This window comes from Apodemus sylvaticus, chromosome 22 (assembly GCF_947179515.1).
Source record: "Apodemus sylvaticus chromosome 22, mApoSyl1.1, whole genome shotgun sequence".
NCBI lineage: Eukaryota > Metazoa > Chordata > Mammalia > Rodentia > Muridae > Apodemus > Apodemus sylvaticus.
This window is the reverse complement of record NC_067493.1, coordinates 30291892-30356359: the sequence shown is the minus strand read 5'-3', so window position 1 is coordinate 30356359 and position 64468 is coordinate 30291892. Positions and strand designations below refer to the sequence as shown.

General features: G+C 39.0%; 1 protein-coding gene and 2 pseudogenes across 1 annotated transcript in view; 1 reads left to right on the top strand and 2 right to left on the bottom strand.

The window, feature by feature from the left end:
* Window positions 1-8379: 8379 nt before the first annotated feature.
* On the bottom strand, window positions 8380-37793 carry LOC127672487 (cytochrome P450 3A9-like; annotated as a pseudogene).
* A 1185-nt stretch (window positions 37794-38978) lies between these two features.
* LOC127672847 (cytochrome P450 3A13-like) lies at window positions 38979-42897 on the top strand (annotated as a pseudogene).
* An 11393-nt stretch (window positions 42898-54290) lies between these two features.
* The window catches only part of LOC127672708 (cytochrome P450 3A9-like), a 22909-nt gene continuing 12731 nt past the window's right edge, over window positions 54291-64468 (bottom strand). The window contains exons 8-13 of the mRNA XM_052168021.1: window positions 63218-63345; window positions 62414-62480; window positions 59561-59721; window positions 58259-58485; window positions 54841-55003; window positions 54291-54368 (exon numbers count right to left, since the gene is read on the bottom strand). Of these exons, the coding sequence (XP_052023981.1) occupies window positions 54291-54368; window positions 54841-55003; window positions 58259-58485; window positions 59561-59721; window positions 62414-62480; window positions 63218-63345 (824 nt within the window). The remainder of the gene's footprint in view (window positions 54369-54840; window positions 55004-58258; window positions 58486-59560; window positions 59722-62413; window positions 62481-63217; window positions 63346-64468) is intronic.

Here is a 64468-nt window from a genome sequence, read left to right as displayed (position 1 = left end):
TTAAGTGTTTCAGAGTAAATTGTTATTTCCATAAGAGTTTTGTGTGTGTGTGTGTGTGTGTGTGTGTGTACAAGCACACAAGCCTGTGTGGAGGTCAAAAATCAGCTTCAGGGATCTTTCTCAATCACACCCCACCTCACCTTTTGAGACAGGGTCTCCCTCTGGATCTAATTGGACAGCAAGCTCCTGGGACCTTTCTATCTCTACCTCTGCACAATTGTGGTTACATGTGTAACTTTCTGACCTGCATCCCAGGAATTCCAACTAAAGTTCTCATAGTTATGTTGGCAGTGCTTTTCCCTTATTCTGGTCTTATATTTTTAAAGTATAAAGGCCTTCGATTTGGCAAGCTCTGTAAGTCATCAACACTTAGCACACAGCAGTCTCCCCCTAATTTTCATGTATTGTTTGCTTTGGTTGGGATTTCCACAGAACACCCTTGATTCCTGATTTGTCCCTGCTGATATAAGACCAAGTAGTAATTATAGAAGACATGCATTGGATCTTCCATGGGGAATCTCATAAAACAATCTGAATCTCAACCAAATTTGCTGTCTTGAAACTTGCTGTTTCCTAAAATGATCCTAGTAAGAAAATGTGGTTTTCTAATGTACTACAGTTTTAATTTTTAAAATATATATTTTACTTATACTTTGAGAATTCCATACATATGGATTTTGGAAATGTAGTACATATAAACAATGGAATACTATTCAACTATAAAGGAAAATGAAATTTCCAGGTAAATGGGTAGAACTAGAAAATATTAAATAGAGTGACGTAACCCAGACTCAGAAAAACAAAGACCATGGTTTCTCACTCACATATAATCCATAGTAGCATAACTATGCAGGAAACATTGAAGGAGCTCAGTGGTTTTATTTATATCTTAATGCATTTCTATGTTTATGTAAAAGCAATGATTAAAAGAGGAAGACCTGATTTTGGAAGGAGATAGTCAGAAAAAATAATGTAATTGTGTTTTCTTGATTTAAATATATATTCATAGATAGAGAGAGGGATAAAACAACAATAACAAACCACCTCAAACAAATCCATCTAAAAGTCCTTTCTCAACAATTTCATCAAATAGAACTTCTTTATTCCCTGGACAACTCTTACTATTGGCATGAAAAATTCTGTTTTCTTTCTATATTCAAAAAGCATGGTTGTTTTCATATATGTATTCATGAGGAGGTCATAAGCATGGATATTATTAACAGCTATATCTATGTTTCCCAGTAGAGCATGTTGAAAGAGTTTGAGTCTAAAACTTTGGCTGAAGTTGTCCATCTGCTTCCCTTTTTCCTACGAACCTTTGGTGACTACTTCCTGATCCTGGATAATAAAGACAAGGAGAAAGTTTAACTAGACCTCAATAACCTTCTCAACAAAATTAGGCCAATCTGGTGACTGCCTGATGGAGCTGGTGACTACACCAACCAATATCTGTTTATGTTCCTTCCCATGCATCCTGTATGAGAGTCCCTGAGAAGACAAATCTAGCCAGATTATTATTTTAATTGAAAAAATGTGTGTGTGTGTGTGTGTGTGTGTGTGTGTGTGTATTCACAAGCATGGGGAAGTATTGTATATGAAAATGTATGTTAGAGCCAGAGACACATTTCCATTGTCTCCTTTAGTTTGCCTTAGGGATTGAGGCTGAGTCTCTCATTCATACCCAGAAGTTACCAACTCTGGCACTTTAGCCAGCTTGCTCTGGGCTCTCTCTCTCTCTCCCTCTCTCTCTCTCTCTCTCTCTCTCTCTCTCTCTCTCTCTCTCTCTCTCTCTCTCTCACACACACACACACACACAGGGATTTCAAGCAGTTTGGCATATCTGCCTGATATGTGTGCAGCAGATTTGAATGTTAGCCCTCATACTTGCTCTGTAAATACTTACACAGTGAGCCATCCTCCCAGTCCCCAAATTAGCCAAATTCTTTTTTTATTTAATTCTTTATTTATTTACACTCCAGATTTCATTGCCTCCCCCTGTCACCCTCTCACTGTTCCACATCCCATACCTCCTCTCCATCCCCATATCCACGGGGATGTCCCCACCGCTCACACCCCACCCCACCTAACCTCTAAACTTCCTAGGGCCTCGGGTCTCTTGAGGGTTAGGTGTGTCATCTCTGGATGAGCACATCCCTGGCAGTCCTCTACTGTATGTGTGTTGAGGACCTCATATCAGCTGGTGTATGCTGACTGTTTGGTGGTCCAGTGTTTGAGACATCTCGGAGTCCAGATTAATTTAGACTGCTAAGTCCTCCTACAGGATTGCCCTTCTTCTCAGCTTCCTTCGTCCTTTCCTAATTCAACAAGAGGGATCAGCTGCTTCTGTCCATTGGTTGTGTGCAAATAGCTGTATCTGACTCTTTAATCCGCTTGTTGGGTCTTTCAGAGGTCAGTCTTGATAGGCCCCCTTTTGTGAGTGCTCTGTAGCCTCAGTAATATGTCAGGCCTTGGGACCTCCCGCTGAGCTGGATCCCACTTTGGGCCTATCCCTGGACCTTCTTTTTCTCAGGTTCCTCTCCATTTCCATCCCAGCAGTTCTTTCAGACAGGCACAATTATGGGTCATACTTCTGATTGTGGGATGGTAAGCCCCATCACTCACTTGATGCCATGTCTTCCTGCTGGAGGTGGGCTCTCTAAGATTCCTCTCCCCACTGTCAGGCATATCATCTAAGGTCCCTCCCTTTGAGTCCTGAGAGTCTCTCAACTCCCAGGCCTCTGGTGCATTCTGGAGGGTTCCTCTAACCTCCTACCTCCCAAGGTTGTCTGTTTCCATTCTTTCTGCTGGTCCTCAGGACTTCAACCCTTTTCCCTCAACCAATACCAGATCAGGTTTCCTTCTTCCCCAACATGTCCATGTCCACCCCAGGTCTGTCCCTTCTTCCCAATTTGTAAATGCTTTCTTCTTCCTCCCAGGTGGGCCTGAGGCATCCTCACTTGGGCCTTTCAGCTTGTTGAACTTTTTGAGTCCTAGGGACTGTATTTTGGGTATTCTGTACTTTTTTTTGATAATATCCACTTATTAGTGAGTACATACCATGCATGCCCTATTGGGACTGAGTTAGGGCATCTCACTTAGGATGATATTTTCTTTTCTTTTCTTTTTATTAGATATTTTCTTTACTTGCATTTCAAATGTTATCTAATTTCCTGGTTTCTACCTCACCCCTGAAACCTGCTATCCCACCCCCTCTACCTCTGTTTCTATGAGGGTATTCACCCACCCACCCACTCCCACCTCCCCACCCTCACATTTCCCTATACTGGGGAATTAAGCTTTCAAAGTACTATGGGCTTCTTCTCCCATAGATGCCCTACAAAGCCATCCTCTGCTACATATGCAGCTGCAGCCGTGGGTGCCTCCATGTGTACTCCTTGGCTGGTGGTTTAGTCGCTGGGAGCTCTGGGGGGTCTGGTTGGTAGATATTGTAGTTCTTCCTATAGGGTTTCAAATCCTATAACTTGTAAGCCAGCCCCAATTAAATGTCATCCTTATAAGAGTTTTCTTGATCATGGTTTCGGTTCACAGAAGTAAAACCCCAATAAGACCCTCTGCTACCAAATTCAACACTCCTCTTCTTTAATCATTGTTGTTACATATAGATATAAATGAATCAACATATAATTACAACCACTGAATCCCTTCAAAGTAGCCTACATGTGTATGTTTCTATGAGTTACACATGAGTGAGAACACATTGTTTTTCTGAGTCTGGGTTACCTCATTCAATTTAATATTTTCTAGTTCTACACAAGTACCTGAATTTTTTTTACACCTCAACAGTATTCCACTGTGTACATGTACCACATTTCATTATCCATATGTATGGAATTCTCAAAGTATAAATAAAATATATATTCTAAAAATTGCAATTATTGTAGTAGACTAACAGAATATCACATTCCCTCATGATGGTCACTGTAGGAAAGAGCAAGATTCAAGATAGCAAATTTGGTTGCGATTCAGATTCTTTTCTGTGATTCCTTCTGGCAGATCCCATGTATGTTGGTCTTAATAAGAACAAATCAAGAATCAATGCATGCCATTGTAAAGGGTGTTGTGGTAATCCCAACAAAAGCACAAAAAGTACGTGAAAACAAGGAGAGACTGCTGTGCCCTAATTATTAATGACATAAAGAGCTTGCCCAAATAAAAAGCTATGTATATACTTTGAAAATATAAAACCAGGATAAGGGAGAAGCATTGCTCACAAAACATGATCCAAGATATAACAAGGGTACAAATTCCACTATGTTCATAGCTGCCTTGTTTATAATAGTCAGAAGCTGGAAAGAACCCAGATGTCCTTCAACAGAGGAATGGATACAGAAAAAGTGGTACATTTACACAATGGTGTACTAGTCAGCTATTAAAAACAAGGAAATCACAACATTTTTAGGCAAATGGATGGCACTAGAAAATATCATCCGGAGTGAAGTAACCCAATCACAAAAGAACACACATGGCATGCCCTTGCTGATAGGTGGATATTAGCCCAAAAGCTCAGAATAAACAAGTTACAATTCACAGACCACATGAAGTTCAAGAAGAAGGAAGACCAAAGTGTGGGTGCTTTGGTCCTTCTTAGAAGGAGTAACAGAATACTCACAGGAGCAAATAAAGAAGAAAAGTGTAGAGAAGACTGAGGGAAAGATCATCCAGGGTCTGCCTCACATGTGGATCCATCCCATAAACAGTCTCCAAATGCAGACACTATTGTGGATGCCAAGAAGTGCATGATGACAGGAGCCTGATATATGTGTCTCCTGAAAAGCTCTGCCAGAGCCTAACAAATACAGAGGGGGATGCTCACAGACAACTGTTGGACTGGGCATGGGGTCCCCAATAGAAGAGTTAGAGAAAGGGCTGAAGAAGCTGAAGGGATTTGCAACCCCATAGGAAGAACAATATCAATGAACCACACCCCCAGAGCTCTAAACCACCAATGAAGGAGTAGACGCAGAGGGAGCCACAAGCTGTATACGTAGCAGAGGATGACCTTGTCAGGCATCAATAGAAGAGCCACTTGGGGCCCTGCCAGAACCTTACAAATACAGAGGCAGATGCTAGCAGCCAACCATTGGACTGGGTGTGGGGTCCCCAATGGAGGAGCTAGAGGGTGGTCCAGAGGAGCTGAAGGGGTTTACCGTCCCAGGGGAAGAACAATGGTTTTGGCCACTCAGATGCCCCAGAACTCCCAGGGACTAAACCATCAACCAAGGGGTACAAATGGTTCCAGTCAAAAATGTGTCAGAGGAATGCCTTGTTGGGCATCAGTGGGAGGAGTGGTCCTTGGTCAGGTAAAGGCTCATTAGATGCCCCAACATAGAGAAATTGAGGTGGGGGTGATGTGGGAGTGGGTCGGCTGGAGGGGCATATACATGGAGGCAGAGGGTGGGAGGAGGGGTTGGGGTCTTTGGGGAGGGGGAAATCAGGAAAGGTTTTACCATTGGCAATGTAAATGAAGATGATAGTCAATAAAAAAAAGAGATCCTTGGTCCTGTGAAGGCTCGATGTTCTAGTGTAGGGGAATCTGAGGGTGGGGAGGCAGGAGTGGGTTGGTGCGTGGGGGGCACACCCTCATAGAAGCAGGATGAGGGGGATGTAATAGGAGGTTTCTGAGGGAAATCAGGAAAGGGGGTAACATTTGAAATGTAAATAAATAACATATCCAACAAAAAGAAAAAGGAAAACTATATAAAACCAGGTTAAGAGAGAAGCAATGTTTACATAACTGTGAAGACCTTAGTTAGAATTCCTGGAATGCAAGTCAGAAAGCCACACATGTAACTCCAGTGGTGGGGTGGTAGAACCAGAAAGGTTCCAGGATCTTGCTGTCCGGTCAGATCCAGTGAGAGACTCTGTCTCAAAAGATGAGAAGGAGTTTGGTTGAGAAAGACTTCTGATGTTGATTTTTTGACATGTGTTGATTTTTGATGTGTGCTTGTGTACACACACACACACACACATGCACATAAGATATAAAAATCTTATGGAAATAACAGTTTAATCTGAAACACTTAATTTACATGAGAGGATCTTAAAATAGGGTTAACATGAATATCATCTGTCCTATCCACCTATAGGCCTGTAGTCTAACTGTGTAAGGATAGATAGCCTAGTCATTTCCTGAAACTAAAACCCAGTCAGCACTGTGGGCAATCTAATGCAGTGTTATCCTACAAAGGACCATAAAGAGAAGCATGCTTTTTCTGAGCTTTGTTCTATTTTAAATGGTAGCTTTAAACATGAAGAGAATACTGAGAATGGAGCTGCAGACATACAAACAGACATTAGGTGATGAAATACATCCTGATAACCTCAGCACTCTCATCCCCACACACATTTATTGAATTATTTACCACATGTCTTTAACAACGTGCTAAAACTACACAGATGACTCACAGCCAAACTAAGGACAGAGGTGAGTTACAGCCAGAAGCAATTCTAGTTGTAATATGAGAGGACAAGGTGATGTTTACAGCACATTTAAGGGAAATTTAATCACATGGAAGTTTGAAACACACAGAGTCATCAGCATTAATGTATTAACCATTTTCTGTATCCCTAACAAGTCAAAGTTCAGTTTCAGTTAACAGCTAAGAAAGTATTAAGCTCAGAAATAAATAGTCTTTCTTATTGATCTGATAACAGGGTTAGGGCAAAAGTCTGGGTTCTGACTATTCCCACAGCACAGGCTGAATGTGCTCTAATTATCTGCATGTGATAATTAAAAAGATGAATCGAAGTAGAGGACCAAGAAGGGAGACTTGTTCAAAGGGGCCAAGTTGAAAGTAACAGACAGAGACTCATTGACAATAAGTCGGTTAACAGGAGCTTTGAGACTCTGAATGTGTTATATCTATGTCTATATGGTTGCCAACACCTTTGAGAATGCATGTAGGTTGCAGGTCAACATCAAGTGTCTTCTCCTATTGCTCTCCACCTTAGTTTCTGAGGCACGGTCTCTCACCAATTGGCTATACTCACTAAACAGCATCTCCAGGCTCCTCCTCTCCTCTCTTTTTCCGTGAATGCTGGGAAAATACTTCATGTCTTTGTCCTTGCGTGGCAAGCACGTTACTGACTTAACTCCTCAGCCTCTGGGCTTTGAGAATTTATGGAAAGATATCAAAAGTTGGGTTCAGTGTATAATGCTGGCTCTTTATGAATGTCACCTTGATATAAGCTAGGGTCATCTGGGAAGAAGGAATCTTAATGGGGAAAATTGCTGCGAAGACTGGCCTGTAAGCAAATCTGTAGTATGTTTTCTTGATTAATGATTGATATGGGAAGCCCAGCTAACAGTGGAGAGTGTCACCTCTGGGAAAGTGGTCCTGAGTTGTATAAGAAAACAGACTGAGCAACCCGGAAGGAGCAAATTAGTAAGAAGTGTTCCTCCATGGCCTCTGCTTCAGTTCCAACCTCCAGGTTCCTGCCTTGAAGTCTTGTCCTGACATCTATGGCAGGTGGACTGATGAAAAACTGTAAGAGGGATAAATTTTTTCCTACACATGATGCATTTGTCATGGAGGTATATTACAGCAATAGAAACCATAATTAAGACATGTGTGCATCCTCTACAACCTCACCGGCATGTGCTATCTCTGAAAATTTTAATCGTAGTCATTCTGAATGCATGGTTGTGAAGTGAAATCTCAGAGTCATTTTATTTACATTTCCTTTATGACTAAGGATTTTGAACATTTTTCTTTAGGTGCTTCTCAGCCATTCGACAATCTTCTGTTGAGAATTATTTTTCTCTGTACCTCCTTTTTTAAATTGGGTTATGGAGGTTGTTGTTGTCTAACTTCTTAAGTTCTTTATATATTTGAGATACTAGCCCTCTGTCAGATGTAGGATTAAAGAAGATCTAATTTGGCAAAAACATCCAAACAAACAAGAGCACCATTGCTATCTAACAAAGACAACTGTCATTCTTCTGGGAGGTGACAGTTTAGCTGGGCTCAGTAGTGCCGAACTATAATTCGGCATTTGGAAGGTGGTATAACGGGATCCAGGATATCCACTGCTATGTAGTGAGTTCAAATCTAGCCTGGGGTAATTGTGACACTGTTTCCAAAACAACAAACCAGCTATCTAAATCTAACCAAATCCAAAGTAAAACAAACTGAAATAAACACAAAGTACTCTTGCTTTTGTCTATATTGGGAAGCATGTGATTGTTGAACTTTGGTGACTAGAGGAGGTAAGCAGCTGGGTGAAGGCCCAGAGTCCCCCTTAGATGAAGAGAATCAATGCCATCTTCATTTCTGCATTTTCTTCACAAATGAGTTGGCTTCTGGTGCCCTGAGACACTACGTTACAGTAGGTGCAATGGCAAGTTCCACGTATGGTTCAATCTCTTGATACAGCTCTTAGAATGATGGGTTTTTCTGGTTGAAAAATCCTTTCTTTCTTAGTTTTAAGGGAATCTGAAACAGTTGCATAAAGCACAGTGAGGGTCAAACAATGAGGTGTCACCAAGCACAGAACAAGAAAGATATTCATTAAGAACAAATACTATTTTCATTAGTTTTCATTAAGCACATGAAAACTATTCTTTCCTCGGGTGTCATTTCCTAAGAGCCATACAAGGTTTTAAAAATTTGGGCTCTGAGTGTAAGACTCAAGTCTTCATGCTCACACACAAACATTTTCCTAAATGCACTACTTTCCAGACCCTAAATTTAGAAAATTGGTATACATTTTTCTATAATATTATTAATTTTTAATTACTTTTAAGAAAACATACTACCAGTGCCCTCCTACCATCCTTTACCTCATCCACTTTGTTTCTGAGAGGGTGCTCCCACAACCACCCACCCACCCACCTCCTTCCCATCCATCCTTAGGCATGCCCGTTCCCTGGTTTATCAAGCTCCAGATCTTCTTGCTTACAATGCAGACTTTTCCCTGAATGAACCACTCTCCAGCCCATGAGTTTAGAGAATGGTTATACTTTTTTTAAGCAAAAGATACAGTTGCTAAACTGCAGAACCTAACCATCCCCAGTCACAAAAGTAGTTACTTGACTCAGAATAAATTAAAATGCGAGCAAGCATATACTTCTTTGCACATAGATGCCCCCCAATTAAAACACCAAATTACATGTAAGTTATTGAGAAATCACACCGACCTGAGTTTCCTTACAAGGTTGGAAGGAGAAGTTCTGCAGGACTCTGACAAGAGCAACTTTCATGTTCATGAGAGCAAACCTCATGCCAATACAGTTCCTGGGTCCTTTCCCAAAGGGCAGGTACATGTAAGGTTTGATGCTGTCCTGATTCTTCTTTCTGAACCTGGTCCCACAGAAGTAGATGAAGACAAGTTATTGAAGCATAAAATCCACAACAACCACTTGTTTGATATCTTTTAGCTGCCCACAAGCAGTAGTAGACAGGATGCTTGCTAGGGTTGCATGTAGATATCTTCATGCTGAGCTTCGTAGAGTTAGTTTTTGGAAGTTTCTTAATTGTATACAACACACTGTGATCCCGTTCCTTTCATTCCATTCTTCCCAACTAGTCATCCTCCTACTTTCTTGCCTCACTTTTTTCTGATATGTGCAAGTCTTTTTCATGTGTTCATAGATGATTTGCAGTTATGATGGAACTGGGAATGTCATTTCCCAGGAACAGGGAAGACATTATATAGCATACCTACCAACCCTCCAGCCAGTACAATATGTCCACCCCCTCTTCTGTAACGTTACCTAGGCCTTGGAGCGTGAGATACACTATCGAAGTTGTAGGCTACAGGTCTATTCCTTTCCCTTTACCATGGAGAAGCTTTTAGTTGTATCAAGGATTCTGCTCAAAATATTTATTGTCTGTCTGTCTGTCTGTCTGTCTGTCTGTCTGTCTATCTATCTATCTATTTTTTAACACAAGGTCTTAGTATGTAGCTCTGGCTGTCTGAGACTCTCTGTGTAGAAAAAGCTGGCTTCAAACTCACAGAGATCTACCTTCCTTTGGCTCCCAAGTGCTGGGATTAAAAAGATGGGCCACCACACCCAGATTAAGAAAACTTATCGCTGAACAAGAAATGTGCATTTAGCACAGTCTTGCATTCATATTCTGGCATATAAGAAATAAAACCAATGAAAGGAAAGCAAGTCCTTGCTGCAGGTCACATTTCTGCTGGTCACTTGCCCATTGGGTTCAGTTGACAAAAAGTTTTTTCCCTTTCACTCTATGATTCTCTGCTCTTCATTACACCTTTTCTTTTTGAGTACATTTCCTGTCTTTCTCTTCTTTTTGCCAGCTCTTTCACTCTTCCTTTCAGCTTCCTTCCCTTCATTCTTCCTCCTCCATTTCTTCCTGCCATCTTTCCCCCTCCCTCTCTACCTTTCCTTTCTTTTCTTTCTTTCTCCTCATTCTCCTTCCTCCGTTCTTTTTCTTACTGTGCTTCTCCTTCCTTCTACATTTTTTGCTTCATCCTACTTTCTTTCCTTCCTTATTGAATATTTAAGTCAGATATTTAACAAAATATACAAAGTCACTCCACTATAATGTACTTATCAAATATTTCTTTATATATTTCCTTGGGTATAAAATTCTAGAGGGGTAGACAAATTTAATTTGAATTTGATTTCATTTAAATATTTAAGAGAAGAATACTGATTTGAGGAAGATGATAATTGGAATATGATTATGTATTTCAAATTGTATTTTATATTTTGAAGAAAATTCTTGGTGGTATGTTACACATACATGTGTATACATATCACACACACACACACACACACAAACACACATACACGCATGCATGCACACTCCACATGAAAGCTGAGAGAGTTGTAGAAGATGTATGTGGAACAGGTGCTGATATGGGTGAATGGTTGCTGCAAGCATAGAGAAAGATTCATTTAGAATTTTGTGTATATTAATTTCTATAGATTACTCTTCAACTTTGGTCAAACATTCTCTATAGTAGATGTATATTAATATTTGGATTTTATCAGTGCTTGGAGCAGTCTCATACAAAGTAGGCATGTAATATATATTTAATTACTAAAAGAATCTAACATAAATATAGTAGATTGTTTGGGCTTTTATCATCACAATGTTACAGGTGATTGAACTGATGAAACTGGAGAAAACACAGAAATCGTCTTGGATGAACGAGCCCCATTTACCCCCTCAGTAAATATTATGGTAGTAACATGTATGCCATAAAGACTAAGACATATATATTGACAACAGAAAGTCCACTGTTAGTGGAAAATATCTAGATCATAGGTCCTCTGACTTGCTAGCCATTGTGTTAAAAATCTCAACTTTCTGTTTTGGTTACTAACAGGAAATCAAGAAAACAGTATTTTAGATGTAAGATCTGACTGAAGCCTGACCTTGGTTCCAAATTTTCCAGAAGAATATATACTCAAGCCACCTCCAAAGAAAGCCACTTCAGGCCTCTAGAGAAGCAGGTGGTATATCCTTACAAGAGTCATTGAATGTAAGGGAGCTGGCTAAAATGGCAGCTAGAGACAGTAGTCTGTGGACCCATGATATCCTCTGTCCTCAGCAGGGCTGCTTTAACCATAGTGGAGAAGGGCCACTAGGCACATGGCAACACCATTACAGCCGTAATAGAATATCTAGGAGGTATGCTCTAGTGAAACGGGAAACTCAGATGCTCTCTAAAGGTGATGGGGACAGCTAATGGGAATGGCAAGAAAAAAACCTGAGATGAAAGAAAAGCACAATACATTAAAAACAAAAAAGATAGTACCAAGGAAACTATGGCAGGTCTCATGCATTCCTAAAAATTTACATGGACTGGCAGGAAGGCAGAAAGACACACACACACACACACACACACACATACACACAGAGAGAGAGAGAGAGAGAGAGAGAGAGAGAGAGAGAGAGGGAGGGAGGGAGGGAGGGAGGGAGGGAGGGAGGGAGGGAGACAGGGAGACAGGGAGACAGGGAGAGAGGGAGAGAGGGAGAGAAACTGTTGTTGCAGCAAACATCTTCAATACCAAGAGAGAAAATATCATGTTTGAATTCGTCTGGATGAGAATATTTTCTCTTTCTCACATCTTTGTACCTTTCAGGGAAAAATCCTTCAGGCTCTGGCCAGCACTTCGGGTCTTTGTGAAGAGCAAAGGTTGGTATCATCACCACAGTCCCTTTGGGAATGAACACCCCATTGATTTCACTTTCTTACAGACTCTCTCGAGTCTTCCACCTACTGGATATAATCTGAAAGTTTCATTCACCACCATGTCCATATACTCCATCTGTACCAGGGCATCATAGGTGACAGGTGCCTGGATGGGTAGGAAGGAAGAGGAGAAGATGGGGAGAGAGGGGGAAGGAGTGGGAGGCAGAGGGACAGAGTTAATTTTGAACTATGGAGTACTACTGTGGTGTTTTGTTTGGAATACCACATAATAAATCTTACTGATAAAGAAACTTAGCATGTATACAGCATTTTAATAACTCATATCCTTCCACCTGTTCAATATCCCTTTGAGAAGCAATTCTTTAGGATAATCCCAAACCTAAGACCTTGAATCCTCAAAATTATCATACTACTTTTTTTCTTATGTCAAGAACCATTACTAACAGATAATTAAAAGTATATGACAAGATGCCACAGTTAGTGTTACTTTTCACAACAAAGCCTTACATGTACATGAAAGTCTATAAAACGTAGATGAGGAAAATCTCTATTTTTAAAAAGCTTTATTTTTATTTATGTGTATGTATCTTTAAAACATATTTATTTATATATGTATCTGTGTAGAGATATGTGCATGGGGTTCATGTGGTCTGGGGGACAGAAAAGGGCATCAGATCCTCTTGAACTGCAGCTACAGGTGGTTGTAAGCATCCTGATGTAGGGATTAGGAACTGAACTAAGGTCCTCTGAAAGAGCAGCCAAGCTCTTAACTGATGATCCATCTTTCCAGCCTTTTAGCAAATCCTTATCTTATTGCAAATACTTTGCAGTATTATTCTTTTAATTATATATAAGATTGAAAAAATATTCCATTTATTTATAAAATAGCTCCTACAGTTCACAAAAAAAGCCCCTCTTTACATCAAATGGAGATCATCACTGGAAACCACAGCTGGACACAAAATATGGATCAATGGATCATGTAGAGCTCAGAAGCAACAGATACATCTACATTACAGCTCCTGCCATTATAGTTCAGGGAACATGGGGAAGAGAAGGTGGAAATCTGCTGTAAATTGGTCTATCTTATAAATGGATGCATGAACAAGACCAGAACAGTGGCAATATTAATTGACATGTTAACGTGGATGGAGATCATTTTACTTGGTCCCACTCCTAGACAAAAAACTTCAGGCAAACAGTGACAGCTGAAGAATTAGCCTCTCTCAAGGGTGAGACTTCTAATTAATTGGTTGTTCATCACAGAGCAGCTAGTCTTGAAAACATACATATAAACAGTAAAAATGGATTCAGGAGGTTGTGTCAGTGTCTGTGTATACATACATAGAAACATATGCACATATTTATGTAACAGTAGTTATCAAAGGGGGTTATAAACATGCTAGTGAGGGGGGACATGTTTAAGGCATAGGCTGGAGAGAGAAAAGAGAAGAGGGAATGTGATATAGTTATATTTCAATTAAAACATTTTTAAAAGATTTAGTATATCTGTTTTTATGTTGAGGACTTTCAACCACTTGAATTTGAGTTTTGTGCAGGATGATGAATATGGATTTATTTTCATTCTTGTACATGAAGACATCTTGTTAGAACAGCACCACTTATTGAAGATGTTTTCTTTTCCCATTGTACGGTTTTGGCTTCTTTATCAAAAATCAAGTGTCCATCCATAAGTGTGTGGGTTTATTTTGGGGTCTTCAATTTGATTCTGTTGATCAATGTATCTGGTTCTTTACCAATGCCATGCATTTTTTCTCAATATTACTCTGTAGTACAGCTTGAGGTCAGGGATGGTGATTCCTCCAAAGTTCTTCTATTGTTCAGGGTCATTTTGACTATTCTGGGTTTTTTGTTTGTTTGTTTGTTTGTTTTTCCGTATGACCTTGAGAAATTCTGTTTCAAAGTCTATAAAAAATTGTGATGGAATCTTGATGGGGATTGCATTGAATCTGTAGATTGTTTTGGTAAGATGGACATTTGTACTGTGTTAATCTTACCTATCCATGAGCATGGGAGATCTTTCCATTTTCTGATATCTTCTTCAATTTCTTTCTTCAGGGATTTCTTGTCATACAGATCTTTCACTTGCTTGGGAGAGTTATACCAAATTTTTTTTTTATTATTCAAGGCTATTGTAAAGGGTTTTGTTTCCCTAATTTCTTTCTCAGCCCATTTATCATTTGTATAATGGAGGATGACAGATTTCTTTGAATTAATTTAGTATCCAACTACTTTTCTGAAAGTGTTGATCAGCTGTGGTAGTTCTCTTGTAGAGTTTTGGGAGTCACTTATGTACACTTTCATATCTGCAAATAGTGATGGTTTGACTTCTTCCTTTCCAATTTGTATTCCCTGCATCTCCTTTAGTTGTTTTATTGCTCTGGCTAGAACTTTGAGTACTATATTAAATAGATTTGGAAGAGAATGAGCAACCTTGTCTTGTCCATGATTTTAGAGGAATTGCTGGAAGTTTTTTGTCCATTTAGTTTGATGTTGACTATTGTCTGGCTATATATTGTTTTAATTTTGTTTAGGTATGTGCCCTGTATCCATGGTTTCTCTAATATCTTTAACATGAAGGGGTGCTGGTTTTTGTTCAGTGTCTAATGAGATAATTATGGGATTTTTTCTTTCAGTTTTTTCATATGGTGGATTACCTTGAAGGGTTTTGGCATATTAAAGCATCCCAGCATCCCTGGATGAAGCCTACTTAATCTTGATGGATGATATGTTTTATGTGTTCCTGGATTTGGTTTGCAAATATGTTATTGAATGTTTTCACATCAATGCTCAATAAGAAAAATATGTCTGAAGTTCTCTTTCTTTCTTGAGTCTCTGTATAGTTTAGGTATCAGGGTGACTGTGGCCTAATAGAATGAGTTTGGCAGTGCTCCTTCTGTTTATATTTTGTTGAATAGTTTGAGAAGCATTGGTATTAGCTCTTCTTTGAAATTCTGGTAGAATTCTGCACTAAAACTATCTGGTCCTGGGCTTTTTTTGTTGGTAGACTTTTAATGACTGCTTCTGTACCTTTAGGGGTTATCGAGTAGGTTTAATAGACTTTAGGGGTTATCAGACTAGGCAACCTCACACCCTACAGCCTCCCAGTTTGGGAAGAGTTATAAAGACCAATGTGACTATTACTTTACCAGATTTTTGGACAGACTGTATGTAGGGTTAAGAATATTACTTAGGAACCACCTATGAGTAGAAAGTTATATGTGGGGCTGCACCAAATCCATCTGATTAGCACAGCACAGCCAAAACCAGTCATACTCAACTGAAAGCAGGTAAGAGAACAGTTCATGATATCAACAGAACTGACTATCCAGATATTTGACTAACCAATGCTCACACTTCCATGCCTTTGCAATATTTATGGGTGTTTCTTGCTAGAAACCATACTGACATTCATTCTACAATGATGTTATCTTGCTAAAAGTAGTATCTGATGCTGGTTTCCTATTGATTGCTCTTTTCAACATTCTTAAATAAATATGGTGAAGGAATCTATAAATTTGTTGAAGATTTCTCACTAAATATGATAAGAAGCCATTCAAGTCAATGTTTCTCCCTACTGCCCTCTCCAGGTCCCATCTCCTCACCTTATTGGGCAGAGCTGCATCAATTTCATCCTGCAGTTTTTTCTGGACATCAGGATGAATGGCCAGCAAATACAAAGCAAAGGAAAGTGTACTGCTAGTGGTCTTATAGCCGGCAAAAATAAAGAAAATGGACTGAGCCACAATCTCCAGGTCAGATAAACCTGAAGGAGAAGAAAGTACATTTCATTTATTTTTACATTGACTGATTGATTGGTTGGTTGGTTGGTTGGTTGGTTGATTGATTGACTGACAGATTGGTTGATGTGTGTGTGTGTGTGTGTGTGTGTGTGTGTGTGTGTGTGTGTAGACTCCACCAAAGTCTACCATAAGCATGTGTTTAGAAGTCAGAGGAAATCTTGCAATTGTGTATTCTTTTTTTTTTCTACTATTTGGGTCTTAGAGTTTTAACTCAGGTTTTTTGGGGCTTAGCAGAAAGTGTCTAGATGTTGAGCTATCTCATCCGTCTAGAACATATTTTAGGTGACAGAGGTGAATATAAACCAGGGTTTAGATGAGGAGCAACAGAAAGATCACAAATCTCTACAGAGAACAGGAAAAACCATTCAGGGTCATATCAGGTTTGTTTTTCATTCCCTGACAACAGAGTAAAATAAAAAAGTCATTTTCATCCTGTTTCCTCTTTTCTTTATTTTTAAATGTGTAGCCCAGGCTAGTCTCAAACTCATGTTCCTCCTACCTCTGCCTCTGCCCCCTTCAGCAAATCCTACCAGCGTGTGCCACCATAGCTGGGCTAATCCAGTTTCTTTAAGTGTACACTACTCTTTTCCCCAATCTGTTCCTCATCTCATCATTTCAACAGTGCCACAGCTGGGCAAGCTAGAAAGAAGCATGTCCTCCTAGTATGGCACAGTGTCTTTAGCAGTCCCCTGGATGACTAGACATGATTGTGGAAAATATCTACATGTTTTCTTCACTTTTATTTCTTCCCTTTATTGGGATAAAAATTAACCCATACTCCTTTAAAAACAGGCAAGTGTGGGATATTTAAACTTTTATTTTGCTTATAAAAATATTGTGCATGTATGCATGTGTTTATGTATGTGTGAATATATGAGTAGTGTATGTTTGAGTTATGTGAGTGTGTATGTGTGTGTACATGTGAGTGATATATTTGATATGTATATATGCATGTGTTTGTGTATGTGTAAGTAGTGTTTTCAGTGTGTGTGTTTGTGTTTGTCTACATATAAATGGTATGTTCAGTGTTTGTGTTTGTGTGCATGTGTTAGTATATAAGTGGTGTATATATAAGTGTATGTAAGTGCATGTGAGTGTATATGGGTGTGCCATGTGTTTAAGTGTATGTGAGTGTGGTATGTGTGTATGTGTAAGTGTGGTGTGTATGTGTGTGAATGTAGTATGTGTGTCAGTTTGATGTGTGTGTGGTATATTCATGTGAAACATGGTGTGTGAGTAAGAGCAGACTCAACAGAGCTGACTATCCAAATACATGATTGGTCAATGTTCACATTTCCAATCCAGGGTGATGCCTTTTTTTGATGTCTTTCTCTGTTATTTTCTGTATTATTTCCTTGCAACAGGATATTTTCCTGACCTGGAAGCATACATTCTCTGCTGTACTAGTTAGGCAGAGATCTTTAGGATTCTCCTACCTTGGTACTCAAATATTAGGCTTGCAATGATGTTCAGGTATGTTTGGCTTTTTATGTGGGTTCTGGGGAAATTCAAATTGTAGTTCTTGTGCCTGTAGAGTAACTGTTCTCAACCATGTAGACACCTAGCCAGTCCCTGGAATCTATTTTTATGAATAAAATGGGGACTAGTATTTTCCCTTAGGAAAAAATAAATAATACTTGATAAAATATAGTTGGAACCACTTGAATAAGCATTCAGTACAAAGGTTTGTGTGTGTGGAGCAGTAACAGGACTGTGAACTACACAAATCTTAGGTAACTCAAAACAATTGTTTAAAAGATACTCAAAGTATAGTCTGTAAAGTCACAGCATCAATGAAGATGAAATACAGAGTGTCAAAGGAAACTTATGTTCCTCAAATCAAAATAACAACTTTCCTGAGGTGTGATATTTTTCTGAACAATCTCACTGGGTAAGCAAAGACTGCTAGTCTTCCAAAATGGATGATCAGAGAAATTATGCTAAATAAGAAGCTATGGGAGTGGTGACTGGCCTTATAAATGCACTAATGTAGCAGGAAAAGAAAATGTCAGAAGAAGAACTATTGTGCATGGAAAGCACAAAAATCTGTATCCACAAAATAAACTTAGCAAAGCTATTAAATCATGGCTAAATGTCATCTTTCTTCCACTTCCCCAGCTATGTTTCATGTGGACCACACTGCTCCAGACAAGTGTTTTCCTTCCACTTGGGTTTCAATCTGCACAAAAGTTCAGTTCAGTTAAGCACTGAAGAGTTAAGCACTAAGTAGTGGGTAGTGTAAGACCTTTAGAAATATATGGCCTGCTCCAACCTTGCAAATTCAAAACTGAAAGAGTAAGCCCCAGTGGAAAATGAATATTTGAAGGTTTTGCAGAACTCTGGTTGATTGACTACATTTGTGCTGTTCTTGATGGAAAGACGGTCAGTCAGATTCTTCGTCTCAGTGAACATGAACTTTGTGTTATTGTAGTGGGTTGAATATTAAGTATTCTATCAATCTCATCTGTCTGAACACTTGGTCCCCCAGATAGAGGTGATGCTTGTGAAAGTTGTAGCCTCCTTGGATTATGTGGGTCAGTGGGATGGGACCTTGAGGTTTTGTAGCCTGGCCACACTTCCTGGCCACTCTGCAGTTTCTGTCACCATGCCTAGTCCTATGTGTTATCAGGTCTCCAAAAATGAATGAGGGATCAGCTTGAACCAGAAGTCACATTAAATCCTCCTTTCTTTTGTTTTCTGATTCTCATGTACCTTCTCACAGCAACAAGAAAATAACCAATACATGAAAGTAGAGTATGGAGGCAAAAACCTCAGAACCCTACTCTGTGGTGTGGTAGATAAGTAGAGACACAAAGCTGCTAAGTCCTAATAAATTAACATTGCATTGGCCTAAGAAAGTATTTAGAAGTTCAAATTAAAGGGCTTCTACACTAGACAATGTACTTGAATGTGTATGTCAAAATAAATTACCATGATAAAGGAACAGGTTTAATGTATGATTATGTTGGAGAGAGAGAAATGTATGGGAGAAGTTGGAGGATAGAAGGAAGGGAATGAGGAAAGAAGAAATAAAGTAAGAGTCAGGAAGGAAGGGAGAGAAATGAAAAAAGAAAACAAAAAGAAAGACACCTATCTCTTCTTTATAATGGGACTATAGCTGCATAGGACCCGGTGGAATTAAAAAGCCATCATTCTTCATTATAACAACAATGGTTTTCTCAAAAGCCATCCATGATGGGAAAATAAGTAGAGCAAAAACTGAAAAGTAATGGAATATGTGCTTAATGCCATAGCTTTCTCTACACATTCCTTGTCAACTAGACAGGGAACCAAAGTTTGACTATAGATCAAAGACTGGGTAGACTAGCACCCTGAGTTTCCAGGGACCATTACCACTGTGGGGCTGTTCCTGCTCATCAGCTGTCTAGATGCAAATCTCCAGGCAAAGCTTCTGTATCAATGAGTCTAGATGAGGATTAGATGGTGTTTGTTCTGTGGTACAAAATTCAGAGATCACTGATGACCACCAGACCTGAACCACACGCGTCTGGCTGGCCTTCAGACTTTGGACATAGTAACAATACTATGCTTCTGGAAATTTCCTCTGGCTGCATATATAGTATCCCAAACTGTTATTCTGTAATCTTCAGACTTTTTTATTCCATTTGGAAAGCCTCTTGCATATTTCCAGAATAAATATCTGTCTTTGCCATTCCACATCAGTAGACATGATCCATCTTTGCTTACCTTGATGAGACTCTCTGTCTCCAAAAATTTGAGAATTTATCATCAGCTGAAGAAAATCTTGTCTTTGCTGAAAGAAAAGTTTTTGGAAGGTAAAAAGTCAGTTGTGTGTTTAGAGAGAGTCACAAAGGCAGAATGGGCCATACTTCAAGAATAATACTTCTTTAAGTCCAGAAATCTCACTAGGGTGCCAGAGCTAATGATAAACAAATATGTCCACATACCAGCTATTTATAGCAGAATGCTTTTCTGAGTAAACACTGGTTATGTGTCTAGTGGTGCTGGTTTTTGCTGCCCTTGACCCTGATTTCTCTGGATCCTGGGCTACCCTGGTTGGCCCCTTCCCTTCTCACATGTGTTTACCCAGGAAGAAGTTCTGGAATTCAATCTGTGTTCTCCAATCTTAATCCTGAACCATATCCTTATAGATGAAATTCAGCCATTTCCAGATCTCCTCAATAGCTTGGGGGGTGAGGATCTTGAAATGTTACATGGAACTAAAATGCTAGGATTATTAGTGACATGTGGAGGAGGGGGTATACTGCGCCTCTGACCTATGGACTTTCTTATTCTGATGTTAAGCTATGTATAATGAAGTCTGAATACCTGGAAAAGCCATGGGACCACTTCAAGCCACAAGAGACTCAAATTTAATTTAGATCACCAGGCAGGTTTGACATACTTGTATTCCTAGCTTTTTAGGCAGGTTGACTGAACGTTATAGGCAAACCTGCACTACATAGGCATAGTATGCCTCAAAAAAATAGAAACTGAAAATAAAACAAACTGAACAGCACCAGATAACGTAAAATGGATTTCTTTTGGAAAAATTATAAAATAATAGGTTTGGAAGTGAAGGTTTTCCTTGGCAATAATGAATTAAAATATCTGGAAACTAATGTTTAAATAGAATAATTATCCTTTTAGGAAAAGCTATGGTAACTTTTGTTCCACAATTTTTAAAGATATATTTGTATTTATACATTTTAATGTATGTCTCTATGTGCATATGTGCAAGTGTGAGTGCTTGTGCCCATAAAGGCCAGAAGATGGTACTGGGATCCATGAGGCTAAGGTTACAGTATACTATGAATCCCCAGGCCCACCTCAGTATGGATCTTAATCTCTGATCCTATGCAAAAAAGGTCAACTTTTAAACACTGAGCCATTTCTTCAGCTCTTTTACCTCCTCATTTTAAATATTTATGTTGAGCCATTCGTTAAAAATAAAAAAAGTACATATCAAGAATGTACTCTGTACACATAATGTACACATAATGTACTCTGTTCAAATCAGGTGAAACATATTTTCAGACATATATTATTCATTCATGATAGAACTTTCTAAGCCTACTCCTCTAATAGCTTTTGGAATTTTAAAAATAGCTTCAATACACATAAGAGTACATATAGTTTCCACACAAGCTTATCATTATATGTCCAGAAGGAAGATGGCTGGATCATATGGGAATTCTATTATTTAACTTTTTGCTCACCCTTTTCCACTTTTACAAACTAAGATCATAGACCTTAATCCTTGAAGAAATGAGCTGCCATTAATAATAATTGTACATTAGCATTTCCTGGTCCAACATTAAAGCTGTTCACAACATGCAACTCTAGAATAGGGTTCAACTATATACCCAGAGTAACTAGGGCCACTATTCAAGGATGATATTTTTTCAACCATATTAACCTGAGTTGAAGTATATAAAGAAAGTTTTCTGACAGGAGCCATGCAGGAAAGGCAATGGCAAACAAGTGAGTTTTCTGGAGAAGGCTCACCATTTTGCATGACTGCAATGGGTGCACTCTTAGAGTCATGGATCCTGAAGACTTCAAACCGGAATTATTCACACTGCTAATATGGCTTTCAAGCCACTATTACATAGCCTAATGAATCCTGAGGTTCAGCCCATCCTATTGGGTAAGTTTCCTGCAGATCAATATGAAGATGTACTTTCATGTAATAATGCTGTTTAGATGAATTGATGATTTCATAATTCCTGATAATGCTTTTATAGAATTGGTTCCAGTAATTTTTAAGCCCTCTGCTGAATAAAAATAGAGTTTTTGCAAGTAGAGATTTGTGTCATGAGCTAATTGCGCTAGGAAAAGTAAAATAGGCTTGCAACAAATTATGGACAAGGAAAAACATTCATTCTAGGACAGGTCCAAGGAAAAAGCCACAGGTGTATGCACTATAATAAATCCATGTAAAACTATTGCTTTGAGCTTGTAGAATGAAGCAGTACTTTGAAATTATAATTTACATTCTGCTGTAACTCCCTTTTGTGTGATATTTATCTGTTAGATAATTTTTTCCTTATATAGAACACTTTTGTCTAAAAAGTTGTAAAAAGTTGAAAGCAAAAATAAAGGTTCAATGTGCCCTTTTCTACTTCATCCAGTGTGTGTGTGTGTGTGTGTGTGTGTGTGTGTGTCTATGACTTTCTTTCCCTTTCACTCTAACTCACAAAGACTTAATGAGCTCAAATTTTCTTGCCTGGCCCCTGAGATAAAGAATAAAGAGCCTAAGTAATTAATTTTCTTTTACTAATCCCCTACTGCTATCAGCAGGAGTCAACTGCAAAAAGACACCAGCTTTTGGCCTCAGGAGAGCAAAAGAGTTGCCAGGAGCCCGGAGCTCTGGCTCCCAGAACAGTAGTAAGAGAGAGTTAATTGCCAGAAGTCTTCAACTTCTGGTCTGTCCAGAAGCTGCAACCCACATCAGTGCCTGAATGTCAAGACCAGATCTTGACAGCTTTTCATAATCCTCCTAATTAATTTACATCCTCACAAATTGTATGCAAGGGATTTTTCTGGCATATAAACTTCTCATTTCAAAAATGTTTATTTTATGGCATATTGGTTGTAATACATGCAATTTAATTTTAAGTAATTTCTCCTGGCTTATTTCATATCTCTATACCCAATGCTTCATTTTCTTCAAATTATAAAAATTTCCCAGTTCTTAGCCTACTCTAATTTTTAAAATTATACAAAACAAATATGCACATATTCACATTTAATACTATAAATAAATGAATATCTTCCCATGACCAGCTATTACCTTTACTTTTTCTTGCATGTGGTCCTCCTTCATTCGTTCTAAAGAAGTTCTAAGAAACCTTATAACATCTTTTGGAAACATGGTTATTTCAAGTGCTTCAAAAACTGGGGTAAGGAATGGAAAGAGTACTAGAGGGGGGAACAGAAATCATGATGAAAATACAAAATTTATCTGCAATGATTACTTGTATTCTGACAGAACAATAAAAGTCATCAGGATGTCAACCAAGAGCCATTCCTTCTGTGATTTGCTCAGGTTCCAGGCCATTGTCTGGAAAAGGTTGAGTCAATGTATGTTACCAATATATCAGTGATGTCAATGTCACCTGTTGCATAGTTTCAGAGTTAACTTCCTTGACCCCTCACCTTTTACATTTTAAAATCAGAAGAAAAGTGAGATATCTCAAAAATTCTTTTTAGGTTTACAATGCTGTAATTCCAGGATCAAACTGACATCTATCAGATAGAGAAAACTGCAAACTAGCAGGTATTGTACATATGGTCAAAAATATGCACAAAATATTAATACACTGAACCAAGCAACTACTAAAATATAATACAATAATTTAAGTAGACTTATATTACAGTATCTAAGTAGAATTACCCTCAATGATGTGAAATAGAGCATACAAATACAATGAAAATGAGCACAGCAGGTTCATAGACGCAAAACATCCCTTGAGAAGAGCCAACACTGTGTTGTGATTAAAGGTATTTCCAGAATTAGATAAATGTATCATGTATTTTTACAATTTATTTTTATAATTTTTTCACTTTTTATTGAAAAGGGAAGTAAAAACACTTTATGATAAAATTAAAGATTTACATGAAAAATATTTCAGAGAAGTAGAAGAGATGCATAGACAAACATGTTAAAATTGACAATTTTCATGGAAAATTAAAGAGTAAAGTGGCACACATAAAAAACCTTGCTAACTTAATTGAAATATGAAACAAAAACATTTTATGATAGAATTAAAGATTTACATGGAAAATATATCTGATAAAATTTCAGGAAAATGTAGAAAAATGTGTTAGAATTGAAGCTTATCATGGAAAATTTTATATAGATATAATAATGGTCGGCATATAAGTATTGCTAAGTTGATTGAAAGTGGAATTATAAACATTTTCTGATAAACTTGAAAATTTACATGGAAAATATTTCTGATAAAATTGAAGAAATATGTAGAAAAACATGTTAAAATTAAAGATTATCATGGAAATTATACAGATAAAGTAAGAGGCACAAAGATAATACTTTATATTTTATTTATTGAAAAGGGGAGTAAAGGGAAATAGAAACACTTTATGATAAAATTAAAGATTTACATGGAAAATATTTCAGATAAACACGTTTGAATTGACAATTTTCATGGAAAATTAAAGAGTAAAGTGGTAGACATATAAAACATTGCTAAATTAATTGAAATATGGGATAGAAACATTTTATGATAGAATTGAAGATTTACGTGAAAAATATTTCTGATAAAATTGTAGAAAAATGGAGAAAAACATGTTAGAATTGAAGATTATCATGGAAAATTTTATATAGATATAATAATGGTAGGTATAAAAGTATTCTTAAGTTGATTAAGTTGAAAATGGAATTATAAACATTTTCTGATAAACTTGAACATTTACATAGAAAATATTTCTAATAAAATTAAAGAAATATATAGAAAAAACATGTTAAAATTAAAAATTATCATGGAAACTATATAGATAAAATGATATGTATAAAGATAATTCTAATTGAAGGTGTAATTATACACATTTTCAGATAAAATGAAGATTCACATGAAAAATATTTCTGGTAAAATTCAAGAAATATACAGAAAAACATGTTAAAATTGATTATTTCATGGAAATTTTACATATAAAATGGTAGATATAAAAACTCTAAATTAATTGAAAGTGGAATTAGAAACATGTGTGATAAAAAGAGATTTACATTGAAAACATTTCTGATAAAATAGAGAAAATATATAAAAAGACATTAAAATTGAAGATTATCATGAAAAATAATGCAGATAAAATGGTATACATAAAAACATTACTAAATTAATTAAAAGGGGAATTACAAACATTTTCTTATAAAATTGAAGATTTACATGAGAAATATTTCTGTTAGTCTATTTTTTTATTGGGGAGTTGAGTCCATTGTTGTTAAGAAATATTAAGGAATGGTAATTGCTTCTTCCTGTTATTTTTGATGTTATTTTTATGTTTGTGTGGGTATCCTCTTTTGGCTTTATTGGAAGAAGATCACTTTCTTGTTTTTTCTAGGGTATAGTTTCCCTCCTTGTGTTGACATTTTCCATCTATTATCCTTTGTAGTGCTAGATTTGTGGACAGATATTGTGTAAATTTGGTTTTATTATGAAATATCTTGGTTTCTCCATCTATGATGATTGAGAGTTTTGCTGGGTATAGTAGCCTGAGCTGGCATTTGTGTTCTCTTAGGGTCTGTATGAGATCTGCCCAGGATCTTCTAGCTTTCATTGTTTCTGGTGAGAAGTCTGGTGTAATTCTGATAGGTCTCCCTTTATAAGTTACTTGCCATTTTCCCTTACTGCTTTTAATATTCTTTCTTTCTTTAGTGGATTTGGTGTTTTCATTATTATGTTCCAGGGGGACTTTCTGTTCTGGTCCAGTCTGTTTCGAGTTCTGAAGGCTTCTCGTATGTTCATGGGAATCTCTTTCTCTAGATAAGGGAAGTTTTCTTCTATAATTTCTTTGAAGATATTTTCTGGCCCTTTAAGTTGGAAATCTTCGCTCTCATCTATACCTATAATCCTTAGGTTTGGTCCTCTCATTGTGTCCTGGAGTTCCTTGATGTTTTGGATTACCTCTATGCATTTTGCATTTTCTTTGACTGTTGAGTCAATGTTTTCTATGGTATCTTTAGCACTTGAGGTTCCTTTTTCTATCTTTTTAAAAATGTTTTTTATTTAATATCTTCTTCATTTACATTGCCAATGGTAAAACCTTTCCCAATTTCCCCCTTCCCAAAGGCCCCCCTCCCCAAAGATTCTCTACCCCTCCTCCCACCCCCTGCCTCCATGTATATGCCCCTCTACCCAACACACTCCCACCTCCTCCCCACCCCCCACTGCCATCTGTTTCCGTTTGTTGGGGCCTCTACTGAGCTTTTACCTGACCAAAGACCATTCCTCCCACTGATGCCCAACAAGGCATTCCTCTGCCACATTTTTTGCTGGAGCCATGTGTACCCCATGGTTGATGGGAGTCTTGGGGTGTCTGGGTATCCAAAGTCATTGTTCTTCCCATGGAGCTGTAAACCCCTTCAGCTCTTCCGGACCACCTGTAGATCATCTGTTGGGGACCCCAAGCCCAGTCCAATAGTTGGTTGCTAGTTTCTGCCTCTGTATTTGTAGGGCTCTGGCAGGACCCCTCTGGAGACAGCTATGGCATGCTCCTTTTGGTACATGCTTCTTGTCGAAGTTTTGGGGTTTGGGTGACTGTTTATAGGATAAATCCCCAGGTAGGGCAGTCTCTGGGTGGCCTTTACTTCAGACTCTGCTCCACACATTGGCTCCCTTATTGCTCCTGTGAATATTATATTCCCTTTCTCAGAGGAACCATAGCACCCTCACTTAAGACCTCCTTCTTCTTGAGCTTTCCTGTGCTGGGTGAATTGTAAATTGTTTATTTTGAGCTTTTCGACTAGCATCTGCTTATTAGTGAGTGCATACCATGTGCATTCTTTTGTGATTGGATTACCTCGCTCAGAATGACATTTTCTAGTTCCATCCATTTGCCTAAGAATTTCATGAATTCATTGCTTGTAATAGCTGAATAGTACTCCATTGTGTATATATACCACAGTTTGTGTATCCATTCCTTTGTTCAGGGACATCTGAGTTCTTTCCAGCTTCTGGCTATTATACATAAGGCAGCTATGAACATAGTGGAGCATGTGTCCTTATTACGTGTAGGAGCACCTTCTGGATATATGCCCAGGAGTGGTATAGCTGGGTCAGCAGGTAGTACTATGTCTGATTTTCTGAGGAATCGCTAAACTGATTTCCAGAGTGGCTTTACCAGCTTGAAATCCCACCAATAATGGAGAAGTGTTCCTCTTTCCCCACATCCTCTCCAGCATCTGCTGTCCCATGAGTTTTTCATCTTAGCCATTCTTACTAGTGTAAGGTGGAATCTCAGTGTTGTTTTGATTTGCATTTCCTTGATAACTAAGGATGCTGAGCATTTCTTTAGGTGCTTTAGAGCCATTTGAGTTTCCTCAGTTGAGAATTCCCTGTTTAGCTCTGTTCCCCATTTATTAATAGGGTTATTTCATTCTCTGGAGACTAACTTCTTGAGTTCTTTGTATACATTGGATATTAGGCCCCTATTGGATGTAGGGTTAGTAAAGATCTTTTCCCAATTTGTTGGTTGCCATTTTGTCCTATTGACTATGTCCTTTGCCTTACAGAAGCTTTGCAGTTTTATGAGGTCCCATTTGTCAATTCTTGTTCTTAGAGCATAAGCCATTGGTGTTCTGTTCAGAAACTTTTCCCCTGTGCCCATGTGTTCAAGGTTTGTCCCCACTTTCTCCTCTATAAGCTTCAGTGTGTCTGATTTTATGTGTAGATCTTTGATCCACTTGGACTTGAGCTTTGTACAAGGAGATAAGAATGGGTCGTTTGCATTTTTCTGCATGCAGACCTCCAGTTGATCCAGCACCATTTGTTAAAAATGCTGTCTTTTTTTCCACTGGATGTTTTTTAGCTCCTTTGTCAAATATCAAGTGGCCATATGTGTGTGGGTTCTTTTCTGGGTCTTCAATTCTATTCCATTGATCTTCCTGCCTGTCTGCATACCAATACCAAGCAAGTTTTATGACTATTGCTCTGTAGTAGAGCTTGAGGTCAGGGATGGTGATTCCTCCAGAAGATCTTTTGTCGTGGAGAATAGTTTTTGCTATCCTGGGTTTTTTGTTATTCCAGATGAATTTGAGAATTGCTCTTTCCAGATGTATGAAGAATTAATTTGGAATTTTGATGCGAATTGCATTGAATCTGTTGATTGCTTTAGGCAAGATGGCCATTTTTACTCTATTGATCCTGCCAATCCATGAACATGGGAGAGTTTTCCATCTTCTGAGACTTTCTTTGATTTCTTTCTTCAGAGGCTTAAAATTCTTGTCATAGACCCTTCACTCATCAGGGTCACACCTAGGTATGAAATATTATTTGGGACTATTGTGAAGGGTGTCATTTCCCTAATTTCTTTCTCATCTTGTTTATCCTTTGAGTAGAGGAAGGCTACTGATTTGCCTGAGTTAATTTTATATCCAGACACTTTGCTGAAGTTGTTTATCAGCTTTAGTTCTTTGGTGGAAGTCTTTGAAGAAGGTACCATGAGGTGATGAGAAGAAGGTATATTCTTTTGCTTTAGGGTGGAATGTTCTATAAATATCTGTTAGATCCAGTTGTTCCATAACTTCAGTTAGTTCCACTGTATCTCTGTTTAGATTCTGGTTCCATGATTTGTCCATTTTTGACAGTGGGGTGTTGAAGTCTCCCACTATTATTGTGTGGGGTACAATGTGTGCATTGAGCTTTAGTAAAGTTTCTCTCATGAATGTGGGTGCCCTTGCACTCAGAGCATAGATGTTCAGAATTGAGAGTTCATCTTGGTAGACTTTTCCTTTGGCCAGTGTGAAGTATCCCTCCTTGTCTTTTTTTACAACTTTTGGTTGAAAGTCAATTTTATCTGATATAACAATGGCCACTCCAGCTTGTTTCTTGGGACCATGTACTTGGAAAATTGTTTTCCATCCTTTGACTCTTACATAGTGCCTGTCTTTGCCACTGAGGTGGGTTTCTTGTATGCAGCAAAACGTTGGGTCCTTTTTATGTATCCAGTCCTTTAGTCTATGTCTTTTTATAGGAGAATCGAGACCATTGATATTGAGCGATATTAAGGAAAAGTGATTGTTGCTTACTGTTATCTTCTTAGTTAAAGGTGACATTCTGGTTGTATAGCTATCTTCTATTGGGTTTGATGAAATATTACCTTATTAATTTTTCTACAGTGTAGTTTGCAGTCTTGTGTTGGTATTTTCCACTCATTATCCTTTGCAGAGCTGGATTTGTGGAAAGATACTGTGTAATTTTGCTTTTGTCATGGAATGTCTTGTTTTCACCAACTATGGTAATTGAAATTTTTGCTGGGTATAATAGTCTGGACTGACATTTATGTTCTCTTAGGCTCTGCATGACATCTGCCCAGGCTCTTCTGGCTTTCATAGTCTCTGATTAGAAGTCTGGTGTAATTCTGAAAGGTCTGCTCTTATGTTACTTGACCCATTTCTCTCGCTGCTTTTAGTATTCTTTCTTTGTTTAGTGCATTTGGTGTTTTGATTATTATATGACAGGAGGAATTTCTGCTCCGGTCCAATCTGTTTGGAGTTCTGTAGGCTTCCGATATGTTCATAGACATCTCTTTCTTAGGTTAAGGAAGTTTTCTTCTATAATTTCGTTGAAGATATTTATTAGACCTTTATGATGTAAATCCTCACTTTCTTCTATTCATATAATCCTTAGGTTTGGTCTTCTCATTGTGTTCTGGAGTTCCTGGATGTTTTGGGTTACAAGCTTTTTGCATTTTGCATTTTCTTTGTCTGTTGAGTCAGTGATTTCTATGGAATCTTCAGCATCTGAGAGTCTTTCTTCTGTCTCTTACATTCTGTTGTTGATCTATGAGTCCTGACTTCTTTCCAAGGTTTTCTATTTCAGAGATGTCTCACTTTGTGATTTCTATGTGGACTGTATTTCCAGGATTAGATTCTGGATAGTTTTGTTCAGTTCCTTCACTTGTTTGTTTGTTTTTTCTTGAAATTCTTTAAGGAATTTTTGTGTTTCCTCTTTAAGGGCTTCTACCTGTTTATCCATGTTCTTCTGTGTTTCTTTTAGGGATTTTTGTGATTCCTCTTTAAGGGTTTCCTCAGGTTGACACATGTTCTCCCATAATTCCCTATGGGATTTTTGTTTTGCCTCTTTAAGGGCTTCAACCTGTTGACTCATATTCTCCCATATTTCTTTAAGAGATTTTTGTGTTTCCTCTTTAAAGGCTTCTACCTTTTGATCCATATTCTCTTGTCTTTCTTTAAGGGATTTTTGTGTTTCTATCTGTTGACCCATGTTCTTTTGTATTTCTTTAAGGGACTTATTTATGTCCTTCTTGAAGTCTTCCATCAGTGATATGAGATGTGATTTTAAATCTGGTTCTTGCTTTTCTGATGTGATGGAGTATCCAGGATTTGCTGTTGTGGGAGAGCTGGGAGACATGGGTTCTGATGGTGCCATGTTGCCTTGGTTTCTGTTGGTAATGATTTTGCATTTGCCTTTGGCCATCTCATTATCTCTGCTGTTAGCTGGTCTTGCTGACACTATCTTCTCTATCCTGCAGGCCTGTGTTTCTGTACTCCTGGGATTCTCTTTCTGTCCAATGCCCTGCAAACAGCTAATTCTCCAGGAAGTATCAGGAGATGGGGTCTCCCCTGTGGCAGACTTGGCAAGGGTCGAATGCCCTGCTTCTGCCAATTCCCGAATGCCCTGCTCCTGTAGGTTCTCTAATACCCTGCTTCTGTCAGTTCTCTAGAGAGTATCAGGAAGTGGTGTCCTCTCCATGCCAGATGTGGAGCAGGTCTCCCTTTCTTCTATCTCTTGTATTCTGTTGTTCATGCTGATTCCGATGCTGATGCATCTATGACTCCTGAATTCTTTCCAAGGTTTTCTATCTCCAGAGATGACTCACTTTGTGATTTCTTTATTGTTTCTACTTCCACTTTTAGATCCTGGATAGTTTTGTTCAATTTCTTCACTTGATTGTTTGTGTTTTCCTATAATTCTTTAAGGCCTTGACACATGATCTTCTGTATTTCTCTAAGGGAATTTTGTGTTTCCTCTTTAAGGGCTTTTACTTGTTGACTGATATTCTCCTGTTTACTTTAAGGTAGTTATTTAAGTCTTTCTTGAAGCCCTCTATCAGCATCTTGAGATATGATTTTAAATCCGACTCTTGCTTTTCCGGTGTGTTGGGGTATCCGGGACTTGCTGTAGTGGGAGAACTGGGTTCTGATGTTGCCATGTGGCCTTGGTTTCTGTTGGTGGGGTTCTTGTGCTTGCCTTTCACCATCTGGTTATCTCTGGTGCTAGTTGGTATTGTTGTCTCTGGCTGGAGTTTGTTCCTCCTATGAGTCTGTAAGCCTGTGTCCTTACTCTTCTGAGCTCAGAAGTGAAAGCACTGCTGGGAGATCACTCTCTCCTGGCGGGCTATGCACAGAAGGCTGTGGAGTCTCCTGGCTCCTTGGTGCAAATGGCAGCAAGAAGACTTTCATTTCAGCTGCTCCACTGATCTTATGCCCTGTGTGCACCAAGCTCTTCCCCTCCAGAGAGAAAGTGGAGATCTCACCTCTGTGCTCAGAAGTGAAAGCGCTGCTGGGAGATAACTCTCTCCTGGTGGGCTGTTCACAGAAGGCTGTGGAGTCTCCTGGCTCCCTGGTGCCTATTTTTATAATTTTTAATTACATGTAGGTTGTGTGTGTGCGCATGTGGCTATGGGCATGTGAGTACAGGTGCCCTTGAATGCCAAAGTCACTGGATCCTCTGTAGCTGGAGTTACAAATAATTGTAAGTTATCTGATATGAATCCCAGGGATGAAAGTGGGTGCTCTAGAAAAGCAGCAAGTGCTCTTAACTGCTGAACTATCTCTCCAGCTCAAGTAAATATATAATATTAAACATTAAACTGTGCAACTCATCAATTCACCTTGAGTATATGTCCAAAAGAAATAAAAACTAACGTTTAAACCTGTATAAAATATTTAGAGCAACACAATGAATAACAATCGGAAAAATTCCAAATATATATCAATGACCAATTCAGCCACTAAAAAAAAAAGAGATACTGAAACATCCTCCAAGATACATAAATGTTTGAAGTTTTGGTGAAACACTGAAACTAATTGAAAAGAAACTGGGAAAGAGCCTTGAGCACATGGGCAGAGGAGAAAATTTCCTAAACAGAACACCAATAGCTTATGCTGTAGAATTGACAAATGGGACCACATAACATTATAAAGTTTCTGTAAAGCAAAGGACACTGTCAATAGGACAAATCGGCAACCAACAAATTGGGAAAAGATCTTCACCAACCCTACATCTGACAGAGGGCTAATATCCAATATATACAAAGAACTCAAGAAATTAGACCCCAGAAAACCAAATAACCCTATTTAAAAATGGGGTACAGAGCTAAACAAAGAATTTCCACCTGAAGAACTTCGGATGACTGTGAATATCTTTAAATACACTGAAAGCCATGAGTCAGCTCATTGAAGTGGGTCAAATATGTGAAATAAAGTTCACAAAAATGTAAGAAAGTTACCAGTGGGAGAAAGGAAGAATGAGACAGAGGAATGGGGAAAGGAAAATGATTACAATCCATTTTAAAATGTAAAAAAACCTGGAAAATAAAATAGAAGAATTTATAAATTATGAAATGATAGTTCACATACTCACTGAGAGGAAGAATGGGTCCAAGAAATTAAATTTTAAGAGTTTCTTCAGTTTTTGTACAAAGGGATTCTGTGGGTTGTTGAGGGAATCAACATTTACTCCAAATGATGTGGCTGTGATCACATCCATGCTGTAGGCCCCAAAGATGCTGAAGAGAGAGATGGAAAGTAACATCTATACCTTATTTTATTCCTTCTAACATAATGGATCAAATGGGAGTGAATTCACAGGCCAAGGGAAGACAGACACTGTCAGAATCCCTGCTGTGGTCAATCTAATCCCCCATCGCACTTTTCATGAGAATTTTCTTATTTGACAATGTGAACACTGTCCTTGCACTGGGTTGTGACAGGGATACTATTAGTTTGTTTTAGTTGTCAACTTGACACAATCTACAATCATTTGGAAAGAGATTCTCAGTGAGCAGTTATCTGCAACAAGTTAGTATTGGGCATTTCTAGGAGATATTACCTTGATTGTGGAAAAAACCTGTCCACTTTGGGCAGTACCTTTGCCTTAGTTTAAGTCTTTATCCTGAGTGAGGTAACTCATACCCAAAAGGACATGCATGGTATGTACTCACTAATAAGTGGATGCTAGCCAAAAAAAAAGTACAGAACACCCAATATACAGTCCACAGAACTCAAAATGGCCAGCAAGCTGAAGTGCCCAAGTGAGGATGCCTCAGTCCCACTTGGGAGGGAAAACAAAGCAATCACAAGTGGGGATGGAGGAAGGGACCTGGGATGGAAAGTGGACAGGGTCAGGGGGGAGTAGAAGGGAGAGGGGAACCTGATCTGGTATTGGGTGAGGGAAAAGGGCTGAATCCCTGAGGTTTAACAGAAAAGGTGTAAATAGGCAACCTCGGGAGATAGGCGGTTGGGGGACCTCTCCAGAATGCACCAGAAGCCTGGGTTGTAAGAGACTCTCAGGACTCAAAGATAAAATGCCCAACAATAGGGAGAGGGAACTAACACCTCAGGCAGAGGGTTAAGACAATACTTCAAATGAGGGAGAGGGGCCATCCTATAGTCACAACCCTGACCCATAATTGTTCCTGTCTGAAAGAACTACATGGATAGAAATGGAGAAGAGCATGCAGAAAAGAAGGTTCAATAACAGGCCCAAAGTGCAATCCAGCTCAAGGGGAGGTCCCAAGACCTGACACTATTACTGAAGCTATGGGACGCTCACAAAATGGACCTAGCATGACTGTACTCTGGAAGTCCCATCAAGCAGCTCAAAGAGTCAGATGCAGATATTTGCATCCAACCAATGGACAGAAGCAGCTGACCCCTGTTGTTGAATTAGGGAAAGTTGAAAGAAGATGAGGAGAACGGCAATCCTCTAGAAGGACTAGCAATCTCAATTAATCTGGACCCAGAGATGTCTCAAACACTGGACCACCAAACAGACAGCATACACCAGCTGATATGAGGTCCGCAACACACATATAGTAGAGGACTGCCAGGTCTGTGCTCATTCAGAAAAGATGCATCTAACCCTCAAGAGACTGGAGGCCCCAGGGAGTTTAGAGGTCAGTTGGGATGGGGGATGAGGATATCTACATTGAGAAAGGGGAGTGGGGAGAAGGCATGCTATGTGGAACAGTCGGAGGGTGGATGAGGGTGGAGGGAATAAAATATGGAGTGTAAAAAATTAATTAATTAATTAATTAATTAATAAAAAAGAAACTCAAAAAACCAGAACACCGAATGCACAAAGCAAAGAGTATTAAAAGCAGTGAAGAAAAATGCTCAAGTAACATAAAAAGGCAGGCCTATCAGAATTACACCAGACTTCTCTACAGAGACTCTAAAAGCCAGAAGATCCTGGGTAAATGTCATACAGACACCAAGATAACACAAATGCCAGCCCAGGTTACTCTATACTCAGCAAAACTCTCAATTAACATAGATGAAGAAACCAAGATAGTCCATGACTAAACCAAATTTACACAATAACTTTCCACAAATCCAGCCCTACAAAGGATAATAGATGGAAAACTCCAACACAAGGAAGGAAACTACACCCTAGAAAAAAGCAAGAAAGTAATCTTCCTGTCTAAAGAAAATGCAGGGACAAAGAGTGGAGCAGAGACTGAAGGAAAGACCATCCAGGGACCATCTCATCTGCAGACACCAAATCCAGACACTATTGCTGATGCCAAGAAGCACTTGATGACAGGAGCCTGGAATAGCTGTCCCCTGAGATGCTCTTCCAGAGCCTGACCAATACAGATGTGAATACTTCCAACCAATCATCAGACTGAGCATGGGGATCCTAATGGAAGACTTAGAGGAAGGACTGAAGGAGCTGAAGGGGATTTCAACTCTATAGGAAGAACAACAATATCAACTAACTGAAACCCCCAGAGCTCCAAGGGACTAAACCACCATCCAAAAAAATACATATGGAGGGAACTATGACTCCAGCTGCTTATGTAGCAAAGGATTGCCTCATCTGGCATCAACGGGAGGGGAAGCCCTTGGTCCTGTGGATGCTTGATGCTACAACATAGAGGAATGCTAGGGCAGTGAGGCAGGAGTGGGTGGGTTGGGCATCACCCTCATAGAGGCAAGGGGAGCAGATGTGATGGGGGTTTTCCAATGGGAAACAGGGAGGGGCATAACATTTGAAATGTAAAGAAATAAAATAATCAATAAAGATATAAATTAAAAAAAAAAGAGTTGACGTGGTCATTGTCTTTTCAAAGCCATAAAACCCAAACTCAGACACCACTTTCTTCAAAGAGATGCTTTTTTCCTTGAATGGCCTATCACAGTCATAACACTGTTACAGGAAAGTCTCCAGTTTTCCTATGGTCTCAGCCCCAGCAGAAGCCTGAGATGTAATCACCATTCTATTTGGTTCCTGAGGTGATTTAACAGTATGAACTCCAGAATCCCTGCAGGCCGTTATAGGGTCAATTGAATATAAAATGTTTGAGCCTTGATTCTGGGCCGATGGTATTCTTTGGGAAGGTCCTGAACTTTAGGAAGTGTAGCCTCTCTAGAGGAAGTAGATTGCTACAGCCAGATCTTGAATCTTTATATGCTGAGATTTCTGTTTCTTGAGTGTTAGATGCAGTGTGATCAGGTGACCATCTGCCAACATGTCTTCCTGCAATGAGGGACTGTATCTCCCTGGAAATGTAACCCAAAATAGGGTCTTTCTCTTTCCAGTTGCTTTGCTTGGATAATTTTGTAAAGGCAACAGGAAAATAACTAATGCAACGGTCTTATTTAACCCAACAACTGTGCTGGTACTTACTCTTTCATTGTGATGGGATTGCCTTGCTCTGCTTCACGCCTCATGTTTTTCACCAGCAAATCTGTATACTGGTTAATGATGGGGAACATCTACATGCAAAAAAAATATCATCTGTAGTGAGATGAAGGGGGTTAATTCCCAGTGAACACAGCCTTCCCACGGATGAATCAAAAATCACATTAACCCAAAAGGCCATTGTTAGGAGGTTCAACTCAGAGGCCACTGGCTGGAAAAGGGTTGTGATCCTCCATTCTACCTGTCCCCAGGTCTGTTCTTTATGTTTCCAATGAAAAGTTTATTATGCCATTACCTCCTTGAGCTTCCCACTGGTGAAGGTTGGAGACAGCAATGTTCTTAATCTCTTCCATTCTTCATTCTCAGAAAAGTGGATGGCTTTTTTCAAAATTCCCACTGGAACAACCCTCTAGAATGCAAAGCAAAAGAGATGTTGCTATATACAAGTTTGGAGAACTCCACAGTTGTAATAAATAAATAAATAAATAAATAAATAAATAAATAAATAAATAAATAAATGGTATCATTTATTTTTAAATATTTATGACTCTACAATTAGTTAAGGTAACATGTTCAATGAATATTTCTCTCAAATGTCTAACTCTACAGCAGGGTAGAGATGGCACACAGCCAATGCATGTAGCTTTACGACATTATTATTTACCCTCTTTCTACAGTATTTCCACACAGATGAAGAACCAGTTTCAGGGATAGCAACAATAATTTTAGTCTGTGCCATGTAGTCAGGAACCTATTTAAACTGGTGGCCTTAAAGAGACAGGCCGTTATGTATTTGCATGTATTCATAGGGTGAGCTTCTTGATAAAAGGGTGACAAACGTGGTTTGAGAAAACAATAACATTATTTGCTTATTTGTATTAATAAAAATAATGCTATTCTATGCAAAATCTTTTTTCTTACTGATTTTCTTTAGGTATAGATGATTATACTTCCCACTTTAGTCGGGGACTAACCCCATGAATCTTATGCCTGCTGTGAAAACACATATTTTGTACAAAAATAGATATTTTTGTCATTCCAAATGTTAAAATGAGAACATCTTGCATCTGATGCTTATACATGAAAAAACTTATATATGATGTCAAAATTGAATATGACAAAATAAATTTAAGTAAAAATCACTGGTGTTAGTGTTTTCACTAGAGGTAAGCAATGTGTAAATGTATAGAGATAAGAGGAGAACATCAGGCGTCCTGCTCTGTCACTATACCTTATTCCTTTGAGACAAGATCTCTTTTAGAACTGAAAGTTCCCTGTTATGTCTAGACTGGCTGGCTAGAGAGCTCCTGGAATCTACCTATCCCCAGTGCTGGAGTTATTGCACCTGTGGCCATGCCCAACTTTTTTATGTTAGTGCAAAAACGTTTGTAAGATACAAGAAAAATAAACAAAGATTTGGGTGCATTTCTCAGGTAAGTGAGAGTAGGTAAGAAACACACAATCACTTTCACAATCATTCCAAAGAAATAAAATACTGAGTGTTAGAAAGATGGCTCAACAGCTAAGCAGTAGCTGCTCTTAGTTCTCAGCATGCTCACACCAACTTAGATCATCTGCAACTCCAGGTCTTGGGGCTTGATGGCCTTATCTAGCTCCATAGGGATGCCGCGTGCATATGCTACACAGATAGTTTTGCTGAGTATAGTAGCCTGGGCTGGCATTTGTGTTCTTTTGGTGTCAGTATGACATTTGCCCAGGATCTTCTGGCTTTTAGAGTCTCTGTAGAGAAGTCTTATAGGCCTGCCTTTTTATGTTACTTGAGTTTTTTTCTTTGCTGCTTTTAATACTCTTTGTTTTGTGCATTTGGTGTTCTGATTTTTTGAGTTTCTTTTTTATTAATTAATTAAATTTTACACTCCATATTTTATTCCTTCCACCCTCATCCACCCTCCGACTGTTCCACATAGCATGCCTCCTTCCCACTCCCCTCTCGCAATGTAGATATCCTCATCAACATAAAAACAGATATACTAAATCTTTTAAAAATATTTTAATTGAAATATAACTATATCACATTCCCTCTTCTTTTTTCTCCCTCCAGCCTATGCCTTAAACATGTCCCCCCTCACTAGCATGTTTATAACCCCCTTTGATAACTACTGTTACAGAAATATGTGCATATGTTTCTATGTATGTGTACGCATACACAGACACTTACACAATCTCCTGAGTCCATTTTTACTGCTTATATGTATATGTTTTCAAGACTAGCTGCTCTGTGATGAACAACCAATTAGAAGTCTCATCCTTGAGAGAGGCTAATTCTCCAGCTGTCACTGATTGCCTGAAGTTTTTTGTCTAGGAGTGGGACCAAGTGAAATGATCTCCATCCATGTTAACATGTCTATTCATATTGCCACTGTTCTGGTCTTGCTCATGCATCCGTTTCTAAGATAGGCCAATTTACAGCAGATTTCCACCTTCTCTTCCCCATGTTCCCTGAACTATAAGGGCAGGAGCTGTAATGTAGATGTATCTGTTGCTTCTGAGCTCCACATGATCCATTGATCCATATTTTGTGTCCAGCTGTGGTTTCCAGTGATCTCCATTTGATGTAAAGAGGGTTTTTTTGTAAACTGTAGGAGCTATTTTATAAATAAATGGAATATTTTTTCAATCTTATATATAATTAAAAGAATAATACTGCAAAGTATTTGCAATAAGATAAGGATTTGCTTAAAGGCTGGAAAGATGGCTCATCAGTTAAGAGCTTGGCTGCTCTTTCAGAGGACCTTAGTTCAATTCCTAATCCCTACATCAGGATGCTTACAACCACCTGTAGCTGCTGTTCAAGAGGCTCTGATGCCCTTTTCTGTCCCCCTGAGCACATGAACCCCCATATATAAATCTCTACACAGATGCATATATAAATAAATATCATTTAAAGATACATACACATAAATAAAAATAAAGCTTTTTAAAAATAGAGATTTTCCGCATCTACGTTTTATAGACTTTCATGTACATGTATGGCTTTGTTGTGAAAAGTAACACTAACTGTGGCATCTTGTCATGCACTTTTCATTGTCTGTTAGAAATGCTTCTTGACATAAGAAAAAAAGTAGTACATGATAATTTTGAGGATTCAAGGTCTTAGGTTTGGGATTATCCTAAAGAATTGCTTCTCAAAGGGATATTGAACAGGTGGAAGGATATGAGTTATTAAAATGCTGTATACATGCTAAGTTTCTTTATCAGTAAGATTTATTATGTGGTACTCCAAACAAAACACCACAGTAGTACTCCATAGTTCAAAATTAACTCTGTCCCTCTGCCTCCCACTCCTTCCCCCTCTCTCCCCATCTTCTCCTCTTCCTTCCTACCCATCCAGGCACCTTTCACCTATGATGCCCTGGTACAGATGGAGTATATGGACATGGTGGTGAATGAAACTCTCAGATTATATCCAGTAGGTGGAAGACTCGAGAGAGTCTGTAAGAAAGTGAAATCAATGGGGTGTTCATTCCCAAAGGGACTGTGGTGAAGATACCAACCTTTGCTCTTCACAAAGACCCGAAGTGCTCGCCAGAGCCTGAAGAAATTTGCCCTGAAAGGTACAAAGATGTGAGAAATAGAAAAAATATTCTCATTCAGACTGATTCAAACATGATATGTTCTCTCTTGGTATTGAAGATGTTTGCTGCAACAAGTTTCTCTCTCTCTCTCTCTCTCTCTCTCTCTCTCTCTCTCTCTCCCTCTCCCTCTCCCTCTCCCTCTCCCTCTCCCTCTCCCTCTCCCTCTCTGTCTCTCTGTCTCTCTGTCTGTCTCTGTCTGTCTCTCTCTCTCTCTCTCTCTCTCTCTCTCTCCCCGTGTGTGTGTGTGTGTGTGTGTGTGTCTGTCTGTCTTTCTGCCTTCCTGCCAGTCTATGTAAACTTTTAGGAATGTATGACACCTTCCATAGTTTCCTTGGTACTATCTTTTTTTTAAATGTATTGTGCTTTTCTTTCATCTCAGGTTTTTTTCTTGCCATTCCCATTAGCTGTCCCCATCACCTTTAGAGAGCATCTGAGTTTCCCTTTCACTAGAGCATGCCACCTAGATATTCTATTACGGCTGTAATGGTGTTGCCATGTGCCTAGAGGCCCTTCTCCACTATGGTTAAAGCAGCCCTGCTGACGACAGAGGAGATCATGGGTCCACAGACTACTGTCTCTAGCTACCATTCTAGCCATCTCCCTTACATTCAGTGACTCTTGTAAGGATATACCACCTGCTTCTCTAGAGGCCTGAAGTGGCTTTCTTTGGAGGTGGCTTGAGTATATATTCTTCTGGAAAATTTGGAACCACGGTCAGGCTTCAGTCAGATCTAAAATACTATTTTCTTGATTTCCTGTTAGTAACCAAAACAGAAAGTTGAGATTTTTAACACAGTGGCTAGCAAGTCAGAGGACCTATGATCTAGATACATATTATCCACTACATATTATCCACTAACAGTGAACTTTCTGTTGTCAATATATATGTCCTAGTCTTTGTGGAATACCTGTTACCACCATAATATTTACTGAGGGGGGTCAATGGGGTTCGTTCATCCAAGATGATTTCTGTGTTTTCTCCAGTTTCATCAGTTCAATCACCTGTAGCATTGTGATGATAAAAAGCCCAAACAATCTATTATATTTATGTTAGATTCTTTTAGTAATTAAATATATATTACATGCCTACTTTGTATGTGAGACTGCTCCAAGCACTGATAAAACCCAAATATTAATATATATCTACTAAAGAGAATGTTTGACCAAAGTTGAAGAGTAATCTATAGAAATTAATATACACAACACTCTAAATGAATCTTTCTCTATGCTTGAAGCAACCATTCACCCATATCAGCACCTGTTCCACATACATCTTCTACAACTCTCTCAGCTTTCATGTGGAGTGTGCGTGCATGCATGCATGTGTGTGTGCGTGTGTGTGTGTGTGTGTGTGTGATATGTATACACATGTATGTGTAACATACCACCAAGAATTTTCATCAAAATATAAAATACAATTTGAAATACATAATCATATTCCAATTATCATCTTCCTCAAATCAGTATTCTTCTCTTAATTATTTAAATGAAATCAAATTCAAATTAAATTTGTCTACCCCTCTAGAATTTTATACCCAAGGAAATATATAAAGAAATATTTGATAAGGACATTATAGTGGAGTGACATTGTATATTTTGTTAAATATCTGACTTAAATATTCAATAAGGAAGGAAAGAAATTAGTATGAAGCAAAAAATGTAGAAGGAAGGAGAAGCACAATAAGAAAAAGGAGGGAGGAAGGTGAATAAGGAGAAAGAAAGAAAAGAAAGGAAATGTAGAGAGGGAGGGGGAAAGATGGCAGGAGGAAATGGAGGAGGAAGAATGAAGGGAAGGAAGCTGAAAGGAAGAGTGAAAGGAGCTGGCAAAAGAAAAGAAAGACAGGAAAAGTACTCAAAAAGAAAAGGTGTTATTAAGAGGAGAGAATCATAGAGTGAAAGGGAAAAAACTTTTTGTCAACTGAACCCAATGGGCAAGTGACCAGCAGAAATGTGACCTGCAGCAAGGACTTGCTTTCCTTTCATTGGTTTTATTTCTTATATGCCAGAATATGCATGCAAGACTGTACTAAATGCACTTTTCTTGTTCAACGATAAGTTTTCTTAATCTGGGTGTGGTGGCCCATCCCTTTAATCCCAGCACTTGGGAGCCAAAGGAAGGTAGATCTCTGTGAGTTTGAAGCCAGCTTTTTCTACATAGAGAGTCTCAGACAGCCAGGGCTACATACTAAGACCTTGTGTTAAAAATTATATAGATAGATAGACAGACAGACAGACAATAAATATTTTGAGCAGAATTCTTTCTAGAGCTAAAAGTGTCTCCATGTTAAAGGGAAAGTAATAGGCCTGCAGCCTACAACTTCTATAGCATATCTCAGGCTCCAAGGCCTAGGTAACATTACAGAAGAGGGGGAGGACAGATTGTACTGACTGGAGGGTTGGTAGGGATGCTATAGAATGTCTTCCATGTTCCTGGGAAATGACATTCCCAGTTCCATCATAACTGCAAAGCATCTATGAACACATGAAAAAGACTTGCACATATCAGGAAAATGTGAGCCATGAAAGTAGGAGGATGGCTAGCTGGGAAGAATGGAATGAAAGGAATGGGATCACAGTGTGTTGTATACAATTAAGAAACTTCCAAAAACTAACTCTACGAAGCTCAGCATGAAGATATCTACATGCAACCCTAGAAAGCATCCGGTCTACTACTGCTTATGGGCAGCTAAAAGATATCAAACAAGTGGTTGTTGTGGATTTTATGCTTCAATAACTTGTCTTCATCTACTTCTGTGGGACCAGGTTCAGCAAGAAGAATCAGGACAGCATCAAACCTTACACGTACCTGCCCTTTGGGAAAGGACCCAGGAGCTGTATTGGCATGAGTTTTGCTCTCATGAACATGAAAGTTGCTCTTGTCAGAGTCCTGCAGAACTTCTGCTTCCAATCTTGTAAGGAAACTCAGGTCGGTGTGATTTCTCAATAACTTACATGTAATTTGGTGTTTTAATTGGGGGGGTGTATCTATGTGCAAAGAAGTATATGCTTGTTTGCATTTTAATTTATTCTGAGTCAAGTAACTTCTTTTGTGACTGTGGATGGTTAGGTTCTTCAGTTTAGCTACTGCATCTTTTGCTTAAAAAAAGTATAACCATTCTCTAAACTCAGGGGCTGGAGAGTGGTTCATTAAGGGAAATGTCTGCATCGTAAGCAAGAAGATTTGGAGCTTGATAGTCCAGGGAACGGGCATGCCCAAGGATGGATGGGATGGAGGTGGGTGGGTGGGTGTGGGAGCACCCTCTCAAAAACAGAGTGGATGAGGTAAAGGATGCTAGGAGGGCACTGGGAGGGGGCAACACTGAATGTATATAAAAATAATTAAAAATTAATAATATTATAGAAAAATGTATACCAATTTTCTAAATTTAGGGCCTGGAAAGTAGTGAATTTAGGAAAATGTTTGTGTTGTGAGCATGAAGACTTGAGTCTTATATGCAGAGCCCAAATTTTTAAAACCTTGTATGGCTCTTAGGGAATGACACCCAAGGAAAGAATAGTTTTCATGTGTTTATGTGTCATATTCGTCCTTAATGAATCCCTTTCTTGCTCTGTGCTTGGTGACACCTCATTGTTTGACCTTCACTGTGCTTTATGCAACTGTTGCAGATTCCCTTAAAACTAAGAAAGAAAGGATTTTTTCAACCAGAAAACCCCATCATTCTAAGGGCTGTATCAAGAGATTGAACCATGCGTGGAACTTGCCATTGCACCTACTGTAACGCAGTGTCTCAGGGCACCAGAAGCCAACTCATTTGTGAAGAAAACGCAGAAATGAAGATGCCATTGATTCTCTTCATCTACGGGGGACTCTGGGCCTTCACCCTGCTGCTTACCTCCTCTAGTCACCAAAGTTCAACAATCACATGCTTCCCAAAATAGACAAAAGCAAGAGTACTTTGTGTTTATTTCAGTTTGTTTTACTTTGGATTTGGTTAGATTGAGATAGCTGGTTTGTTGTTTTGGAAACAGTGTCACATTTACCCCAGGCTGGATTTGAACTCACAACATAGCAGTGGATATCCTGGAGCCCTTTATACCACCTTCCAAATGCCGAAATATAGTTCGGCACTACTGAGCCCAACTAAACTGTCACCTCCCAGAAGAATGACAGTTGTCTTTGTTAGATAGCAATGGTGCTCTTGTTTGTTTGGATGTTTTTGCCAAATTAGATCTTCTTTAATCCTACATCTGACAGAGGGCTAGTATCTCAAATATATAAAGAACTTAAGAAATTAGACAACAACAACCCACATAACCCAATTTAAAAAAGGAGGTACAGAGAAAAATAATTCTCAACAGAAGATTGTCGAATGGCTGAGAAGCACCTAAAGAAAAATGTTCAAAATCCTTAGTCATGAAGCAAATGCAATTAAAATGACTCTGAGATTTCACTTCACACCCATGCTTTCAGAATGACTAAGATTAAAAATTTAAGAGATAGCACATGCCGGTGAGGTTGTAGAGGATGCACACATGTCTTAATTATGGTTTCTATTGCTGTAATATACCTCCATGACAAAATGCATCATGTGGAGGAAAAATTTATCCCTCTTACAGTTTTTCATCAGTCCACCTGCCATAGATGTCAGGACAAGACTTCAAGGCAGGAACCTGGAGGTTGGAACTGAAGCAGGGGCCATGGGGGAACACTACTTACTAATTTGCTCCTTCCGGCTTGCTCAGTCTGCTTTCTCTTATACAACTCAGGACCACTTTCCCAGAGGTGACACTCTCCACTGTTGGCTGGGATTCCCACATCAATCATTAATAAAGAAAACATACTATAGATTTGCCTATAGGCCAGTCTTTGCAGCAATTTTCCCCATTAAGATTCCTTCTTCCAAGATGACCCTAGCTTATATCAAGGTGACATTAATAAAAAGCCAGCATGATACCCTGAACCCAACTTTTGATATCTTTCCATAAATTCTCAAAGTCCAGAGGCGGAGGAGGTAAGTCAGTAAAGTGCTTGCCATGCAAGGACAAAGACATGAAGCATTTTCCCAGCATTCACAGAAAAAGAGAGGAGGGGGAGCCTGAAGCTGCTGTTTAGTGAGTATAGTCAATTGGTGAGAGACCTTGCCTCAAAAACTAAGGTGAAGAGCAATAGGAGTAGACACTTGATGTTGACCTGTAACCTACATACATTCTCAAAGGTGTTGGCAACCATATAGACATAGATATAACACATTCACAGTCTCAAAGCTCCTGTTAACCAACTTATTGTCAATGAGTCTCTGTTACTTTCAACTTGGCCCCTTTGAACAAGTCTCCCTTCTTTGTTCTCTACTTCTATTCATCTTTTTAATTATCACATGCATATAATTAAAGCACATTCAGCCTGTGGGGTGGGAATTGTCAGAACCCAAACTTTTGCCCTAACCCTGGTATCAGATCAATAAGCAAGACTATTTACTTCTGAGCCTAATACTTCCTTAGCTGTTATCTAAAATTGAACTTTGACTTGTTAGGGATACAGAAAATGGTTAGTACATCAATGCTGATGAGTCTGTGTGTTTCAAACTTCCATGTGATTAAATTTTCCTTAAATGTGCTGTAAACATCACCTTGTCCTCTCAGATTACAACTAGAATTGCTTCTGGCTGTAACTCACCTCTGTCCTTTGTGTGACTGTGAGTCATCTGCGTAGTTTTAGCACGTTGTTAAAGACATGTGTTAAATAATTCAATAAATGTGTGTGGTGATGAGAGTGCTGAGGTTATCAGGATGTATTTCATCACCTAATGTCTGTTTGTATGTCTGCAGCTCCATTCTCAGTATTCTCATCTTTCCATGTTTAAAGCTACCATTTAAAATAGAACAAAGCTCAGAAAAAGCATGCTTCTCTTTATGGTCCTTTGTAGGATAACACTGCATTAGATTGCCCACAGTGCTGACTGGGTTTTAGTTTCAGGAAATGACTAGGCTATCTATCCTTACACAGTTAGACAACAGGCCTATAGGTGGATAGGACAGATGATATTCATGTTAACCCTATTTCAAGATCCTCTCATGTAAATACAATGTTTCAGACTAACCTGTTATTTCCATAAGAGTTTTATATCTTATGTGCATGTGTGTGTGTGTGTGTGTACACAAGCACACATCAAAAATCAACACATGTCAAAAAATCAACATCAGAAATCTTTCTCAACCAAACTCCTCATCGTTTGAGACAGAGTCTCTCACTGGAGCTGACTGGACAGCTAGCTCCTGGAACCTTTCTGGTTCTACCACCCCAACACTGGAGTTACATGTGTGGCTTTCTGACTTGCATTCCAGGAATTCTAACTAAGGTCCTCACAGTGATGTAAACATTGCTTCTCTCTTAACCTGGTTTTATATAGTTTTTCTTTTTTTTGTTGGATATGTTATTTATTTACATTTCAAATATTATCCCCTTTCCTGATTTCCCTCAGAAACCTCCTATTACATCCCCCTCATCCTGCTTCTATGAGGGTGTGCCCCACACACACCAACCCACTCCTGCCTCCCCACCCTCACATTCCCCTACACAAGAACATGGAGTCTTCACAGGACCAAGGAGCTCTTTTTTTTTATTGACTATCATATTCATTTACATTGCCAATGGTTAAACCTTTCCTGATTTCCCCCTCCCCAAAGACCCCAACCCCTCCTCCCACTCTCTGCCTCCATGTATTTGCCACTCCACCCGACCAATTCCCACATCACCCCCCCCCCCGATTTCTCTATGTTGGGGCATCTAATGAGCCTTTACCTGACCAAAGACCACTCCTCCCACTGATGACCAACAAGGCATTCCTCTGACACATTTTTGGCTGGAACCATTTGTACCCCTTGGTTGATGGTTTAATCCCTGGGAGTCCTGTGGCATCTGAGTGGCCAAAACCATTGTTCTTCCCATGGGACGGTAAACCCCTTCAGCTCCTCTGGACCACCCTCTAGCTCCTCCATTGGAGCGCCCATGCCCAGTCCAATGGTTGGCTGCTAGTATCTGCCTCTGTATTTGTAAGGTTCTGGCAGGGCCCCAAGTGGCTCTTCTATTGATGCCCGACAAGGTCATCCTCTGCTATGTATACAGCTTGTGGCTCCCTCTGTGTCTACTCCTTCGTTGTTGGTTTAGAGCTCTGGGGGATCTGGTTCATTGATATTGCTCTTTCTATGGGATTGCAAATCCCTTCAGCTCCTTCAACCCTTTCTCTAACTCTTCTATTGGGGACCCCATGCCCAATCCAACAGCTGTCTGTGAGCATTCCCCTCTGTATTTGTTCGGCTCTGGCAGAGCTTTTCAGGAGACACATACATCAGGCTCCTGTCAGCATGCACTTCTTAGCATCCACAATAGTGTCTGCATTTGGTGACTGTTTATGGGATGGATCCACATGTGAGGCAGACTCTGGATGGTCTTTCCCTCAGTCTTCTCTGCACTTTGCTTCTTTATTTGCTCCTGTGAGTATTCTGTTACTCCTTCTAAGAAGGACCGAAGCACCCACACTTTTGTCTTCCTTCTTCTTGAACTTCATGTGGTCTGTGAATTGTAACTTGTTTATTCTGAGCTTTTGGGCTAATATCCACCTATCAGCAAGGGCATGCTATGTGTATTCCTTTGTGATTGGGTTACTTCACTCAGGATGATATTTTCTAGTGCCATCCATTTGCCTAAAAATGTCATGATTTCCTTGTTTTTAATAGCTGACTAGTACTCCATTGTGTAAATATATCACTTTTTCTGTATCCATTCCTCTCTGTTGAAGGACATCTGGGATCCTTCCAGCTTCTGACTATTATAAACAAGGCTGCTACGAACATAGTGGAACTTGTACCCTTGTTATATCTTGGATCATGTTTTGTGAGCAATGCTTCTCCCTTATCCTGGTTTTATATTTTCAAAGTATATACATCTTTTTATTTGGGCAAGCTCTTTATGTCATTAATAATTAGGGCACAGCAGTCTCTCCTTGTTTTCATGTACTTTTTGTGCTTTTGTTGGGATTTCCACAACACCCTTTACATTGGCATGCATTGATTCTTGATTTGTTCTTGATAAGACCAACATACATGGGATCTGCCAGAAGGAATCACAGAAAATAATCTGAATCTCAACCAAATTTGCTATCTTGAATTTTGCTATTTCCTACAGTGACCATCATGAGGGAATGTGATATTCTGTTAGTCTACTACAATAAATGTAATTTTTAGAATATATATTTTATTTATACTTTGAGAATTCCATACATATGGGTAATGAAATGTGGTACATGTACACAGTGGAGTACTGTTGAGGTGTAAAAAAAAATTCAGGTACTTGTGTAGAACTAGAAAATATTAAATTGAATGAGGTAACCCAGACTCAGAAAAACAATGTGTTCTCACTCATGTGTAACTCATAGAAACATACACATGTAGGCTACTTTGAAGGGATTCAGTGGTTGTAATTATATGTTGATTCATTTATATCTATATGTAACAACAATGATTAAAGAAGAGGAGTGTTGAATTTGGTAGGAGAGGGTCTTATTGGGGTTTTACTGCTGTGAACAGAATCCATGATCAAGAAAACTCTTATAAGGATGACATTTAATTGAGGCTGGCTTACAAGTTATACGATTTGCAACCCTATAGGAAGAACTACAATATCTACCAACCAGAACCCCCAGAGCTCCCAGGGACTAAACCACCAACCAAGGAGTTCACATGGAGGGACCCATGGCTCCAGCTGCATATGTAGCAGAGGATGGCTTTGTAGGGCATCTATGGGAGAAGAGGCCCTTAGTACTGTGAAAGCTTAATTCCCCAGTATAGGGAAATGTGAGGGTGGGGAGGTGGGAGTGAGTAGGTGGGTGAATACCCTCATAGAAGTAGGGGTAGAGGGGGTGGGATAGCAGGTTTCAGGGGTGAGGTAGAATCCAGGAAATTAGATAACATTTGAAATGTGAGTAAAGAAAATATCTAATAAAAAGAAGAGCAAAGAAAATATCATCCTAAGTGAGATGCTCTAACTCAGTCCCACTAGGGCATGCATGGTATGTACTCACTAATAAGTGGATATTAGCAAAAAAAGTACAGAATACCCAAAATACAGTCCCTAGGACTCAAAAAGGTCAACAAGCTGGTGGCCCAAGTGAGGATGCCTCAGGCCCACCTGGGAGGAAGAAGAAAGCATTTACAAATTGGGAGGGAGGGACAGACCTCGGGGAGGACATGGACATGTTGGGGAAGAAGGAAACTTGATCTGGTATTGGTTGAGGGAAAAGGGCTGAAGCCCTGAGGGCCAGCAGAAAGAATGGAAACAGACAACCTTGGGAGGTAGGAGGTTGGAGGAACCATCCAGAATGCACCAGAGGCCTGGGAGTTGAGAGACTCTCAGGACTCAAAGGGAGGGACCTTAGATGACATGCCTGACAGTGGGGAGAGGGAACTTAGAAAGCCCAGATCCAGCAGGAAGACAGGGCATCAAGTGAGTGATGGGGGTTACCATCCCACAATCAGAAGTATGACCCATAATTGTTCCTGTCTGAAAGAACTGCTGGGATGGAAATGGAGAGGAGCCTGAGAAAAAGAAGGTTCAGGGATAGGCCCAAAGTGGGATCCAGCTCAGCGGGAGGTCCCAAGGCCTGACACTATTACTGAGGCTACGGAGTACTCACAAAAAGGGGCCTATCAAGACTGCCCTCTGAAAGACCCAACAAGCGGATTAAAGAGTCAGATGCAGCTATTTGCACCCAACCAATGGGCAGAAGCAGCTGACTCCTATTGTTGAATTAGGAAAGGATGAAGGAAGCTGAGAAGAAGGGCAATCCTGTAGGAGGACTTAGCAGTCTAAATTAATCTGGACTCCGAGATGTCTCAAACACTGGACTACCAAACAGTCAGCATACACCAGCTGATATGAGGTCCTCAACACACATACAGTAGAGGACTGCCAGGGCTGTGCTCATCCAGAGATGATACACCTAACCCTCAAGAGAATAGAGGCCCCAGGAAGTTTAGAGGTTAGGTGGGGTGGGGTGTGTGTGGTGGGGACATCCCCGTGGAGATGGGGGTGGAGAGGAGGTATGGGATGTGGAACAGTGAGAGGGTGACATGGGGAGGCAATGAAATCTGGAGTGTAAATAAATAAAGGATTAAGTAAAAAACAATGTGGCTAATTTGGGGACCGGGAGGATGGCTCATGTGTAAGTATTTACAGAGCAAGTATGAGGGTTAACATTCAAATCTGCTGCACACATAACAGGCAGATATAGCAATCTGCTTGAAATCCCTATGTGTGTGTGTGTGTGTGTGTGTGTGTGTGTGTGTGTGTGAGAGAGAGAGAGAGAGAGAGAGAGAGAGAGAGAGAGAGAGAGAGACCAGAGCAAGCTGGCTAAAGTGCCAGAGTTGGTAACTTCTGGGTATGAATGAGAGACTCAGCCTCAATCCTTAAGGTAAACTAAAGGAGACACTGGAAATGTGTCTCTGGCTCCAACATATATTTTCATATACAATACTTTCCCATGCTTGTGAACACACACACACACACACACACACACACACATTTTTTCAATTAAAATAATAATCTGGCTAACTTTGTCTTCTCAGGGACTCTCATACAGGATGCATGGGAAGGAACATGAATAGATATTGGTTGGTGTAGTCACCAGCTCCATCAGGTAGTCACCAGATTGGCCTAATTTTGTTGAGAAGGTGATTGAGGTCTAGTTAAACTTTCTCCTTGTATTTATTATCCAGGATCATGAAGTAGTCACCAAAGGTTCTTAGGAAAAAGGGAAGCAGATGGACAACTTCAACCAAAGTTTTAGACTCAAACTCTTTCAACATGCTCTACTGGGAAACATAGATATAGCTGTTAATAATGTCCATGCTTATGACCTCCTCATGAATACATACATGAAAACAACCATGCTCTTTGAATGTAGAAAGAAAATAGAATTTTTCATGGCAATAATAAGAGTTGTCCAGGGAATAAAGAAGTTCTATTTGATGAAATTGTTGAGAAAGGACTTTTAGATGGATTTGTTTGAGGTGGTTTGTTATTGTTTTTTATCCCTCTCTCTATCCATGAATATATATTTAAATCACAAAAACACAATTACATTATTTTTTCTGACTATCTCCTTCCAAATTCAGGTCTTCCTCTTCTTTAATCATTGCTTTTACATAAACATAGAAATGCATTAAGATATAAGTAAAACCACTGAGCTCCTTCAATGTTTCTTGCATAGTTATGCTACTATGGATTATATGTGAGTGAGAAACCATGGTCTTTGTTTTTCTGAGTCTGGGTTACCTCACTCTATTTAATATTTTCTAGTTCTACCCATTTACCTGGAAATTTCATTTTCCTTTACAGTTGAATAGTATTCCATTGTTTATATGTACCACATTTCCAAAATCCATATGTATGGAATTCTCAAAGTATAAGTAAAAATATATTTTAAAAATTAAAACTGTGGTACACTAATAGAAAACCACATTTTCTTACTAGGATCATTGTAGGAAGCAGCAAGTTTCAAGACAGCAAATTTGGTTGAGATTCAGATTGCTTTATGAGATTCCTCCTGGAAGATCCAATGCATGTCTTCTATAACTACTACTTCGTCTTATATCATCAGAGACAAATCAGGAATCAAGGGTGTTCTGTGGAAATCCCAACCAAAGCAAACAATACATGAAAATTAGGGGGAGACTGCTGTGTGCTAAGTGTTGATGACTTACAGAGCTTGCCAAATCGAAGGCCTTTATACTTTAAAAATATAAGACCAGAATAAGGGAAAAGCATTGCAAACATAACTATGAGAACTTTAGTTGGAATTCCTGGGATGCAGGTCAGAAAGCTACACATGTAACCACAATTGTGCAGAGGTAGAGTTAGAAAGGTCCCAGGAGCTTGCTGTCCAATTAGATCCAGTGGGAGACCCTGTCTCAAAAGGTGAGGTGGGCTGTGATTGAGAAAGATCCCTGAAGTTGATTTTTGACCTCCAGGCAGGCTTGTGTGCTTGGACACACACACACACACACACACACACACACACACACACACAACTCTTATGGAAATAACAGTTTACTCTGAAACACTTAATTTGCATGTGAGGATCTTGAAATAGGGTTAACATGAACTTCATCTGTCCTATCCACCTATAGGCCTATAGTCTAACTGTGTAAGGATAGATAGCTTAGTCATTTCCTGAAACTAAAACCCAGGCAGCACTGTGGCCAATCCAATGCAAAGCCTCAGCTTATAAAGTGCCATAAAGAGAGGCATGCTTTTTTTACTGAACTTTGTTCTATTTTAAATGGTAGCTTTGAACAAGAAGAGAATACTGAGAATGGAGCTGCAGATATACAGACAGACATTAGGTGATAGAAATATATCCAATAACTGTAGCACTCTCACCCTCCCACCCCACATTTACTGAATCATTTACCACATGTCTTTCACAACTTGCTAAAAATACTTAAAGTACACAGAGGACTCACAGGCCAAGGCCAGAGGCTAGTTGCAGCCAAAAGCAATTCAGATTGCAGTCTGAGATGACTAAGTGATGTTTACAGCAAGTCTAAGTAAAATTAATCACACAGGTGCTTGAAACACACAGACTTATCAGTATTGATATACTTATACTTTCTGTATCCCTAACAAGTCAAAGTCCAATTTTACATAACAGCAGAGAAAGCAATAGGCTCAGAAATAAATACAGTCCTGTTATTGATCTGATACCAGGGTTAGGGCAGAAGCCTGGGTTCTGAGAATCCCTACAGGATAGAATTATGATAATTAAAGAGATGAATAGAGGTAGAGGACAAAGGGAGCAGATTTGATCAATGAGGCCAAGTTGAGAAGAACAGGCAAAGGGGTTCCTTGACAACAAGTCTGTTAACAGGAGTTTCGAGGCTGTGAATGTGTTGTATGTATATGTATGTGGTTGCACACACCTTTGAGAATGCATGTAGGTCACAGGTCAACACCAAGTGTCTTCTGCTATTGCTCTCTATGCTAGTTTTTGAGGCAGTGTCTCTTGCCAATTGGCTACACTGACCAAACAGTCCAAGGAGACTCCTGCCATTTTTCTGTGATTGCTGGGGAATTGCTTCATGTCTTTATCCTTTCATGGCCAGTACTTTACTCCATGTTTCATCTCCTTAGCCCTTGGGCTTTGAGAATGTATGGATAGAAACAGAGTATGTGTTTAATGTATTGTGCTGGCTAGTAATAGATTTCACCTTGATACAATCTAGGGTCATCCGGGAAGAAGGAATCTTAATGGAGAAAACTACTGCCGAAGGATTGGCCTATAGACAAATATGTAGTGCATTTTCTTAATGATTGATGTGGGAGAGCCCAGTTAGCTGTGGAAAGTGTCACCTGTGGGAAAGTTGTACTGAGTTGTATAAGAAAGAAGGCTGAGCAAGCTACAAAGAACAAGTAAGTAAGCAATGCTCTTTCATGGAGTTTCTACCTCTAGGTTCTTGACCTGAATTCTTGTCCTGACTTCTCTGGATGGTTGACTGACTCAAAGATGAATAAATCTTTTCAACCACGAGTTGCATATGGTCATGGGTCTTCATTACCTCAATAGAAACCCTAATTAAGTCAGGTATGTATGAAGTGTAGAAAAGTAATCTTTAGTTACATAAACCAATAGTATAAGAAAACCAATAAGTCTTAAATCAATAGTCTAAGAAAGACATCCCATTCCATGTTTGTTTCTGCAGGGGCCTCTAGAGAAGCTCTTGTTGCTGTCATCATTTGCATTCCCATGTGTTGGTTGCTCCTACTCTGTGATACACCTTGCCATCAGAGATAGTTACCCTCCGTGTGAGAGTGAGTTTGTGTCTCTCTGTGTTTTTGCACACATGATCTGTTCTATAGGTTTCATTGCTGAGAGAAAGTACTCTTGTTCTATAGTGCTTATCAAGTAGTCACATCATTCTTATAGTCTAAGGTAAATGCATGGGAGAGTAACTTGGAAAGAAACATCCAAAGAGGCAGAAATGGGACAAATGGAGTTGGTTAGGTCAGTGTCCAATTCTCTTCCTTATATCCCTCTGATCCATTCACCTGTTGACATTAGGATTGCACTCAGAGTGCAACTTATTATTTAAATTGATATCTTATGTGCTATGGCTCATGGGAAAGCTAATCTGACTTCCACTGGCTAAATGAATTCCCTTCAGTAGCACAAGGAAAGCATTGCTCTGAACAATTTGCATATTACATTCAAATTTCAGAAGTCATAATCTGTTGGCTAATTAATTTGCATATATATGTGTGCTTGTGTGCAGATATGCATGTGTGGGGACATGTGTGTGTGAGAGTGAAAACACATATGCACAGGGTACTTGTGTGAGTTCAAAGTTGACCAAGGCTCCCTCTATCTCTTTCCACTTTACTGAGGCTTAGAGATGACTAATTGATTAGTCTAGCTAGTCAGTTTGCACAGAGATAATCTGTCCCTGCCTCTTCAGGATTGGGATTGTGTGTGACCTTCAAGCTTTCTCATCTTTTAACTTTGCTCAGGGGCTCTGAATTCTAGTTCTTTCACTTACACAATGAGGACTTTATACACACAGCCATATTCACAGCCTATGTATTCTAAGTGGGCAGAAACATCCAGTCAAAGAAGTACACCATTGCTACCTAACAAAGACAGCTGCCTATCTTTCTGGGAGGTGATAGTTTAGCTGAGCTGAGTAGTGCAGAACTATAATTCAGCATTTGGAAGGTGGTATAAAGGGCTCCAGGATATCCACTGCTATGTAGTTCAAATCCAGCCTGGGGTAAATGTGACACTGTTTCCAAAACAATGAACCAGCTAACTCAATCTAACCAAATCCAAAGTAAAATACACTGAAATAAAAACATACACACAAAGTACTCTTGCTTTTGTCTATTTTGGGAAGCATGTGATTGTTGATCTTTGGTGACTAGAGGTAGTGAGCAGCTTGGTGAAGGCCCAGAGTCCCCCGTAGATGAAGAGAATCAATCCCATCTTCATTTCTGCACTTTCTTCACAAATGAGTTGGCTTCTGGTGCCCTGAGACACTGTGTTACAGTAGGTGCAATGTCAAGTTCCATATGTCAAGTCACATATGGTTCAATCTCTTGATACAGCCCTTAGAATGATGGGTTTTTCTGGTTGAAAAAATCCTTTCTTTCTTAGTTTTAAGGGAATCTGCAACAGTTGCATAAAGCACAGTGAGGTCCAAACAATGAGGTGTCACCAAGCACAGAAGCAAGAAATAGATTCATTAAGGATGAATATGACACATAAGCACATGAAAACTACTCTTTCCTCAGTATTGTTCTTTAGGAGCCATACACGTTTTTAAAAATTTGGGCTTCAAGGATAAAACTTGGATATTCATGCTTACAATGCAGATATTTCCCTGAATGAACTACTCTCCAGCCTCTGAATTTAGAAAATTGTCCTGTTTTATTTTTTATTTATTTTATTTATTATTTTTTTTAAAAAGCAAAAGATACAGTTTCTAAACTGAAAAACTTATGCCTCAACAGATTTCACAAAAGTAGTTGCTTGGCTCATAGAATAAATTAAAAAGCAACCAAGCATACATTTCTCTGCATATAGATGCCCCCAATTAACATACCAAACTACATGTGACTTATTGAGACATTACACTGACCTGAGTTTCCTTACAAGGTTGGAAGGAGAAGTTCTGCAGGACTCTGACAAGAGCAACTTTCATGTTCATGAGAGCAAACCTCATGCCAATGCAGTTCCTGGGTCCGTTCCCAAAGGGCAGGTACGTGTAAGGATTGATCCTGTCCTGATTTTTCTTGCTGAACCTGGTCCCACAGGTTATTATAAGTTATTATATGTTATTATAAGTTATTAACTTATCTTAGATGAAGATCTAATGCACAGTCTCCACAATTGCCACTTCTTTGATATCTCTTAGATACCTATAATCAGCACCACCAGCAGACTAAAACAGATGCAGAGACACACAGCTAGACATTGGATTTGGGGAGTCTTATGTAAGGGGTGGGGGGATAATTGAGGGTCATAAAAGAGATAGGAACTCCAGAGGAAGGCCAACAGAGTTAGCTAACCTGGAGCCTTGAGGCTCTCAGAGACTGAAGCACCAATCAAAGAGCATTCACAGGCTGGACATAGGCCTGTCTGCACATATGTAACAGATATGATGCATGGACTTCACGTGGGTCCCCCAACAACTGGAGTAGGGGCCATCCTTAAAGCTATTGCCTGTCTGTGAAATCTGTTCTCCTAACTGCACTGTTTTGTCTCGCCTTAGTGGGAGAGTATGGGCCTAGCCCTACAAACACTTCATGTGTCAGGGTAAGGAGATATCCAAAGGATGGCTTCCACCCTTTCAGAGGAGAAAGGGGTAGGGGGAGAGGGAGAGACTGTGTGAGGGGAGAAAGGAATGGTTGCAGTAATTGGGATGTAAAGTGAATTAAAAATGCTAGTAGTATAAAAAAATCTTGCTGGGGCTTTTTGGTAGGGTTTTTTTTAGTTATATACAACACATTATGATCCCATTTCTTTTGATCCATTCTTCCAAAGTAGTCCTCCTGCTTTCATTACTCATTTTTTTTATTGTGTTCACGTCTTTTACAGGTTGTTACAAATTCCTTGCAGTTATGATGAAACAGCCATGCCATCTCCAGAAGACATTTTATAGCACACTTGCCAAACCTCTAGCCACTGTAGTCTGTCACCCCCCTCTTCTGTGATATTACCTAGGCCTTGGAGTGTGTGATATACTATACAAGTTGTAGGTTACAGGCCTCTCTCCTTCCCTTTATCATGGAGATGATTTTACCTGTATCTAGAATGCTATTCAAAATATTTATTTTCTATCTATCTATCTATCTATCTATCTATCTATCTATCTATCTATCTATCATCCATCCATCCATCCATCCATCCATCCATCCATCTATCTATCTATCTATCTATCTATCTATCTATCTATCTATCTATCTATCTATCCATCCATCCATCCATCCATCCATCCATCCATCCATCCATCCATCTATCTATCTATCTATCTATCTATCTATCTATCTATCTATCTATCTATCTATCTATCTATCATCAATCTGTTTTGATACAAGGTTGTAGTAGGGAGCCATGGCTGGTCTGACACTCTCTGTGTAGCACAAGTTGGCCTCAAACTCACAGATCTACCTGCTTTTGACTCCCAAGTGCTGGGATTAAAGGAATGGTCCACCACACATAGTTTAAGAAACAAGACCAATGAAAGGAAAGCAAGTCTTGGCTTCAGTACCTCTATTGTTCACTGCCCATTGGGCTCAGAGGATATAATGTCTACAATTATTGAAAGTTTGTTCCCTTTCACTCTATGATTCTCTCCTCACCTCTCGATTATTCCTTTCCTTTCAACTACATTCCCTGTCTTTCTTTTTTTCCCAGATCTTTTCTCTCTTCCTCCCAGCTTCCCTCCTTTTATTCTCCATCTTCCATTTCTTTTTCTCCTCCCCTCTTCTCCTTTCTTTCTCCTTTTTCTCCTTTCTTCCTTTGTTTAATTCTGCTTCTGTTTCTTCTTTGTTTGGTTCATCCTACTTCCCTTACTTTATTATTGAATATTTAAGTCAAATATTTTAACAAAATAATAATTGAATTTGATTCTATTTAAATATTTAAGAGAAGAATAATGATTTGAGGAAGGTGACAATTGTAATATGGTTATTTATTTTTAACCCAGTATTTTATATATTGAAGAAAATTGTGGAATATTTCAATTAAAATGTGTCTACCCCTCTAGAATTTTATACTATAGGAAGCATATGTACCAAAACTTGGATAATGACATTACAAAGTAGGGTGACATTGTATATTTTGTTAAAATAGTTGACTTAAATACACAATAAGAAAGGAAGGGAAGTAGGATGATATGTTATTCACAAACATGTTTCTTATATACACACACACACACACACACACACAAACACACACATACTCACACCACATGGATAGTTTAGACAGAGAAAGAATGTGGAAGTTGAATGTGTAACAGCTGACTCCAGTGAATGGTTGCTGGGCACATAGAGTTCCATTTGGAGTGTATATTAATGTCTATATATTACTGTTTTATATTTGTCAAACATTCATATATTAGATCTATATTAATATTTAGATTTTATCAGTGTTTGGAGTAGTTCTTCATACAAAGTAGGCATGTAATAGCCGTTTCACTTTAAAGAAATCAAAAATAAATATAATTGGTAGTTTGTTCTTTTATAGTCACATTACTATAGGAGGTGGGATTGCTGAGACTGGATGGAACACAGAAGTCATCTCGAATAGATCAATGTCAATTGACTAACTTGGTAAATATTATGGTGGCAATAGGCATGCCACAATCACTAAGACTATTATAGTGGCAATAGGTATGCCACAACCACTAAGACATGGACTCTGAGAGCATAAAGTATACAGTTAGGGGTCAGTACATATGTAGATCATAGGTCCTCTGACTTGCTTAGCCACATTTCTAAATTCCCATTCTCTTAAGACTGAAACCTTAACCTGACTTTAGCTCCAAAATTGAGCCATGTATAAAGGCTTCTAGACAAATATGTGGCATAACCTTAAAAGGGCTAGTAAGGGAGCTGGTAGGATGACAGCTACAGACAAGAATGTGAGGGCCCAAGGGTTCCTCTGTCCTTGCAGGGTTGCTCTAATCATAAGGGAGAGGGCCTCCAAGTATACAGCAAAACCATTGCAGCCATAATAGAATATCTAGGAGGCAAACTCTAGTGAAATGGGAGACTCAAATGCTCTCTATAGGTGATAGAACAGCTAATGGAAATGGAAAGAAAAAACCTGAGATGAATGAAAAGCACAATACATTAAAAAAGATAGTGATAAGGAAATTATGGCAGATGCTATGCCTTCCTAAAAGTTTACATAGGCAGACAGGCAGGCAGGCAGGCAGGCAGACAAAGATATAGACTGTTGTTGCTACAAACATTAATTCAATACCAAGAGACAACACATCATGCTTGGACTAGTCTGGCTTGGGGTAGTTTCTATTTCCCACATCTTTGTACCTTTCAGGGCAAAACTCCTCAGGCTCTGGCCAGCATTTAGGATCTTTGTGAAGAGCAAAGGTTGGTACCATCACCACAGTCCCTTTGGGAATGAACACTCCATTGATTTCAACATCTTTCTTACAGACCCTCTCCAGTCTTCCACCAACTGGATACAATCTGAGAGTTTCATTCACCACCATGTCCAGGTATTCCATCTCTGCCAGGACATCATAGGTAACAGGTGTCTGGAGGGTTGGGAAGGAAGAGGGAGGAAGAGAGGGGAAGAGAGAAGAAGGTAGTGGGAGGTAGAAGGATAGAGTTAATTTTCATCTACAAAGTACTGCTGTGGGGTTTTATTCAGACTTCCATAGAATAATTCCTTTTGATAAAAACACTTAGCCTGTATACAGCATTTTAATAACTCATATCCTTTGACCCGTTCAATATCCCATTGAGAAGGATATCTTTAAAATTATCCTTAAAAAGATAATCCTTAAAATTATCATGTACTCCTTTTTCTTTCTCATGTCAATGATGCTACTAATAAATAATGACAATTACATGACAACATGCCACAGTTAGGGTTACTTTACACAGAGAAGCTACACATGTATTTGAAAGTCTACAAAATATAGACAAAGACAAATTTCTATATTTTTAAAAAATTATTTTTATTTATTTGTATCTATCTGTGTTGAGATTTGTGCATGCGAGTTCTTGTGCTTTGGGGGAACAGAAGAGGATATCAGAACTTCCATAACTGTAACTGAAGCCTGAAGAGAATGATAAGTCAGACAGACCACCCCTGAGACGAGACAATCTCACACTTATGGCCTCCCAGTTCTTTATGGGATTTTTGGACTGAACATACTGTAGAGTTAAGAGTATAAGTCAGGGGTCACCTATTAGTGGAAATAGATATGTGGGGTTGCACCAAATCCATCTGCCTAGATCAGCTCAACCAAGGCCAGTCACACTCAGCCAACAGCAAGTAACAGTACAGTGCACGACATCAAAAGAATTGACTGTTCAGAGATGTGACTAATTAGTGCTCATAAATCCTTGCTACTCTGGCTTGTGAATGTTTCTTGGTAGATAGATAATCGAAAAATCTATACCAGCATTTGTCTACCAAGATTTTTTTTTTTACTAATATCAGCATCTGATGCCTGTTTCTCATCAATTTTTCTTTTCAGAACCTTCTTAAATAAAGATGGTGAAGAAACTAATAAATTTGTTGAAATTTCTCACTAGATGTGATTAGAAACCATTTGTGTCAATACTTCTTCCCACTGCCCTCTCCAGGTCCCTTCCCCTTACCTTATTGGGCAGAGCTGCATCAATTTCATCCTGCAGTTTCTTCTGGACATCAGGATGAGTGGCCAGCAAATACAAAGCAAAGGAAAGAGCACTGCTAGTGGTCTCATAGCCGGCAAAAATAAAGAAAATGGACTGAGCCACAATCTCCAGGTCAGATAAACCTGGAGGGAAAGGAAGTACAGTTTGTTTCATTTATCTGAACATTGATGGATGGATTCAATGTGTGTGTAGATTCTAGCATGCCGAAGCTAGAAGTCAGTTTTGTGTTTAGAAGAGAGGTTGAAACCTTGCAAGTGTGAGTTTTTCACTACTATTTGGGTCTTGGAGTTTGAACTCAGGTCTTTGACTTGGAAGCAAGTGTCTTTATCTGTTGAACCATTCCATCACACCAGGTCATAAGATTTTAGGTGAGGGAGTTGAGTATAAAACATGGTTTGATGAGGAGCAAGCCATAAAAACCATGTGAGTGTTTGTGTATATGTGGTATATTCAGTGTATGTGTGCTTGTGTATGTGTGCTATATTTGGTGTTTGTGTGTATGTGTATGTATGAATGTATGAGTGGTGTATGTATGAGTATATGAGAGTATATGTATGAGTATATGAGAGTGTATGTGAATGTGTATGAGTGTGGTATGTGTGTGAGTATGGTATATGCGTGAATGTGGTATGTATGTATGGCATGTATGGGTGAATATAGTATCTATGTGAGTGGTGTGTGTGTGTATGTGTGTGTGTGTGGGGTATATTCATGTGATTCATGGTGTGGGGGCAAAATCAGGATGCCTTGCAGACATCAGCAGAGCTGATTATCAGGATACTTAACTGGTCAAAGTTCATACTTCCATGTCACTATGATTTTGTATGTCTTTGTGTTATTTCCTTGCAATAGGGTCTTTTACTGACCTAGAAGTTTGCTCTCTCAGCTGTACTGGTTAGGCAAAAATCTTTAGGATTCTCTGATCTCTGCTCTCAAATGCTGGGGTTACAAAGATGTCCAGGTACATTTGGCTTTTTTATGTGGGTGCTGGGGAAATTCAAACTGAAGTTCTTTTGCCTGTGGAGTAACAGTTCTTAACCCTGGAGGCACCTAGTCAGTCCCTGGAATTCTATTATTAAAAATAAAATAGGGACTAGTATTCTTCCTTAGGACAAATTAAATAGTTCTTGGCAAAATATAGCTGAATCTACTTTGAGTGAGCATTCAATATGAAGGCTTGAGTACATGGACATTAACAGATCTGAGAAGTAAATATACTTTAAATCACCTGAGACAATGGTATTATAGATACTCAGAGTATAGTCTGTGGACTCACAGCATCAGTGAAGTTGAAATACACATTTATATTTTTCAAATCAAAGTAAGAGCTTTTATGAGGTTCAATATATTTCTGAACAGTTTCAATTGATAAGCAAGGATTACTAGCCTTCCCAAATTAATGATGATAAATGTTAATTATGCCAAATAAGAAGCTACTGGGTGGTGACTGACCATAGTCTAATAAATGTACTTCATCAAGCTCATCTGTCTAAACACTTGGTCCCTAGATGGTGGTAATGGTTGTGAAGGTTGTAGCCTTTTTGGATGATGTGGGTCACTGGGATGGGACCTTGAGGTTTGGTTGCCTGGCCACACTTCCTGGCCACTGTAGGCACTTTCTGTGATCATGCCTATTCCCATGTGTTGTTAAGTCTCCAAAAATGAATGAGGGATCAGCTTGAACCACAAGTCAAATTAAACCCTCCTTCCTTTTGATTTCTGATTGTCATATATCTTCTCACAGTAACAAGAAAATAACTAATCCATGAAAGTAGAGTATGGAGTCAAAAACCTCAGAACCCTGCTGTCTGATGTGTTAGATAGTAGGGACACAATCCTGCTAAGTTCTAAAAAATTAACATTTCATTGGACTAAGAAAAGATTTAGAAGTTCAAATGAAAGTGCTTCTACGCTAGACAAATGTAATTGAATCTGTGTGTCAAAATAAATCTCTATGATAAAGTAACAGGTTTAATGTATGATTGTGTTGGAGAGAGAGAGAGAGAGAGAGAGAGAGAGAGAGAGAGAGAGAGAGAGAGAGAGAGAGAGACAGAGAGAGAGACAGAGAGAGAGACAGAGAGAGAGACAGAGACACAGAGACACAGAGACACAGAGAGAGAGAGAGTGAGGAAAGTATAAACAATGAAAGAGAGGCAGGAAGAAAGGGAGAGAAATGAAGAAGTAAAAAAAAGGGTGCCATATGTCTCTTCTTTATAATGGGACTACAGCTGCACAGGATCTGGTAGAATTAAAAAGCCATTATTCTTCAACTATCACTGCAATGTTTTTCTCAAAAGCCATCCATGATGGAAAATTAAGTAGGGAAAGAATTGGAAAGAATGGAATATGTGTTTGGTACCCAGGCTTTCTCCACTCATTCTTTTATGAACTAGACAGGAAATCAAAGCTCGACTATAAATCAAAGTCTGGGTAGAATAGCACCCCGTGTTTCCAGGGACTATCATCACTTTGGGGCTATGCCTGCTTACTGGATGTCTAGATGCAAATCTCCAGGCAAAGCTTCTGACTCAGAGGTTGTAGATGAGAATGAGATTTTGTTCTGTGGCACAAGATTCAGTGATCACTGATGACTTCTAATCATAACCTGAATCATAAGCTATTACTACCTTTCAGGCTTTGAACACAGTGACAATACTGTGCTTGTAGAAATTTATTCTGGCAGTATATATAATATTCAAAAACAGTATTCCATAATTTACAGACTGTTCATCTCCATGGAAAGCCTCTTATTTCCAGAACACATATCTGAATTTGTGGCTGCTTGTCTGTACATTTGACCCAATCTTTGCTTACCTTGATCAGACTCTCTGTCTCCAGAACTCTGGGAGTTTATCATCAGCTGAAGAAAATCTAATCTTTGCTGAAAGAAAAGATTTTGAAAGGTGCAAAGTCAGTTGTATGAATTAATATCACAGATCTTAATCTTTGAAGAAATGAGCCATTTATAATGGTTGCAACATTGGAACCTACTGATCCAACATGAAAGTCATAAACTCTGTTCCCAATACACAACTCTAGGATAGGATTGAGTGATATACCCATGACAACTTGAATCACTATTCAAGGATGACGTAGTTTTCAACCCATGTATATGGTCCTAACCTGAAATATATCCATAATTGGAGTTTTCCAAAATACTCCTAACTAATTTACATCCTCAGAGATTGTATGCAAGGGTTTTTTTGGCATGTAAAGTTCTCATCTCAAAAACATTTATTTCATGCCATGTCAGTCATATTATTTCTCATTTATTTTTAAATATTTTCTCCTTGGCGTATTTAATTTCTCTATTCCCAATTCTTCCGTTTTTTCAAAATATAAAAATTTCCATTTTTTTTTTGGTCTTTTGAGACAGGGTTTCTCTGTGTAGCCCTGGCTGTCATAGAACTTACTCTGTAGACCAGGCTGGCCTTGAAATCAGAAATCCGCCTGCCTCTGCCTCCTGGGTTCTGGAATTAAAGACGTGTGCTACCACCGCCCAGCTCATTTCCATGTTCTTAACCTTGTCTATTTTTAAAAATTATATCGAGCAAATGTATACTCACATTCATATTAACACCGACAATAAATGAATATCATTTTGTGACCAGCTATTACCTTTACTTTTTCTTGCATGCGGTTCTTTTTCATTTGTTCTACAGAAGTTCTAAAAAACCTCATAACATCTTTTGGAAACACGGTTATTTCAAGTGCTTCAAATACTGGGGTAAGGAATGGAAAGAGTACTAGAGGAGAAGAAAAGAAATCATGAAGAAAATACAAAATTTACCTGGAATAATTACATTTAGTCTGACACTCAGAACAACAAAAGTTATCAGGATGTCAACCAAAATGCATTCCTTCTGTGTTATTGCTCAGGTTCCAGACCATTGGCTGGAAAGGGGCAAGTCAGTTTATGTTACCAACATATCAGTGATATTAGTGTCACCTGTTGTCACCTTTAAATGCAAGACTAATTTCTGTTAGAGTAAATCAAGGTTTAGTTGAGCGTTGCAGTTAATAGTGTTCAAGAAAGAGCTTTTAGGGGTGAAGAGATGGCTCAGCGGGTGTTGAGCTTGCCTTGCAAATGTGAGGATCTGTGTTCAGTTCCCAAAATTCAAGGTAAAAGCCAAGTGCAGTGGCTCAGCAGTGGCATGAGAGATGGAAACAATTATTTCTTGGAATCTTGATGGTCACATACTCCATCCTGCTTGTTGAAGTTCTAAGTCAGTGAACACCTATTTCAAACAATGTGGAAATATGTCTACCTCAAGACCTGGCTATACCACTCCTGGGCCAAGATATTCCACTCTCCCACAAGACAATTTCTCAGTTATATTCATAACACCTTTATTAATAATAGCTACAAACTAGAAACAATCTTGAAGTTCAACTGAAGAATGGATAAAGAAAATGTGATACATCTACACAATGGAATATTATTTAGATATTGAAAACAAAGACATCATTAGTTTTTGTGGAATTGTGCAGCTAAATTGTGGAAACTTGAGAATATCATCCTGAGTGAGGTAGCCCAGTTGCAAAGGGACATGCATGGTATGTATTCACCTATTAAGTGGACATTAGCCATAAAATACAGGCTACCTATGCTATATTCCACAGACACAAAGAAGTTAAACAGGAAGGAAGACACAAACAATGATGCTTGAATTTCACTTAGAAGGAAGAATAAAATGGTAATTAGGGGCAGATGGAAGGAGGAAACTGGGAGGGAGAGGGGAAGAGGAGGGCCGGGCTGGGAGAGTTTATGATCAGGAGTGTGGTGGGACAGGGACAGGAGAGATGTCCAGTTGGCCATGAGAATGAATGGAAATCTGCAACAGACAGGGGTGTAGAGGTGGGGAGCAT